This window comes from Salmo trutta, chromosome 17, assembly GCF_901001165.1.
Source record: "Salmo trutta chromosome 17, fSalTru1.1, whole genome shotgun sequence".
Taxonomy (NCBI): domain Eukaryota; kingdom Metazoa; phylum Chordata; class Actinopteri; order Salmoniformes; family Salmonidae; genus Salmo; species Salmo trutta.
This window is the reverse complement of record NC_042973.1, coordinates 44,557,305-44,629,393: the sequence shown is the minus strand read 5'-3', so window position 1 is coordinate 44,629,393 and position 72,089 is coordinate 44,557,305. Positions and strand designations below refer to the sequence as shown.

Genomic DNA, 72,089 nt, shown 5'->3' with positions numbered 1-72,089 from the left:
CACCTGTCAGCAACGAGTGTGGCTGAAGTGGCCTAATCCACTAATTTGAAGGGGTGTCCACTTACTTTTGTATATATAGTGTATTTTAGAGTGGTTACATTTCTCCAGCCCCATTTCGCAGCTGTTTACCAAATCAGTGGCTTTGTGAACCTGTGTTTTATTTAAACTGTATATTTCCTCTTTAAATGTATGGGTTATAAGATCCTATGTGTTTGGTTGCATATGTATGGTCTAATTAATTTGAGTTGGCAATATTTTGTGTTAGTGAGACCAGGGGCGGAAATCCCGGGGGGGACGGGGGGTGGACGACCCCCCCCATCCTGGGAAAAATATGATTTGTCCCCCCCAATATATCACTGAAACATAACTATGTAATTTAAATAATATTAATAATACGCAATGAAAGCAATTGTGCTGATTATAGACACTTAATAGCGCGTTTTTAAGTTTCAAAAGATTGCAACCCCCCCACCCTCTGCCTCACAATGGTTTGATCCACTGCCAGTTCCTTAGTTGGCAAGGTAACAGAGGGGTCGTATCTACTGTCTGAAAGGCACTCAATGAACGTAACTGATGTGATGTTAATCCAGTCAATCGCGCACACACACTAGCTGAATATGCAGAGCTAGCGCGCAAATATTAACTATTAAGCTAGCTAGTACCTATTCCATTTATGTGGCCTCGTCAAAGATGGAATCTTTGCTATCATCAATTTATTCCAAGATCAGCATGCAGATGATGTAAATTAGTGCTTCAAAGTCCCTGTGATAAGGTTAGCGATAAACTGAAGTCCAAACTGAACAGAACTACACTCTCTTCTACCATTGTCTTAAATATATTTAATGGTCTCGGTACAAAACCTAAATTGTCGCAAGGGAACTTTTATTTATTTATTTTATTTCACCTTTATGTAACCCGGCAAAGATTATAGCAAACACCACTGAAACGGAATTGGTGCTCGCTAGCTTTGCAAATTCAGCTATTGTTGGAAGCCAGCCAATATGAAACAAACTATTAAAATTACAAAAGGTTGCAGCATATGTTGTGTAAATGGTGAACTCATACAGCTGTCAACTCTTGTCATTTTAATCCGTTTCACATTTGCTAGCTACCTTTTAGATCGAAGCCCAAATAGAATGATAAAAGATAAGATGATAGAAGCCCATCTCCTACTGTAAATAACCTACACACTGTGTGTGTGTGTAGCCAGCCAGCCAGGTAGAAAAATGGCAGAAAAATAAAAGACGGACATCAGAGTATTTTTCAGTACACCAAAACGCAAAGTAAGAACCCTAGTAGCCTAATATCTCAAAGACTAGTTGATAAAATGTTCATAAGAAAGAAATGAAATTCTAATGGAAATGTTTCACAATGATGTCATTAGGCAGAGCAGGCAACAGATGGCACACAGACAGCAGAGTTGGGGACAGATATGCAGGGACAGACTAGCAGAGACAGGGAGTCTCAGGTAAGTTTGTTGAGTCTTTGTTTGGCAACATTATGAAAGGTTCTCAATTTGTTTTACTTGTAAAATAGGAACATAATTGGAAAATGCCATGGATACCCCCACTCTCAACTTAAACTGGTGACTGAACTAAGATTTGTTAAAGGCAATGGTATTGCTGTTGTGATTAGTTGTGTAGTTTTGGGTACCGGTAGTTAGGAGTACGGCAAACACCTTATTTCTTTGGTTCCTCAATATACATTTACCATATTACAATGTAGGCTATGTGTTACAGCACTACTTTTGGTGTCCCCCTCAGGAATTGCTCTTGAGAAAATTTCATGTAATTGTCCCCTCCAAAGTTGATATCAGATTTTCGCCCCTGAGTGAGACCCAGTGGCAGGTGGGAGCAGAGACATAGAGGAGCCTCTGTACCACACTCTCATTAGTCTTCATTCCATGATGAGAGAGGTGTGTGTGTCTTATGCTTTAGTCTCTCTCTGACTTCTATTGCCTCTCAGAGACATACATTGTTTACGTGAGAGCAACAAGGACACTGGCAGAAAGCTACAGTTAGTTTTTCTTCAGTCTGTTAGTTGCCATAGACGACAAGAAGGCAGACTCAGATATGAGGAACGGAAAAGCAAACACTTTTTTTCCTCAGCATGTAGCCACAACTGTTGCTGCTGGGCAACTGTACTATTGGTGTGTATTGCACACTAAAAATCTGGGTGTGGAGAAATCAAATAGTCTTTCAAATGTACAGTCCAAATTGCTTTCCAGAAGCACAATTTCAAGAATTTTTCCAGATGAAGATACAGGTGTGTGTTTGTATGGTAGTGCATCACTGTCTATCAGTAAAAAGCTGAGGATTCCGATACAAGGCACCAATGAGACTGCTCTGCATACCAACGAAGTGTCTTTTTTCTCTCACTCACTCACTTCCTGAACCCTAATGCCAAGAGTTTAAAGGACTGCTTTGTTTTGGACTAAGCTCTCATCTCATCTCATTATCCATCTGTTATCAACATAAACTGAATCAGCGTTTTCTGCTTGTCATCATGGCTGAAGACCTTGAAGACCTTGGCAGAACCATGAGAGGAGCTTCTCTATCACAACATTGACTGATTGACATATCCACAGTGAGGAGGACCAGATCCCCTTTGTTCATCAAGGCAGCTGGGAGAAGCTAAGCCTTCAGTAAATCCTCCCTAAATAACAAACTCACATGCCAAAGGCTCCAGAGACCCCTGTTTGATCGCATCATACTTATCAGTGAGTTTCATGTTAGCACGACGCCATTAGACGACTTCACCTCTGCCCTATGACGTCACCCCTTTCAGGTGATACGTATTGATGTCTTCAAACTATTACATGTAGAAAATTTGACCTTTCAGTGAGTTATATTAGAGATGGGGTGGTAGCTCTGCATCTTGCGGACACAATTGTAATATCATTCATTTGCAGCCGAACCGGCTTTGTACATGCATACATATGTAAGCAATGCACACACAAATGGTCACACACACACAAACGCACACACACACATCTCACACACACGCACACATATAGACACACACACTTATACAAGCCAGTGTTTTTCGATAAATATGAGTCTGCACAAACAGAATGTAGGTCCATAGTATGGTGTGCATTCAAAGGAGAGCATGGTTCATGGTTAACTTGAAACAAGAAAAGCACTTCAAACACAAGTTGACTCATAACAGAGGCTGGAGAATGATAAACATATTTTCCTAGGCATTTCTTTGACATTTTACAAGTCAATAACTTCACAAAAGGCATTTCTTTGATATCTTACAAGTTGAATAGCTAGGGAACATGAAAGAGACCTGTATTTGCTCATTTACTGAGGCTTATTTTCCAACTAGCTGACATGTACTGTCCTTTTCCTTAATTAGCTTAATTGTTAAAGGTATGTGGTGAATCCTTACAAAGTGACAAATAGGGAACAGAGTCATGTTTAAAAAAATGTTATCCATTCTTTATCCAGGTAAATCAATTAACATCACATCCATTTAAAGGGTGACTGCACTTCCTGATTTGGCCTTCTTTTTCATCAAGGCACGTTAAGAAATGCTAGTGGCCATGAATGAAGGCAAACAAGAATTGTCTTGGGGGTGTAGTTTGATGTGGGTGTTTATTCGGTGTGTCCTTGCCAATCACAACAAAAAAGGCAAGTAGTGAATACAGCAAGGTAAGCTAAGCTAGCTTTGCTGTGGAGAGAACAACGTTTTGAAGTTGAGGACTTCTCCCCCCCCTGACTGACTTTCCATCTCAAGATGGTCAGCTAATTCAGTTCTATGTGTAGGCTAATGCCTGCGCTGACCTTGTGTTTAGCCAAGCTGATAGAAGCTAGCTAGCTACAGTGGTTGCTCAACTGAAAGTTTTGAGATTATGCTGTGGGATTTAGAGGTAATTTGTGGTTTAGTACAGTACCCTGCGTCACTGCTTCATTGCTCCAGACCAGCACAAGTGGGAGATGTATATTCATCTTTTTTTTTTAAGAAGGAAAAACAGAATAAACACATACACAAAACAAACGACTCTAAACAGTCCCGTCAGGTGCAACAAACACTAAACCAGGAAATAACTACCCACCAACCCCCATAGAACAAACACCCCTATAAATAGGACCTTCAATCAGAGGCAACGAGAAGCAGCTGCCTCCAATTGAAGGTCAACCCAATAAACACCAAATAGAAATAGACCAACTAGAAATAACATAGAAATACACTAACATAGAACATAACCCAAACAACCCCGAAACACCCTAAACAAACACCCTCTGCCACGCCCTGACCAAACTACAATAACAAACAGCCCCTTTACTGGTCAGGACGTGACATTATGCTTTTGTGTCCCAAGGTGCTAATGTGTCTCTGACAATGAATGGGCGACATAAACCAAACAGAAACTGATAATTGTGCACGACTTCAAAATGTAATTTCAATGAACTGAATGATGAGGATGAAGAAGGTGATTGAATTTAGAACAATAGTGTAAGAATGACTATTCCTCTGTCCTGCACGCGCACACCCGGAAAAATACACATATTTTTTTATTACTACTCGTCAGTATTACTTACTGTTACAAACTACTGTTGTTTCACTAAGGTTTTTATTTTAAGAGAAACTAAAATGTTCAATTATATTCCATGATATTCTTTAGATATATGTGTTGACTGAATATAAGCAAGTGATGTCTGCTAAATAATCAAGTTGATGGCGCAGTCATATAGCCTCGGCACCTACATAAAGCTGTGTGGCTCACTCATTCATGGCTTTGGATCAAAATAAATAAGTACCAATATTCTTTCTGATAGTCTGTAATAAATCAATATTTTGGTTATCCTGACCTAGGCACCAAGTATTATAGTCTCTAAAAGGAAAAATATTACCATCATCTCTTGGGCATGTCATTTTCCATACGGATCCATAACGAATTACTATGGAAATAAATATCACTGAATGACAGAAATATTGGAACAAAGTAGGCTAATGAAGGTAAACAAATTGTTGCTTACTGAAAAATACTCTTTAAAAAAAGACAGCATTCAGAGGTCAAGACAGCACTGCTCTGAGACAAGCATGGGGACTGGTCTTGATAAATCAATGAGATTTTTATTTACACTTAATCTCCATTTCGGTATTGGTTAGACTACAATTATGGTGTGGAAATGTTAGGATTATTTTGCTCTTACTGTAGTACTGTAGCCTACTCCTGACCGGTCACGTTGTACAGCGCCATTATGGGCTATTAGCAGGACAATAGATACTTTGTGTAAGGCAATTGATCAGCATTAAAAACTTTGTGGATGGGGCCTCCCGAGTGGCGCGGTGGTCTAAGACACTGCATCACAGTGCAAACTGCGTTGCTATAGATGCTGGTTCAATACTCGTGCCAGCCGTGACCGGCAGACCCATGAAGTGATGGTGGGCTTTTGGTTTCTTTCCCTCTAAAAACAGAAATAAATCATTCTAAATAACAAACTGGCTTCAGTTACAAATTGAACGTCCCATGTTCAAGAATGACCCTTTTCTCGCTCACTTTCAGTTATTTGAAAACAAAATAATCTCAAATATATCTTTATTTTTTTAAACAAGCTATAGAAAGTTGATTACAATTTCAGTTTAATCCACCAGAATATACAGAACAAATAATACAACAAATATTGTGGTTAAACTCAAACATACTAATTGATAAAAAAAAAAACGTTATCAATTGGAACCTTTAACAAGTGGAAGGGGGAAAAATTATTATTATTATTATTATTATTATAAACCCTGTTTTTCACAAGCGTAGCAGGCTATGAATTCTGCAAACAACTTCTAGGATGGGCTATTAGCAGGACAATATATATTGGTCATAATGGTCATGGCTCCCGAGTGGTGCAGTGGTCTAAGGAACTGCATCTCAGTGCAAGAGGCATCACAGTGGGCTTTTGGTTTCTCTCCCTCTAAAACCAGAAATAAATATTTTGGCCTTTATAAATATTATTTTATTCATATTACAACCTCTGAATTTCAGTTATTTGAAAATGAAATAATCTGCAAAATATCGTTATTTTTTAAACAAGGACTTGAAAATTAGATTGTGATCTCTGCAAACAGTGTTTCCAGTTTGAGAATGAGAATGGTAAATGACTGTAATTAATACATTCGTTCCATACATTGGAATACAAAATAAACTATTATGAGTCGGAGCTGAGAGGATCACCAAAACTAAAGGTATTTTGGTTTCAGTGCATTTTCTAAAAAAAGATATATATTTTGCGTATCAATGTGTATATTGTGTAATAAAATCGATAATTGTGTACTAAAAACGTGAATGTGTTTTTGCAGATTATACAACCATGCCAACAACCAGCCGTGGAGATTAGTGGACAAAGGGCTGGACAACGGACCGCACCTAAAAAACGCATGTTTCCACAGAATACCAACTGGAATGGATCCCGAGGCAAATGTGGCTTCTTCATCAACATCTTTATGCTTTCATTAATAAAATAATGATACAAATACTCTCGCCAGCTTTGATCCATGCTTGGCCCTGCAGGATGCAAATTTCTTTGTTTGTCAGATAAATCATTGGGTCGAAACTACAGAACAGTATAAAACAAGAGAACACATATGGTTAATGTTCATATTGGTCATGGCTCCCAAGTGGCACAGCGGTCTAAGGCACTGCATCTCAGTGCAAGAGGCATCACTACAGTCCCTGGTTTGAATCTAGGCTGTTTCACATCCAGCCTTGATTGGGAGTCCTATAAACCGGTGCACAATTGGCCCAGCATCATCTGGGTTTTGCCGGGGTCATTGTAAATAAGAATTTGATCTTAACTGACTTGCCTAGTTAAGTAAAGGTTAAATTGTTTCTTTTGTTTCAATTTTGTAATGTGTTTTGTTTGGTAAATTGTTTTTTAAATATTAATTCACATTTGTGGTGGAACTAAATAAACAATTAAAAAATACACATATTTTTTGTTTCTACTTGATCAGAACAAGCTGTAACTAACTAGCATATGACTTACTAAAACTGTTGTTATCCTGTTATGGCTAGGGGGCAGTATTTTCACGGCTGGATAAAAAACGTACCCGATTTAATCTGATTATTAGTCCTGCCCAGAAACTGTAATATGCATATAATTATTAGCTTTGGAGAGAAAACACTCCAAAGTTTCTGAAACTGTTTGAATGGTGTCTGTGAGTATAACAGAACTCCTATGGCAGGCAAAAACCTGAGATGCTTCTGTTCAGGAAGTACCCTGTCTGAACATTTCTTGCCCTTCTTTATTATCTCTATCGTTTACAAAGGATCTCTGCTCTTACGTGACAATTCACACGTCTCCAATGAGGTCTCATAGCCCGGGAAAAACAGGAATGACGTAATTCAAAGCCCTGGCTGAAACAAAGGAGAGCAAAAGCTAAGTGGTCACTCAATGGTCTAAGCCTTAGGCGCGTGACACGCCCCGCCCCCGGCTTTCGGTTTTTTCCTCAGTTTACAGACAGGCAGATTCCCGGTCGGAATATTATCGCTTCTCTACGAGATAAATTGCATAAATATTGGTTTTAAACAGCGGTTGACATGCTTCGAAGTACGGTAATGGAATATTTAGAAATTTTTTGTCATATTTTGCGTCATGCTCGTGGCCGAGATTTAGCGTTGGGATAGTGTCTAGAACGCACGAACAAAACGTCGCTGTTTGGATATAACGATGGATTATTTGGGACCAAACCTACATTTGTTATTGAAGTAGAAGTCCTGGCAGTGTATTCTGATGAAGAACAAGCAAGGTAAGAAAATTTTTCTTATAGGAAATGTGATTTTGGTGAAGGCTAAACTTGCAGGGTGTCTAAATAGCTAGCCCTGTAACGCCGGGCTATGTACTTACATTATTGCAAAATGTGCTTCATCCGAAAAGCTATTTTAAAATCGGACATATCGAGTGCATAGAGGAGTTCTGTATCTATAATTCTTAAAATAATTGTTATGCTTTTTGTGAACGTTTATCGTGAGTAATTTAGTAAAATCACCGGAAGTGTTCGGTGGGAATGCTAGTTCTGAACGTCACATGCTAATGTAAAAAGCTGGTTTTTGATATAAATATGAACTTGATTGAACAGACATGCATGTATTGTATAACACAATGTCCTAGGTGTGTCATCTGATGAAGATCATCAAAGGTTAGTGCTGCATTTAGATATGGTTTGGGTTTATGTGACATGATATGCTAGCTTGAAAAATGGCTGTGTGATTATTTCTGGCTGGGTACTCTGCTGACATAATCTAATGTTTTGCTTTCGCTGTAAAGCCTTTTTGAAATCGGACAGTTTGGTTAGATAAAGGAGAGTCTTGTCTTTAAATAGCTGTAAAATAGTCATATGTTTGAAAAGTGTAAGTTTTCGGATTTAGAGGAGTTTGAATTTCGCGCCCCGCCCAACATTGGATATTGGAGCAGACGTTCCGCTAGCGGAACGTGTAGATGTAAGATTATACTAAGGTTTTGATTCTGTAGAAACGAAAATGACCTAGATGCCATGTACAGTATTATAGTCTCTAAAAGGAAAAATATTACAACCATCTGTTGTGCATGTCATTTTCCTTTCATAATGCATCCTTATTTACAAAGCGATTATTATTATTATTATTAGATATTCTCACAGCGCATATTTGTAAATCCAAAACTCTAATAAAAGTAATTGGAAAGGTAGATACAAATTATTTGTGACATTGTGGTTACAATAAAGAATGTAAACTAGATTTAAACAAGAGGCTGTTTTTTTATTTAAGGTAGTGATGGACAGCTGAAAGCATTTTGATAACAGGTTTTCACAAGTGTACTGCACTGTAGCAGGTGTAGCCCATCATGCAAACAATGCTTTCTATTGGCAGGACAATAGACTCTTCATAGCCCGGCTACAGTAGGTGTGAAAATCTCCCAATTTGCAATATATCCGATGCTTAAGAACTCTAAAGTGTTACATTTCTAACTCAAGACCTCATGCAACCGCAAAATGTCAGAGAGCCATATAGATTGAAAAATATTTGGGAAGAGATTCCATGGCACATTGTTTTTGAATTGACACGCACCCCTTCATTGCCCAGCTGTTGTAGGTGTGAAAATCCCCCATTTGGCCCTAACAGTTCTTCATCAAAATCTTTATGCTTTCATTAATAAAATAATGAGAAAAAATACATTAAAAATGCAGATGTTAATTTAAACTACATTTTAGTTGCACTTTCCCCCAACTCCACGGCCACGGGTAAAACCTTGCTGAGATGATCAATGTATTTGTTGCAATGTTGTATCATCAATTTCTCAAGCCAAAACATCTTGTTTTCCTTTACCAGTTCATTTTTGCTTGCAGGCTTGGCAGAGTTACGGATTAATGTTTTCAGTTGATGCCTAACAAGTTCGATTGGGTTTAAATCAGGAGACCTATACATGTAGAGATAAAAAAAAAAGTAGATATACTGTAGGCCTACCGTAGGTGTTGTAGGTCTTTTATTTATTGATATTTATTTTACCACATAAAGGTCTACTTACTCTGCTGGTGTCTTGTCATTTGCAATGCAAACCCGGGCAGCAGTGTGTTTTGGGTCATTGTCTGCATTTGGAGAAGAAAAAAAAACATTTAGCCTAACAGCCAACATTAGGTACAACACTAGAAATATACTAGAAATGTAAATAGGCCTAAATAAAACAAAATATTGCTATAATCCTACCTTGAAATAAACAATGTAGTCCCAGAAACACCTCCCTGATTTCGGGTCCAGCAACTTTCTCGATGATTGTTTCCTCAAAGACATCTCGAGCCATGATACCTGAAAAAGGAGGCAACAGTGAATTATTGTGGAACACATAGGAGTCCGTGAGGTGTAGGCTACAATATTGTATGTACCTTTTGCTTTGTAAAGCAAATAGCTAAATTTAGCATCAAAAATCAAATATGGGCCTGGTCCCTGGTGAGAAATTACCCCCCACACATTGAGTTTGAGGGGATGCTTGGGACTCGGGCTTGCTTGTTCTTCTTCCTTTTTTTCTGTAGCAAAAAGGTTTTAAATTCTCTGGTACAGCCAATATTGAAGACTATCAAATGCTTCTCAAAGATGCCCTCTGGTGGTCAAACTAGCACTAACTAGCATTAATGGCAACAATGGCTGACAATTAAATAACGTGCCATAGAATTTTGCGGCAGCCCGCAAGGTGTCCGGGAGTATGACGCAACTTTTACGGGGAGAACCACTGAAAAGTAGCTTGGTGATAGCTGCAGCTGCTTATCCTATCTAGCTGATATTTCTTATGGCAAGATAGAAAGTTTTATAAGACACTTGTTCTACAACACTTCGCCTCGAAAGTAGCGTGCAACTTAGTTTCAATGTTTCATCATGTCATGTAAATACATACTAACTGCGAGTTGAATGCCTGGTCTTGAGTCAGCTCAGCTGTCCTACAACACAATATTCTATAACTGGCTAGTTTTGTCTCATCTTATCTCTCCTTATGTCCAAAGCAGAGCTTTCACAATGGACAAATCCCAGAACTACTAATATTCATACTGGTGGACATTGATCCATTTATCACAATTATTTATTTTTTTATCAGTGTGTTTGTGTTAGAAAGACAAAACATGTTACGCTATAAAATATCATATTAATGTGCTTATAAAGACAGTATGCCAACACTTACCTAGGAAATAAAAAATAAGTTGTGTGAAGAGTACAACTTCAGCTGTCCAAACAGAACTAGAATGGCGTTCTATTTGTCTGTTTGGCCAAATCTAAGGATTTGGCTGTCTAACCACACACGGGACATACACAGCTCTCTGGGTGAGGTTATGTCTTCAAGTCTCCAACGAGTGATGAAGTCCCTTCCATCTATGTAATGCATTACAGGTTATGCAAAGGTGCAGTTAGGTGGCAGGAAGGATGAAGTGCATACCGGACAAAACAGAGACGCTAGTCCTAGGTCCCAAGAAACAAAGGCATCTGCTGTTGGATCTGACAATGAATCTCGATGGTTGTACAGTCATCTCAAATAAAACTGTGAAGGACCCAGATCTCTCTTTTGACAAATATATCAAAAATATTTCAAGAGCAGCATTTTTCCAACTTCGTAAAGTTTCAAAATTCTGAAACTTTTTGTACAACAATTATGCAGAATAACTAATCCATGCTTTTGTCACTTCATGATTAGACTACTGCAATGCTCTACTCTCTGGCTACCAGGATAGGGCACTAAATAAACTTCAGCAAGTGGTAAATACAGCTGCTAGAATCTTGAATTGAACCAAAAAATGTTGACCATATTAATCCCGTGCTAGCCATTCTATTTGATTTCAAGGTTTTACTGCTAACCTGCAAAGTATTACGTGGACTTGCTCCTACCTATCTCTCCGATTTTGTCCTGTCGTACATACCTTAACGTACAGTACACTACGGTCATAAGACGCAGGTCTCCTTATTGTTCATAGAATTTCTAAGCAAACAGCTGGAGGCAGGGCTTTCTCCTATAGAGCTATGTTTTTATGGAATGGTCTGCCGATCCATGTGAGAGACATAGACTTGGTTTTAACCTCTACATAGTAAGTCTTTACTGAAGAATCATCTCTTCAGTAGGTCCTATGATTGAGTGTAGTCTGGCCCAGGGGTGTGAAGGTGAGCGGCAAGGCACTGGAATGACGAACCACCCTTGCTGTCTCTGCCTGGCCGGCTAATCTCTCTCTACTGGGATTCTCTGCCTCTCATCCTATTACGGGGAGTCACTGGCTTGCTCACAGTCTCCCATCCTTCCTGTCCTTGGGCTCGTGTTGTGGGGGAGATCTTCGTAAGGTATACTCAGCCTTATCTCAGCGTATTAATTTAGTGGTCTGTTGATATCCATTTGGTGGGGTGGGGGCTGTGTTTTGGCAAAATAGGTGGGGTTATATCCTGCCTGGTTGGCCCTGTCTGGGGGTCATTTTTGACAATGTCCCTCCAGTATATCTATGCTGCAATAGTCTGTGTGCCAGGGGTCAAGGGTCAGTCTGTCATATCTGGTGTAATTCTCCTGTATTGTCTGGTGTCCTGTGTGACCTTAGATATGCTCCCTCTAATTCTCTAATCTCTCCCCCCAATTGCACATCTACTTGTCCAGTCTGTGTTTCTTTTACAACTGCTACAGAAGACAGAAGAATGTGGGATCTTAAGTTGATATAGAGAAAGGAAAGGAAAAGGGGATACTAGTCAGTTGAGAGCAGTGGTTGCTTCGCAAGGTATCTCTCCCTGAAAATACATGATCTAAGTGATTGATAGGTGGTATTCAGCAGTCATAAAAGTATGCCTTATTTACTTTGATTTTGTCAGACAGCATAGGCAGCAGCTCTATAGAGATGATGACTTGGAATAAATAATAAAGTCATCAAATAAAACAAATGTAATATACACAAAAACGTAAATATTCTTTCAAAGTAATGTGAATGAATGATGGTTAATAAGTGATAAGCAGTACTGGGCAGTCACTACCATCATGGGACTTTTATTCATTGTTTTATTCTGTGTTGTTAAAGCATTCAACCCACATAATGCATAGTGCGTTTAATGTCAAACAACATCCGTGCCAGTATATCCTCCAAACACCGGCTTCTCAGGCATTATCACTTAATTACAGTCCCTCTATTAGCATATAAATTACTTCCAAAATAGAGAAACTTATTTTTCTCGCTATATGTTATTGAGTGATGATATTTTATTTCATTCAAATGTTATGTACAAAACCTGGTGGATTTGTTGTTCATAGTGCTGATTCAAAAATGATTGACATATTTTCATTAACATATTGGCTGGCAACGTTATTATCCCTTGCTTGCTAGCTAGCCAACTAGTACTAACCCACAGTCACGTCAAAAAGTGCAGCCAGAATAACAGAAAAGTAGCTGCATTTGCATTTGTTTAAGCTGTTTTCTAGCTACATTTATTTGGATACACTCATAACAATGAGCTAATGAGGCACGATTTTGCCTGGCATAGAAAATGTGCTTCCTCATCAGGACACTGTTGTTCAGAGGAGCTAGTCAACAACACAGCTAACACAAGCACTTCAAACTGAAGTTGGAAAGACTGCAAACTAGCTGCACTTCATTTCGTTTTACTTTTTTTCAATTGACATTTCTTGTATATATATTCATAAAAATGATGCCAGCTGATTCATGATTTCAACAGGTTGAGAAATGCTGCCTGTCTGTCTATCTAGTCCCGACTCATGACACGTTCATTACTATGGGGCAGCTGGAGATTGAATTTGAATATTTAAACAATGTTGCAAATGTTGGAGAGACAGACGCAACGTTTATAGAAATCTTAGTCTAAAAGAAATGTGAGATAATTTCTAGTTGCTTTTTATAGTGGAAATGAAGTTTATAAATTGCTTGGCTGGGCTGATGAAACAGTGGATTGTGCAGTCAGATGGAACAGAGTTAATAGGCATTTTAACATCATAGATTTAGCCGGTGGAACTTGCGGAATAGACACCGGCTGGATTGCGCTTTTAACCAATCAGCATTCAGGATTAGACCCACCCGTTGTATAACTACAGAATAGATTCAGGCCGATGATGGTGACACCGTTACTATGCAACCAGCTGTGAACGTTGCTGAGTGCTTGCTGATACGTTTTGCTATTTGCTGCCAGAGCCATAGCTATATTTGTAGTAGACAAGTACAATTTATTTTTGCCCTAGAAAATAAACGAGCCACCTAACTTACAAATCCGGGTTATTCATCATATCTTTGTCCGAGCCGAGTTGAAATGAGTTGGCTAGCTAGCTAACGTTAGCTAACCAGTTTGAGTTGAGAAATTATTGAAAACAAGCTGGCTACATCCTAGCAAGCTAGTATCCAAGTACCTGCCCTGTATTGACTCTAAATGCCAAAGACCTAGTCACAACTGAATGCATTCAACCAAAATGTGTCTTCCACATTTGACCCAACCCCTTTGAATCAGAGAGGTGGGGGTGCTGCCTTAATTGACATCAGGGGAGGAGTTGTTGTAGGGGGTTAACTGCCTTCCTCAAGGGCAGAATGGCTAAATTTTCCACCTTTCCAGCTCATGGATTTGAACCAGCAAGCTTTTGGTTACTGGCCCAATGCTCTTAACCACTAGGCTAACTACTGCCCACATTTAGCTGTTGTTAGCAAGGTAGCTAGCTAACGTGAGCTATGCACATCTTCCTCTGACATGCTACATCACATTACACATCAGATTGATGTATTTAGCTAGCTACAGTATCGTTCCCCTTTCTTCTGTGGTATCATCGTTAAATTGTCTCACTAGAATGATCAAATAATGTTTTATAACCAAAAGTAGCTACTAGCTAGCTAGTTCCCGCTATCTATTTAGCTAACGTACTCTCCAACACTAGGGGTTTGACGGTTGACAGGCAGCAGAAGTGACTTTGTCGGATGTAATCCATTCCTGGCCTTCTGGAAATATTGTTGAAATGCATTGGTACCAACTTTATCCTCTCTAGGGTATGTGGGACAAAATCGTCCCACCTACTCAACAGCCAGTGGAATCCCGTGGCACGATATTCAAATACCTTAGAAATGCTATTACTTCAATTTCTCAAACATATGACTATTTTACACCATTTTAAAGACAAGACTCTCGTTAATCTAACCACACTGTCCAATTTCAAAAAGGCTTTACAACGAAAGCAAAACATTAGATTATGTCAGCAGAGTACCCAGCCAGAAATAATCAGACACCCATTTTTCAAGCTAGCATATAATGTCACATAAACCCAAACCACAGCTAAATGCAGCACTAACCTTTGATGATCTTCATCAGATGACACTCCTAGGACATTATGTTATACAATACATGCATGTTTTGTTCAATCAAGTTCATATTTATATCAAAAACCAGCTTTTTACATTAGCATGTGACGTTCAGAACTAGCATACCCACCGCAAACTTCCGGTGAATTTACTAAATTACTCACGATAAACGTTCACAAAAAACATAACAATTATTTTAAGAATTATAGATACAGAACTCCTTTATGCAATCGCTATGTCCGATTTTAAAATAGCTTTTCGGCAAAAGCACATTTTGCAATATTCTGAGTAGATAGCTCGCCATCACGGGCTAGCTATTTTGACACCCACCAAGTTTGTCACTCACCAAACTCAGATTTACTATAAGAAAAATTGGATTACCTTTGCTGTTCTTCGTCAGAATGCACTCCCAGGACTTCTACTTCAATAAAAAATGTTGGTTTGGTTCAAAATAATCCATAGTTATGTTCAAATATCCTCTGTTTTGTTCGTGCGTTCAAGACACTATCCGAAGGGTGACGCGTTTCGTGACAAAAAAAATTGAAATATTCCATTACCGTACTTCGAAGCATGTCAACCGCTGTTTAAAATCAATTTTTATGCGATTTTTCCTCGTAAAAAAAGCAATAATTTTCCGACCGGGAAACCCTGTTTTCGTTCAAAGACGAAAAAATAAAAACATAGTGTCGGCTCGTGCACGTGCCCCCAGTCTCATTGTTCTCTGATCGACCACTATCCAAATGCGCTACTGTTTTTCAGCCATGGCCTGCAAAGTCATCATTCAAAGTTCTGCCGCCTTCTGAGAGCCTATGGGAGCCGTAGGAAGTGTCACGTTACAGCAGAGATCCTCAGTTTTCAATAAAGAGAGTGTAGAAGGCCAAGAAATGGTCAGAGAGGGCACTTCCTGTAAGGAATCTTCTCAGGTTTTTGCCTGCCATATGAGTTCTGTTATACTCACAGACACCATTCAAACAGTTTTAGAAACTTTAGGGTGTTTTCTATCCAAATCAAACAATTATATGCATATTCTAGTTTCTGGGCAGTAGTAATAACCAGATTAAATCGGGTACGTTTTTTTTCCGGCCGTGCAAATACTGCCCCCTACCCTAGAGAGGTTAAGAAAGTCCATTTTCATTCCTATTTGCCGAGCGAAATGTGTATGCGTTGCACCCATATGCAGACTTGTCAACAAATATCCACTTGGCAGATGGGGGCGGACCACAACGTGTTTTCTCTGGGCAATTGGGCATCATTAGCGAAAGTGAGTATGTAAGTAATTCATAACCAACCCTCCAGTAAATTTCGACAAACTCACTTTATGACCAAATTTATGATAAAAAGGATCATATCTACAGTCAGTTTGACACTAGAATGAGTGTTTCTGACTCATATTGATGCCACATAGGCCGTTTAAAACCATAGAAGTTGGTTCTAAAGGGTAGGTGACCTTTAATTGAAGGCCTTGTCAAGGGGCTTCAAACACAGCTCAAATTACCAACATATTTTGCATACTGGGGTCAAAAGAAGAAACTATTGAAAAAAGCAACAATCATAGAAAAATATAAACTTAGTCAGTAGCTTGAGGGTTAAAGAAAATATAATAATTATTTATACTCCAAGCTAGCACATTTGGTTCCTTGGAAGTTGTTTTTGGTTTCACATTGGTTGTGGGAACGAAGCCATACATTTCCTTAACGTTAAAACGGAACGTTTTTTAAACATTCTGAGAACAGACACTGGGCGAAAAGGGTCAATATCAGGGGATATCTTTAACTATATATTTCCTGATATCTGATATTTTATTAGATATAAAGAGTAGACATGCTCCAGATAGACATGTCCTTAATCTCATGTACGAGCTAGGATATTCTCTGTAATGGAAGAGTTTCTACATGCATCTAATCCGGACCTCAGAAATCTCCCTGCTACCATATGAGTCCAGTGAAATATCTGTGGTGAGACACGTTCAACAACAAAAGCACCTGATGCACCTGCACCCGTTTACATATTTGTAGAATATTAACCCCAGAAAGGTTGTGTCAACATGCTGACATATATAAGCCTTTAAACGAATCCACATATTTTCAGAAATGTATGATATCTTTAGTCATTACCTGCCTGTATTTTTTTTAAATGCATAATTTTAATAGATATCCTTGATATGTAATAGTCATCCTCATATGTCTCATCTAAAACAAGCTAAATCTGACTCATGAAATGTCCAGCGCCCCAAATTATTTAAGTGTTCAGGCACCGAAAATGATTGTGCTCCTTCACATATCTGAGCACACATTTGCACCATATACTTAGTAGTAGGCTATACAAGGAACGGAAAGGTAAACATTGTCATATTTAATCCCAGTTGCTATTTCCAAAAGCACATCTATTTATTTTTAAAGAATGCAGCATAGCAAATCCAGAGCACCAATCACAACACGTTTGCTGTAAAGATGCAAACGTAGGCCAAAAAATGTATTTTATTTATTTAACAGAAAATAAAAATTGCCCACCCTCAATACCCCTGCCTGCCCTGTTTGTTATGAATGCCATGGGTGCGGATTGGGTCATCAGCGGTCGTCCCTCACAGTCCAGACCAAAGGTGGTGGTAGTGTTGGTCTGTGGTCCACTCCAAACTGTCAATGTTTAAATCATGAATCAACATTGTGTTGACATTTCAAGAAAATATTGTCATTTCACATAGCCATACCACAAGGTAGCTACTCTATCTACTTCCTTCATGATGAGAAAGCTAACTGGAACACGCTATCTAGCTAGCCAACTTGCTAGTAAGCTAGCTGGCTAAGTTAGTTAGCTAGCTAGATTATATTAACCAGTATTACAAAATACACCTAAACATTTTAAAAAGTTAGCTGTCACCTTGAGTCTTGACAGGGGTAAAAAGGCAATTTCGTTATTTGTTAGCTAGTTAGGCTACCAGTTAGCTTTTACTGCCCTATCAAGTCTAGCTAGCTAGCCTTACTGACTGCTGACTAAACTAGCTAAAACATCACACTTCTTTGTTTCTCCAGTTGTCAGTTTGACCACACACAGTTAACACACTTATTTGTGGTGCCCAAATTCTAAAAGGACAGTTGGAATCCCACAGCAGAAAATATGTGATTGTTGAGTGCTTTTAGTTTGCGGTTTGCAAGCCTTTATCCAGAGCGAATACCAAAATTATAGCTAGTGTCTGAACGAATTATATGGATTTCATATTTGCCAAATTATTGAGCATGTCCTCAAAACTCAAATAAGCATTAGAAATTGTCCTTACTTATCATATAAAAATGCATATCAAGATCCTGATACGGACCTCAGTCAAGAGCATATGCATTGTATGTGCTGAGAAAATATACTATGTAGGTCTACTGTCAGTATTTGTCACCATATAGAGAAAATAAGATCTCCACATAGGCCTGTCTTAGGATATCTAAGGAGTCAATACCAAGTGTGATATCCAAAAAATGATTTCTTCATTGATGAAAAATATGGATTTCATATTTGTCAAATTATTAAGCGTGTAAACTCAGAAATGCATCAGAAATCATCTTTATTTTCAGCATATCAAAAAGCATATCAAGATTCATATATGGACCTGAGCCAAGAGAAGCATGAATCAATATAGCTTCATATCTTGAATGTGCTGAGAAAACACAGATACTGTATGTGATGTATACAGTCAGTATTTGTCAACATGAAGAGAGAAAATAGGGTGTCACATACATTATCTCAGGATATTGAATGAGTCCATATCCAGCCATAGGAAATGTCCATGTAGATTTTTTGAGTAATCCCAATAGCATATATGTCTAAAAGAGACATGAATTCAGAATTTGTCATGATATGGTGCATATTCAAAAGTCAAAATATACATTGGAAATGGTCTGTATTCTGTAGAAAATCAAAAACATGTCATGTAAAGATATCCCTTTATATGAACCATTTTCGTCCAGTGAGAAGTTAACGTTTTGCTTGTTCTGGGAATGTTTATTTTTAGGTTGCAGGGAGGTTCTGAGAACGTTTTACTCTGGTTCCTTGAAAGTGTTCCTGGGAGGTTTTAGTAACGCTATGAGAACAGAAATGATAGGTTATTTTGAAGTTTTGAGTAACTTCCTTAAAACTTTCACTTAATGTTTCAGTAAACCTTGTAAGCACTGCTATCTTATTTGGGATTAGCATTTTTTAACTCCAAGCACAGATAGGACACACAATGCAGTTCCTTAGGCATTAATCATGCAAACACACTTCTTTTTTTATTCTGACAAGGCATCAGTGAGATTTGAACCTATTATCTCTTGTTCAACCAGGATGGAGCTAGCACGCCATATTTATTTTACACATACAAAGCTGTTCATTTTAGTCTTTTCAACCCCCCCCCCCCCCCTTTTTTTTAAGTATACAAGCACTCATTAAGATCAGGTGTGGCCAATTATTGCGCACAGCCAACACACCTGAACACACTGAACAATTTTGAGGATAGAGAGTGTTTTGTTGATGCTGAGAATGGAATGTATATGTTTTTAAATAAACATTCTTAGAACGTGCTCTGAAAGTTACTAAAGTTTTCCTGTCATTTTTATTGAACGTTTTTATAATGTTCTCAGAACAATTTGAGAACATGACTTTAAATAGAACTTTGAGGAAAACTGTAGGAAATGTTATACTGAAGTACTGAAACTCCCACAGAAGAACGTTGTTTCTCTAACGTTCTCTGAACTATTTGAGAACATTCTCAATGTCAAACCAGTTGGAGAACGTTCCTAGAACATTACCACATTTCTTTATTACATGTAACCATGTTTAAATGTTTAGGAAACATTCTGTTAAAGTAATAAAATATCAAGAAAATTATGTTTTTCATCATGTGCTGAGAATGTTCCAGCCAAGCAACTATCCTACATCATTCCCAGAAAGTTGTGGGAAGGTTGTATGCAAAACAACCATAGGACAACCATGCTCTCACTAAGCTCTAAGAAACATATGGTTCCCAGAACGGTACGTGTCAGGTTGATCAAAGCTCTAGTCAATTGTTAAATATGGAAAGTAGCCTTCTGTCACAATAAAAATCCACAATTCATCAATTAATAACAAACCTTGAAAGATTGATTCACCACAATGTCTGTGTTTTTATTGCCCGTTCCATCCCTGGCTCTGCAGGGAACGATAGTGCAGGGTACGGTGGGTAGGCAGAACGGAGATTCCTGTGAGTGCAATGGAAAATAATTGCACGCAGTCAAAGCCATTCATTCAAGACCTTGAGGAGCACAGCTCAGTAATTCAGCACCACAGTCAACACACAACGCAACGGAGGACAGCAAATTCCAGTGGATGGATTCAACCAGTGGTACAATTCTAAGACTTAAAATATATTCAAGATAGAATATAAAGTTTTGACATAGGCTTAACTAAAGTCATCTTTCAGAGGAAAACTTCGTTGGATAAAGAGTTTAGCCACTCTTCGCTTGCGTAATGCTGGTGTAGGCAAAAGTGTTATTTGGGATGACTGAATGCGCCCGGCGCCTGGAATCGGGGTCTAGATACTGTAGGCGTTAGGAGTGTTGTGGAGCTGCCGGAGAGCCCCTTCATTATTAAGAAGGATGCTGGTGGGAAATGCCTGGAGACAGAGAGGACGAGATTTTTCGAAAGGCTCTGGAACTGCTGTCGGATCTCTGTTCTAGGGGCGAAGTGCAAAACGACAACTGTGTGGATTTTATATACTATTTTCGAGATCTTGCCAGACCAAGATACTCAGACTCAGGTATGTTGTGGAATGCTGTAACTAATATAAAAATCATGAGATGCATTTTTAAATAGATTTTATTTTGCATTGTGAGATTTGAAACTTATGCCAACTCAATTTCAGAAGTTAATGTAAACTATATCTTGGAAAATAGACAGAAAATTGCAACGATTTCAGTGGTTTTTAAAACTGTTTTTAAGACACTTCTCCATTGATTAGGAGCTTTAGGAACTTGTTGCATATGCTTTATATCAATTAAAACGGGATGACAGTGCATTGTGTATTCCAATTTAAACGACCTACATGAGCTTGCTTGTGGAGGGGATATGAGCCCCACCCATTCTCCATAGCCCAGATAACATAATGCTTTGAAGATTGCATGACACTATATTCCAGTGGCAGTATCATTCTAAATTATTCTAAATGTTTTGAATACTAAATGTTAATTTGGCTGTTTATTTATGATTTATATTGCTGTATATTGACTTTGATAACAAAACTACCTTTAAAGAGCAACTGCCCCTAAAAACGAACTAATCCCTTTGAAAAGGACCTATGTGGTATTAACCTGGACTCAGGGGTAGATGTAATATATATACATAAATCCGGAACACACCAATTAGTTTGATATGTTATATGTTTATTTATGTATTAATTTATATTAACATTCACCTAATACCTTTTTTTGCACTATTGGTTAGAGCCTGTAAGTAAGCATTTCACTCTAAGGTCTACACAGGTTGTATTCGGCGCACGTGACAAATAAACTTTCATTTGATTTGAATTTGTGGATGTCCATCATCCATTTTGTATGATATGTTATGAATTACAAGTTATGTTACACATTTCAATTGGTACAGCATGCTACGAATTGCAATTCATACAATATGTTATGAATTTGCAAAATGTATGATATGTTACGAATTCTAATTCCTAGCTAGGTGGCTAGGTAGCTAACGTTAGCTATGCTAAGGGTTAGGTGTTAAGGTTAGGGTTAGGAGTTAGCTGACATGCTAAGTAGGCTAGTTGCAAAGTAACAACAACAAAAAAATAAGCAGTTGCAAAGTTGCTAATTATCTAAAATGCTAAAGTTGTTAGTGATAAGATTCGAAACACCCGTGCTAGACGTTTGCATTATACGCCGACCCATCCACCCAGACCAACCACCCTACTTTTGTTTTTGGCTTAAGTAACTTTCTGTCTTACAGTGCATTCAGAAACTATTCACACGACTTTACTTTTTCCACATTTTGCTTTGTTGCAGCCTGAATGTAAAATGTATTCAAATTAGATTTGTTTGTCACTGGCCTAAACACAATACCCCATAACGTCAAAGTGGAATTACATTTTTACAAATGTATTAAAAATAAAAAAACTGAAATGTCTTGAGTCAATAAGCAGTCAACCCATTTGTTATGGCAAGTCTAAATAAGTCAAATATTTGCTTAACAAGTCCTATAATAAGTTGCATGGACTCTGGGTGCATTAATAGTGTTTAACATTATTTTTGAATGACTACTTAATTTCTTTACACCACACATACAGATTCAACCACAAAGACCAGGGAGGTTTTCCAATGCCTCGCAAAGAAGGGCACCTATTGATAGATGTGTTAAAAAAAAGAAAAAAAGCTGACATTGAATATCCCTTTGAGCATGGTAAAGTTATTAATTACACTTTGGATGGTGTTACACTTTGGATCAATACACCCAGTCACTACAAAGATACATGCGTCTGTCCTAACTTGCAGGAGAGGAAGGAAACCAGTCAGGGATTTTACCATGAGGCCACTGGTGACTTTAAAACAGTTTATTGGCTGTGATAGGAGAAAACTGAGGATGGATCAACAACATTGTAGTTACTCCACAATACTAACCTAGTTGACAGGGTGAAAAGAAGGAAGCCTGTACAGAATCAAAATATTCCATAATATGCATCCTGTTTGCAACAAGGCACTAGAGTAATACTGCAAAAAAATTGGCAAAGCAACTTTTCGTCCTGAATACAAAGTGTTATGTTTGGGGCAAATCCAATAGAACACTTTACTGAGTACCACTCTCCATATTTTGAAGCATAGTTGTGGCTGCCTCATGTTATGGGTATGATTTTAATCGTTAAGGACTGAGAAGTTTTTCAGGATAAAAAATAAGTGGAATGGAGCTAAGCACAGGCAAAATCCTAGAGGAAAACCTGATTCAGTCTGCTTTCCACCAGACACTGGGTGAAAAATTCACCTTCAAGCAGGACAATAACCTAAAACACAAGGCCAAATCTACACTGGAGTTTCTTACCAAGAAGACAGTGAATGTGCCTGAGTGGCCCAGTTACAGTTTTGACTTAAATCTGCTTGAAAATCTATGGCAAGATTTGAAAATGGTTGTCTAGCAATGATCAGTAATCAATTGGACAGAGCTTGAAGAATTTTTTAAAGAATAATGGGCAAATATTGTACAATCCATGTCTGAAAGCTCTTAGAGACATACCCAGAAAGACTGTAATCGCTGCCAAAGGTGATTCTAACATGTATTGGGGTGTGAATACTTATGTAAATGAGATATTTCTGCATTTAATTTTCAATAAATTTGCAAACATTTCGAAAAACATGTTTTCACTTAGTCATTATCGTGTTTTGTCCGTAACCTTTTGTCATGATTGTGATGTTGCCAGATTGTCTTTAGATACAGGATAACTTTAGCCATCTAACTAAGATTGAGGGGACCACTATATTTTAGCTAGCTAACATTAGCATTGCTAGATATTTTTGACGAACTTGGCTAGTAACAATATTGGCAACATTGCCATCTCTCTAAAGTAAATTTGACAACATCATAATATGGAAGAGTTGTTTCCTACTAATTATTTGCCTACTTTAACATCATCGTATTTCCATGCCACTCTTAGTATAATTTAGACGGAACAGTCACATTAGCCTCCGAGGTGCAACCCATGTCTAGGGCACGAATTTATAATGGTTGTGGTGTTATGGTGGTAATGGAAAACTCATGTCTGACTATAACAGTATACTAACTAGCAGGAACAAACTCAAAATAACCCAGGGCCATAGCAAAACATGTCACAGTTGGTTGCATACTGTAACGGTGTCACCGCTCTTTAGACATTTTTTCCTATATCTGTTACCCGTCGCAATGATTATTTTTGCCGACATTGCTATTTTCGAAAATACCTGGGTCTATAGCAATCTGCCAAATGACAAACTCATTCTAATTAGATCAGATAGGTGTGTTGTAACTGTTGCCTTATAATGACATTAACATACAGTACCAGTCAAAAGTTTGGACACACCTACTCATTCAAGGGCTTTTCATTATCTTTACTATTTTCTACATTGTAAAAACTATGAAATAACACATATGGAATCATGTAGTAAGAAAATGTTAAACAAATCAAAATATATTTTTGATTTTAGATTCTTCAAAGTAGCCACCATTTGCCTTGACAGCTTTACACCTTCTTGGCATTCTCTCAATCAACTTCACAAGGAATGCTTTTCCAACGATCTTGAAGGAGTTCCCAAATATTCTGAGCACTTGTTGGATGCTTTTCCTTCACTCTGCGGTCCAACTCATCCCAAACCATCTCAATTGGGTTGAGGTCGGGTAATTGTGGAGGCCAGGTCATCTGATGCAGCACTCCATCACTCTCCTCTGTCAAATATTCCTTACACAGCCTGGAGGTGTGTTTTGGGTCATTGTCCTGTTGAAAAACAAATGATAGTCCCACTAAGCGCGAACCAGATGGGGTGGATAATCGCTGCAGAATGCTGTGGTAGCCATGCTGGTTAAGTGTGCCTTTGAATTCTAAATAAATCACCAACAGTGTCACCAGCAAAGCACCCCCACACCTCCTCCTCCATGCTTCACGGAGGGAACCACACATGCGGAGATCATCCATTCACTTACTCTGCATCTCACAAAGACACAGCGGTTGAAACCAAAAATCTCAAATTTGGACTCATCAGACCAAAGGACAGATTTCCAACGGTCTAATGTAACTTTTTTGTGTTTCTGGGCCCAAGCAAGTCTCTTCTTATTATTGGTGTCCTTTAATAGTGGTTTCTTTGCAGCAATTAGATTCTGAAGGCCTGATTCATGCAGTCTCCTCTGTGAGTTGATGTTGAGATGTGTCTGTGACTTGAACTCTGTGAAGCATTTATTTGGGCTGCAATTTCTGAGGCTGGTAACTCTAAAGAACTCCAATTATCCTCTTCAGTAGAGGTAACTCTGGGTCTTCCTTTCCTGTGGCAGTCCTCATGAAAGCTAGTTTCATCATAGCACTTGATGGTTTTTGCAACTGCACTTGAATACATTTTAAAAGTTCTAGACATTTTCCTGATTGACTGACCTTCATGTCTTAAAGTAATGATGGACTGTCGTTTCTCATTGCTTATTTGAGATGTTCTTGCCATAATATGGACTTGGTCTTTTATCAAATAGGGCTATCTTCTGTATACCCCCCTACCTTGTCACAACACAACTGATTGGCTCAAACGCATTAAGAAGGAAAGAAATTCCACAAATTAACTTTTATCAAGGCCCACCTGTTAATTGAAATGCATTCCAGGTGATTACATCGTGAAGAAAGGTTGAGAGAATGCCAAGAGTGTGCAAAACTGTCATCAAGGCAAATGGTGGCTTCTTTGAAGAATCTGAAATATAAAATACATTTTGATTTGTTTAAAACTTTTTGGGTTACTACATGATAGTTTTGATGTCTTCACTACTTTTCTAAAATGTAATTTTTTTTTTAAAAAAATAAAGAAAAACCCTTGAATGAGTAGGTGTTTCCAAACCTTTGACTGGTACTGTATATTGCTAAGAATTTGAGAGGGTGACCAGCACCAATGTCAAACACCATAACCACTGTCCCAATAAGGGATTTCTCTAGGACATACGCTTATTGGGCCAGTATAGTTAGGCCCTGTCCAGAAGAAACCCTAATCCCTATATAAGTGCCAAGAACAAGGTACTTATTTAACTAGAAAGTCAGTTTAGAAGAAATTCTTATTTACTATGACAGAGTACACCAGCCAAATCTGGACGATGCTGGGCCAATTGTGCACCACCCTATGGGACTCCCAATCACAGACAGTTATGATACAGCCTGGAATCAAACCAGGGTGGCTGTAGTGACATTGAGATGCAGTGCCTTAGACCACTGCACCACTCAGGAGCCCAAATCACAGAGAGATTTTACATTTACATTTTAGTCATTTAGCAGACGCTCTTATCCAGAGCGACTTACAGTAGTGAGTGCATACATTTCATTTCATGCATTTTTTTTTTTTTTTTTTTTTTTTTTTTTTTTTTTTTTTTTTTGGAGCTAAAGCACAGAGAGATCCTGGCCGCACATTTTAATTCATGGCAATAAAAATTAAACACCAGGTAAAAAACCTAGGTGCTATTTAAGATTCTGAACTCAATTTCTAATCAGTCATTAGGAATGTGACAAAAATAGCTTTTTACCAACTGAAGAACATTGCCAAGGTGAGGCTGTTTCTCTCTCAGGCTGATGCCGAGAGACTCATCCATGTTTTTATAACAAGCAGGCTTGACTACTTTAATACTCTCCTGTCTGGTCTACCCAAGAAAGCCATTGGTCAACTGCAAAACATACAGAATGCTACAGCAAGGGTACTTAGCAAGACCAGACAGAGAGCACACATTACACCAATTTCAAGGTCTCTGCACTGGCTGCCTGTGAGTTTTAGAAATCATTTTAAGATTATTCTGTTGGCTTTTAAATCAATCCATGATTGTGCACCCAAATGCATGTCAGACATGCTTTTGAGTTATGTACCCAGTAGGTCTCTCAGGTCCTCTGGCACTGGCCTTTTAACTATCCCATAGCCTAGGACCAAGAGGCATGGAGAGGCAGCCTTTAGTCATTATTTCCCCAGCCTCTGGAATAGCCTGCCAGAAAAACCTGAGGTTGGCCGAAACTGTGGACATATTTAAAAGAGATCTTAAAACACACATTTTTAGATTTGCTTTTCCTTAGGTGGCTTTTTAGTCATTCAGATTTTGTTATTATTTTGTTTTTTATCCTGTTATGTTTGTTGTGTAGTAAATATTTCAGTTTTAATTTGAATTGTTTTTAGTTTTTTTGTGAAGCACATTCCATGTCTGAAATGTAATGTACTGAACAAAAATATAAACGCAATACGTAACAATTTAAAATACTTTTCTGAGTTACAGTTCATAGAAGGAAATCAGTCAATTGAAATACATTCATTAGGCCCTATTCTATGGATTTCACGACTGGGCAGGGGCGCACCGATGGGTGGGCATAAGCCGACCCACTTGGGAGCCAGATCCACCCACTGGGGAGCCAGGCCCAGCCAATCTGAATGAGTTTTTCCACACAAAAGGGCTTTATTACAGACAGAAATACTCCTCAGCATACTTACCTACTAACCCTTTCCCAACAATGCAGTTAAAAAGTATGAACATTTACAAATAGATCAAAAAATAAAATGTTACACAAAAAAATAACACTATATACAAGGAGTACCGGTACCGAGTCAGTGTACTGGGGTATAAGGTAGTGAGGGTGATTGATTGAGGTAATATGTACATGTAGTTTTGGTTAGGTGATTGATTTAAGTACTATGTACATATAGGTAAAATAAAATAAAATGTTATTTGTCACATGCGCCAAATACAACAGGTGTAGACCTTACCGTGAAATGCTTACTTATAAGCCCTTAACCAACAATGCAGTTTGAAGAAAATAGAGTTAAGAAAATATTTACTAAATAAACTAAAAACATATAAAAAAATAAAAAAAGTAACACAATAAAATCACAATAATGACGCTATATAAAGTGGGTACCGGTACCGAGTCGATGTGCGGGGGTACAGGTTAGGCAAGGTAATTTGTACATGTACAGTAGGTAGGGGTGAAGTTACGATGCACAGATAATAAACAGTGAAAGGAGCAATGTAAAAACAATTGGGGGAGGCAGGTGTCAATGCAAATAGTACGGGTGGCCATTTTATTAATTATTCAGCAGTCTTATGGCTTCGGGGTAGAAGCTGTTAAGGAGCCTTTTGGACCTAGAGTTGGTGCTCCGGTACCACTTACCGTGCGGTAGCAGAGAGAACAGTGTATGAATTGGGTGACTGGAGTCTTGGCTTGGCCCCATTGATGTACTGGGCCGCACGTGCTACCCTCTGTAGTGCCTTACGGTCGGATGCCGAGCAGTTGCAGTACCAGGAGGTGATGCAACCAGTCAGGATGCTCTCTGATGGTGCAGCTGTAGAACTTTTTGAGGATCTGAGGGCCCATGCCAAATCTGTTCAGTCTCCTAAAGGGGAAAAGGCATTGTCGTGCCCTCTTCATGACTGTCTTGGTGTGTTTGGACCATGATAGTTTATTGGTGAACTTGAAACTCTCGACCCGCTCCACTACAGCCCCGTCGCTGTGAATGGGGGCGTGCTCTACCACTACCCTCCTTCTCCTGTAGTCCACAATCAGCTATTTTGTCTTGCTCACGTTGAGGGAGAGGTTGTTGGCCTGGCACCACACTGCCAGGTCTATGACCTCCTCCCTATAGGCTGTCTCATCGTTGTCGGTGATCAGGCCTACCACCGTTGTGTTGTCAGCAAACTTAATGATGGTGGGGCCCGTCAGGAAGTCCAGGATCCAGTTGCAGAGGGAGGTGTTTAGTCCCAGGGTCCTTAGCTTAGTGATGAGCTTTGTGGGCACTATAGTGTTTAACGATGAGCTGTAGTCAATGAACAGTATTCTCACATAGGTGTTCCTTTTGTCCAGGTGGGAAAGGGCAGTGTGGAGTGCAATTGAGATTGCGGCATCTGTGGATCTGTTGGGGCGGTATGCAAATTGGAGTGGGTCTAGCGTTCCGGGATGATGGTGTTGGTGTTAGCCATGACCAGCCTTTCAAAGCATTTCATGGCTACAGTGCAACGGGGCAGTAGTCATTTAGGCAGGTTACCTTCGCTTTCTTGGGCACAGGGACTATGGTGGTCTGCTTGTAACGAAGGTATTACAGACTCGGTCAGTGAGAGGTTGAAAATGTCAATGAATACTCTTGCCAGTTGGTCTACACATGCTCTGAGTACAGGTCCTGGTAATCCTTCTGGCCCCGCGGCCTTGTGAATGTTGACCTGTTTAAAGGTCTTGCTCACATCGGCTATGGAGAGCGTGATCACACAGTCGTCTGGAACAGCTGGTGCTCTCATGCATGCTTCAGAGTTGCTTGCCTCGAAGCGCACATCTGGTAGGCTCGTGTCACTGGGCATCTCGCGGCTGGGTTTCCCTTTGTAGTCCGACGAGCGTCAGAGCCAGTGTAGTAGGATGAAATCTTAGACCTGTATTGACGCTTTGCCTGTTTGATAGTTTGTCTGCGGTCATAGCGGGATTAGTGTCCCGCTCCTTGAAAGCAGCAGCTCTGGCCTGTAGCTCGGTGTGGATGTTGCCTGTAATCCATGGCTTCTGGTTGGGATATGTACGTACGGTCGCTGTGGGGATGACATCGTCGAAGCACTTATTGATGAAGCCGGTGACTGATGTGGTATACTCCTCAATGCCATTGGGGGTGGGGGGTGAACAGCAAAAAATCTGGGTAGCCATTTAATTAACTGTTCAGCAGTCATGTCTCAGGGGTCAAAACTGTTCAGGAGCCTTTAGGTCCCAGATTTGGCGTTCCGGTACCGCTTGCCGTGCGGTACCAGAGAGCACAGACTGTGACTTGGGTGGCAGTCAGGAAGTCGAGTATCCAATTGCAGAGGGAGGTGTTTAATGAAAGGGTAATTAGAATAGTGAAGAGTTTGGACGGCACTATGGTGTTGAATGCTGAGCTCATCCGATACCTGACACGGACATTGGTGGTGTAGTGGGAAGATTGGAGTACTGTGATCCAAGAGGTTGTGAGCTCAAATCCAGTGGTGTGTATTCATGGATGCCAAAGAAGGTCAGGTTTCCCCAAAAAATTACCAACAAAAAAACATATAAAATAATGTATTTTATCTCTGTGCATCATAATTTTCCTTAAATTTGGGAGAGGCTGAATGTACACTACCGGTCAAAAGTTTTAGAACACCTACTCATTCCAGGGTTTTTCTTTATTTTTACTATTTTCTACATTGTAGAATAATAGTGAAGACATCAAAACTATGAAATAACATATATGGAATCATGTAGTAACCAACAAAGGTTAAACAAATCAAAATATATGTTATATTTGAGATTATTCAAAGTTGCCACCCTTTGCCTTGATGACAGCTTTGCACACTCTTGGCATTCTCTCAACCAGCTTCATGAGGTAGTCACCTGGAATGCATTTCAATTAACAGGTGTGCCATCAGTTAATTTGTGGAATGTCTTTCCTTCTTAAAGCGTTTGAACCAATCAGTTGTGTTGTGACAAGGTAGGGGTGGTATACAGAAGATAGCCCTATTTGGTAAAAGACCAAGTCCATATTATGGCAAGAACATCTCAAATAAGAAAAGAGAAATGACAATCCATCATTACTTAAAACCTCTCAGGCTAGTGGGACGTCTAGTGGACACCTTGTGGAAGCCATAGGAATTGCAATCTGGGAGCTGCCCCTATGCTTTTCATTGTAAGAGCATGGGCTCTCTAAAAAAAAATCCTGTTGGTTTTTCTTTGAATTTTTTTCCTACCATATCTATTGTGTTATAGTCTCATACATTATTTTAACATTTCAACAAACTTCAAAGTGTTTTCTATCCAATGGTACCAATTATATGCATATCCTGGCTTCTGGGCCTGAGTAACAGGCAGTTTACTTTGGGCACGTCAGTCAGGCGGAAATTCAGAAAAAAGGACCCTAGCCTGAAGAAGTTTAAGATATGAAGTTCAGTCAATACGGAACATTTCAAGAACTTTTAAAGTTTCTTCAAGTGCAGTCGCAAAAACTGTCAAGCGCTATGATGGAACTGGCTCTCATGAGGACTGCTACAGGAATGGAAAATCTAGAGTTACCTCTGCTGCAGAAGATACGTTCATTACGGGTACATACAAGTGTCTTAGTACATACAACGGGTACCTACAAGTGGGGTGGCAGGTAGCCTAGTGGTTAGAGCATTGGACTTGGAACTGGAAGGTTGCAAGATCAAATCCCTGAGCTGACAAGGTAAAAATATGTTGTTCTGCCCCAAGACAGTTAACCCACAGTCATTGAAAATAAGAATTTGTTCTTATTACCTAGTTAAATACAGATAAAATAAATTGCAGCCATAAATGCTTCATGGACTACAAATTCTTAATTACAATTGTGTGTGTGTGTGTGTGTGTGTGTGTGTGTGTGTGTGTGTGTGTGTGTGTGTGTGTGTGTGTGTGTGTGTGTGTACAAGAGAGACCTAAAGGCAACAACGTGGTACAAACATTATTGGGCAAGAAGGTAGAGACAACAATGCAAAGTAGTCACAATTGACGGTTATATGGAGATGTCCAGTTTACAGAGGAGTATAGAGTGCAGTGATGTGTCCTATAAGGAGCACTGGTGTCAGATCTGATGGCCAAATGGCAAAGAACATCTAGCTGCTCAAGAGCACCCTTACCTGCTCAAGAGCACCCTTACCTGCATAAGCAATGGACATTAGACCTGTGGAAATTTTTCCTTTGGTCTGATGAGTCCAAATTGAAGACTTTTGGTTCCTACCGCCATGTCTTTGTGAGACGCGGTGTAGGTGAACGGATGATCTCCGCATGTGTATTTCCCACCGTAAAGCAAAGAGGAGGTGTTATGGTGTGGGGGTGCTTTGCTGGTGACACTGTCAGCCTACATGCAATATGCTTTGTGGACTTTATCACATCGGAGGCTGCTGAGGGGAGGATGGTTGATAATAATGGCTGGACCGGAGTAAATGGAATGGCATATTTGATACCATTCGACTGATTCCGCACCAGCCATTACCATGAGCCCGTCCTCCCCAATTAAGGTGCCACCAGCCTCCTTCCCCGGACAGATGTTACTCTCCGGTTTTTTATGAAACAAAAGGTGTGGTTGAATTTATTCTGACACTGTGTCGTCTTATTTTCTCTGCCTTAGGCCTATATATAGCACAGTGGCAAGGCATTTGAACAAGCAGGTTATAGAGCAAACAACGCAATCATCACAACACATAGGTTGTAATATGGCAAGTTCTTCCTGGCTTGGCTTCCCCGGTGATTTTACCCACACACAGCTACTGTTCAAATCCCAGGTTAGGACATGTTGAATAATAATTACAGTACAGCTGAACATGCACAATGTAGTCATCTATGTTAAAGTGTGTCAAATATTTAAGTATGTATGTTAAAAGCATTGTCTGTGTGTACGTCATATCCCTAACATTGCCAACCGACAAAGAGCTATGAATGGGTCAGTGGTTCACAGTTCACCAATCAAGGTGTGATGTGTAATGTAACTTTCTTTTGGAGAACGTTTCTTTGGGACCATCAGGCGACATTCTGACAACTGATACACAGAAATGTTCCTGCAACGTTACCATGAAACGTGTCTACAACAATTGTATCTTAAATTCTGAGAGCATGGCAACCCTGTTCTGTGTATGTTTGTTGGGACGTTGATGGAATATTCTCCTAACCCTCAGAAACCTGGACACATGAATGTTCTTGCAATGTTCCCATGAGATGTGTCTAGAACATTAATATCTTAAATTCTGAGAACATCGTAACCACGTTCTGGGTAAGGTCTATTTCACATTAAGGGAATGGTCTTTGGAAACATTCCTTGCACATCACGGGAACATTCCTATGAAAACTTTATTTAATAACCTAATGAGACTCTTAAGGGAACGTTCTCTAAAGTTGTGGGAACATTTGTTGTTAGCTGGGTAGTTGCTACACACATTTTTTGGAGTGGTTAAAACTATCATTTTGATATAATGGATGGCCAGTCCTTGCATCCATAGCTCTGTCTATGGATTTGAGAGTGGTTACATTTCTCTAGTCCCAGCTTTTTACCTAAACAGAAACGGGGTGTCCGCTTTGTAATTGTTTCAGTTAAGGATTCTAGCTTTAAGTGACAAATAGTGATTATTGAGCAAATGAAAATTGAGCTGGTACCCCAGTCTAACCACCATATACTATCAAGTCACAGACCAGAGTGGTTTGTGAGTCATTTTGTTACAGTAGGACTCGATATTAGATGCTGGGCGTGACTGATGCGTTTAAACATGTTACAAACCCATTAAACATGCATGATCCTACGGAACTTCTGCTAACAGATATTTTCCTGAAAGACTCTGTGAACTATTTATTGCACATTGCTCCACATAAGCAAGGTTCTATAGATGCAAAATGATAAGAACACCACGGAAAGTGTGGAAACAATTTTTGACCCTCCCATACTGCCATCCATGTCTGAATAATAGAGGACCACAATGAAACTTGATGCCTTGGTTTTGGTCATGCCCACTCTGGTCTGGACAGTCACAAATGGAATTTCTAGTAGGAAACTAACTGGCCATAAAGCTACATAAACTGCTGGCATTAAATGCCTAAGGGCAATGGGCTTACTTACAAGAATATACAAACAGCAGTTGTAATAATTGGACAGTTGAGAAAAGTCTATATCATGTCCTCTGATTATGCAATAAAGGTTGCTTGGCAAAGTAGCTAGAATCAAATGACAGAGATTGTCGCTTTCCAGATGAAGAGGTTACAAGTAGTTTTCTTCGTGGATCAAAAAGTCTGTTATCATAGCCCTTCTAGCGGAGCAATAAAGATCCATCAGAGGTGCCTGGGTGTTAACTCCAGTCTCTCAATCCCCCATATTAAAATGACCTCTCACCTTTGCAATTGTCCCTTATTGACATATTGTTGGCTTTGCTGCTGTTTGTCACAACCTGGCTTGCCCTCTCTATGGATGAGTAGCAGACCAATATAAACAACACAATGGGTATAATGGAAGGGCCTATATGACTCAGGCTTGTATATTAGGAGTCTTCTGTAATTCGCCAAATAATTTCACCTTCATGAAAATATAAACGTTCGTAGATCTAAACCTACTGAGGGTTGTGGATGTGTATGGATCTGTGAAGACGATTAATATATGATCAAACATTATAGAACTATGGGGATTTCCCTCATCTCATCAGAATGAGGCACTTCAAGGAGCTTCTTTCTCCCAAACCAAGGTCACCCCCAGCAGGCAGAGTGTAGCCCCTGGTGGATAGGCCAGGAGCCAGCAGCCCAGTGTAGGAGAAAACACAGGTCAGACCGGAGGGGCTCCTTGAGAAAGTATAACATATTCATAGCTTTCCACTCAAGCTGGGAAAAATGTGGCCGGTCGAACTGTGCTGTTGCCCTCTGGTTCGATGAGTTCTTCCCTTTGTTAATCTACTAACCTTCTAGTGCTCTTATATTCCCTGTGGTTGATATGGCTCTTTTCAGCATTCAAATAATCAATTCAAATCACATTTTATTTGTCACATGCTTCGTAAACAACAGCTGTAGACTAACAGTGAAATGCTTACGGGCCCTTCCCAACAATGCAGAGAGAAAACATTTGAAAAATTGAAAAATAACAACACAAAGAATAAATGCACAATGTGTATCAATAACTTGGCTATATACACGGGATACTGGTAGAGTCGATGTGCAGGGGTACGAGGTAATTGAGGTAGATATGTACATATACTGTAGGTAGGGGTAAAGTGACTTGGCAACAGGATAGATAATAAACAGTAACAGCAGTATACTGTAGGTAGGGGTAAAGTGACTAGACAACAGGATAGATAGACAGTAACAGCAGCATACGTGATAAAAAAATTGTTAGAGCAAAACGGGTCAATGCAGATAGTCCGGGTAGCTATTGGTGAACTATTTAGCCGTCTTATGGCTTGGGGGTAAAAGCTGTTCAGGGTCCTGTTGGTTCCAGACTTGGTGCATCGGTACCGCTTGCCGTGTGGTAGCAGAGAGAACAGTCTGTGACTTGGGTGGCTGGAGTCTTTGACAATTTTTAGGGCCTGAATGGCAGGGAGCTCGGCCACAGTGATGTACTGAACCTTACACACTACCCTCTGCAGTGCCTTGCGGTCAGATGCCAAACAGTTACCATACCAAGCGGTGATGCAGCCAGTGAAGATGCTCTCAATGGTGCAGCTGTATAACGTTTTGAGGATCTGAGGGCCCATGCCGAATCCTTTAAGACTCATGATGGGGGAGAGGCATTGTCGCGCCTTCTTCACAGTTGTGTTGGTGTACGTGGACCATGATAATTCTTTAGTGATGTGGACACCGAGGAACTTGAATCTCTCAACCCGCTCCACTACTGCCCTGTCGATGTGTTGTATGTGGAGGATGAGTGTTGCAGTAGGTAGCTCAGATAGGGGGGAGTGAGGCCTAAGAAGGTTTTATAAATAAGCATCAACCAGTGGGTCTTGCGACAGTTATACAGAGATGTCCAGTTTACAGAGGAGTATAGAGTGCAGGGATGTGTCCTATAAGGAGCATTGGTGGAAAATCTGATGGTCAAATGGTAAAGAACGTCTAGCCGCTCGAGAGCACCCTTTTCCTGCCGATCTATAAATTACATCTCTGTAGGATTACATCTCTGGGTAGGATGGTCATCTGAATCAGGGTTAGTTTGGCAGCTGGGGTGAAAGTGGAGCGATTACAATTGAGGAAATCACGTCTAGATTTAACCTTAGCCTGCAGCTTGGATACTGTATGTGCTGAAAGAAGGACAGTGTACTCTCTAGCCATACTCCCAAGTACCTCAAGCTCCACATCCTCAGAGGTTGTAATAACACTGGTGAGTTCAAAAGAAGGTTAAGGGCATAGAAACCTTATTGGACACTAAGAAAGCGTTGTTGTAGAGCATTTAACACAACATCCGGGGAGGGGGAGCTGAGTATAAAACTGTATAATCTGCATATAAATGGATGAGAGAGCTTCCTACTGCCTGAGCTATGTTATTGATGTGAATTGAGAAGAGCTTGGGGCCTATGATTGAGCCTTGGGTACTCCCTTGGTAGCTGAGACATTATATGTTCTGACTTTACACATTCAAATCTTTGAGAGGTAGTTGGTCTACCGTATCAAAGCTTTGGCTTTAAAAAGTAAATGAAAATAGCAAAACAACATTGCTTAGAATCAAGGGCAGTGGTGACATAATTTAGAACATGTAAGGTTACAATATTTTTACTGTCGCTGTAAAAATAAAATAAACTCAAACTCAAGTTACACATCTGTAACCTGAGTGGAATTCAGATTGCATTCCAGTGAGAATACTATAGACATCAAGTCAGCCAGTGTCACGTCCTGACCAGTAATAGGGGTTATTTGTTATTGTAGTTTGGTCAGGACGTGGCACAGGGTATTTGTTTTATGTGGTTCGGGGTGGTGGTTTGTTTAGAAGGGTGTTTGATTTATTATTTCCGGGTTTTGGGTTATGTTCTATGTTTTTGTATTTCTATGTTCTTTTTAGTTTAGTATTTCTATGTTTAGGTATTGGGTGTTGGACTCTCAATTGGAGGCAGGTGTTTTCTAGTTGATTGAGAGTCCTAGTCTGATTTCTAGTCTGATTGAGAGTCCTATAATTAGGTATGTGTTTGTGTTTGGAGTTTGTGGGAGATTGTTCTGTGTATAGCCTTGTGCCTTACCAGACTGTTATTCGCCATTGTGTTTTGTGTACGTGTTTATTTTGGTTTCCCTTCTTTTCCGTAATAAAGAAGATGAGTGCATACTCGATCTCGCTGCGTATTGGTCCGACAATGATTTCTCTTTATCTTCTGACGAAGAAGAATGTGACAGCCAGTCAGTTGAATATTGCCAAGTTTTTCCAACACTTTTGATAAATAGGGCAAGACTTTGGCCTATAACAATTAGGATCAGCTTGATCTCCCATTTAAATAAAGGACTTAGCGTGGCTTCCTTCCAATCAATGGGAACCTCCCCAGAGAGGAGAGACAGGCTAACAAGGTGAGAGTTAGGCTCAGTGATGATAGGGGCTGCAACCTTAAAAGAAGAAAGAATCTAAACCATCTCACCCAGATGTTTTTTTGGGGGTCAAGTTTAAGGAGCTCCTTTAGCACCTCAGACTCAGTGACCGCTGCCTGCAGGGAGAAGCTGTGTAGCAGGGCAGTGAAAAAAGAGGGAGGAGCATTATAAAGGCTGGGAGATGAGGAAGTGTTGGACAGGCAAGGAGTGATGGCTGAGTCAGATAGGAATCCTGACTTAATGAAGTGGTGATTAAAGAGCTCAGCCATACGCTCCTTGTTAGTAACAACCACATCATCAACCTTAAGGGACATGGGCAGCTGTGAACAGGGTTTATTCTCCAGGTCTATCATCGTTTTCCAGAACTTCTTGGTGTTAGACCCACAGAGAGAGAACTGCTCCTGAAAGTAACTAATGCTGGCCTTCGGGATAGCCTGAGTGCACTTACTTCTCATTTGTCTGAACGACAGCCAGTCAGCCTGAGTATTTTGTGCCGAGCATTTTGCCAAATGGTGTTATTGAGGTGGAGTAACTCCACCAGATCACCGTCAAATCAGGTTCTGAAACTATTTTTAATTTACATTTTCTTTATGAGAGCGTGCTTGTTAACAATACCACTGAAAATATTTTAAAAATAAGCCCCAAGCCCCAATGAAGGAAGGCTTGCTCATTAAAGTTTTTCAGCAAGCGTTTATGACAAATCAGGACAGGTCGTTTCACTGAGCAGCCATTACGAACACAGGACGTAAAACATTGATCACTAAGAGCATTACACCAGACTGATACGTTTCAGGATTATTTGTGAGGATAACATCAAGGAGAGTAGCCTTTCCTGGGTATTTGCAGTCATATCTTGTGGAATTGATAATAATCTGAGAGAGATTTAGGAAGTCCCATTGTTTTAAGACTTGGTCGGGTGGTTTAAACATGACACATTTTAGTTCACATAGCAGGATAAATTCAGATTTAGTATAAGGGGAGAGAGCTTAGGACTGGTAGGGTACAGGCCGGTGCTGATGGATTTTGATAACACCCAGCAACAGTCAACAAATACCTATTTGAAAGCTTAATGCTTAAAACCAGCAAATCAAATAGTTTGGGGACAGACTTGATGGAGACAACCGAGCACTGAAGGTGTTCATTGGTAAAGATTGCCACTCCACCACCTTTGGAAGATCTGTCTTGCAGTCAAACCAGAAAGGTTAACATCAGTGTTCAGAACAGTCTTTCTTAACCATGTCTCAGTAATGACAAAACACATCTGGATTGGAGCTGTGAACCCACACTTTCAATTGCTACATTTTAGATAATAATCTTCTAGTGTTAACGTGAAAAAAACCTAGGCTTTTACGAGAGAAGAAATCAGTGAAGCAGAAATCATCCGAGCGCAAGACAGAATTGGGGCTTGCAACAGTAGACGGGCCAAGGTGTACATTTCCAGATATCATCAGCAGTAATACAATCAGGGCACGGCAGAGGACAGGGAGAGCTTTGCGATGTTGATTATTTATGACATTAGAATGTGCATCAGATGGCAACAAGATCAAATTGTACAGCACTTTCATCAGTTAACATGAATGCAAATCCAGCTAGAGAGGGTTAAAATAGTATGGGTGGTCAAGAGACCGTGTAACAGATAGATAGTCTGAGTCGCAAGTGTCTGTCCCACGGTTGGGTAAACGAGAAAGTTTATAGTCACCAAAGCGTGCAGGACTCATGGAGCAAATAGCACAAAGCACAAGAAAAAAAACGACTTGGGGCTAAGCATTGTAAGTTCAAAGAGTCACTCGCCCCACAACATAAGAGAGTAGCTCTCAATGAGTCCAGTAGACTATAAAAGTCTGAGATAAAATAAACAAATACTAGGTCTATGCTAGTTAATTAAAGTGTTTCTGAGTGAGCTCACATAATAAGCTTCACAAGTTAATTAGCCTACATAAAATTCAGATCAGTGCAAAGTCTGCGGTGTGTGAATGTATGTGCGTGTGTGCTGGAGGCGAGCAAAGGCTAGGGAGAGAGGGGAGTGTGGCGAAGGTACCTGCACCAGACGTGGGGAGCAGATCGCTGGGTGGGACTTATTTTTTACTTGTTCAATAGCTAAAAATACTTGTCCAAAACTGAAAATTCTGTTATAGGAAAAAAAATATTATTGACAGATGCGATTTGATCATTATTGTTATTTTAATAACAGTGGACATTTCCTGACACTCCAACAATATGGAAACTATAACAAACTGAATCTGCATACAATAAAGTGCATCAGTTAATCAGTGAATTCATTTACATTTTCCCTTGAGGGGTAGAATTGATTAATTACCATATATGACAACCTATGGCAGGCTAATTAAAGCTGCTTGATGTCTGTTAACCTCACAATAGCAACATACATAGATAAAGAGATGAATCTCTAAAACGCAGAGATCAAAATGTCACAGAACACAATGACTCACACAATGAAGTTCAAGTCCACATGTTGATGAATAACACACAAATACCCACCAAGTAAAATTGTATTAAATATACTGTACTCATGAATTATGTATGACTATACAGTATGTACTGTATGTACAGTACTTATAAGACTTACTAAGGAAGTCAGACATGGTATATACCTACTTACTGCTTTAAATGAGGATCACTTTCCTGTATATCATCCTAGCAGGCAGGCAGACATAGACGGAGTTACATAGACACGTGTGGGTGTGTGTGATCAGTCCTCCTCCAGCTCATCTCCTTCTTCACTCTCCTCTAACTCGTCTCCCCTCCTTCGCTGTTGTCTGGACAACCAGGGGTTGAACCCTGGTCTATGTTTTCTCAGACTTGAAGACCACCATCTTTGGGCAGCTGTAAAATCTTCCATAGGAGGACCCTCCACCACAGGAACATGTGCCTTTGCAGTTGTGGGGTAGTCAGACTGGATGGCAAATCTGTTTTGATCCTCTTCATTGCTGAGAAACCACGTTCACACTGTCGTGACTTTACTTTAATTAATTTGATGATTGTTATTTATATAATCCACTAACTATGTTTAATTGTTACTCGATTAAATTAATCATGTAAGAATTAACTCATTAGGATTAGGGGCACCATGAAATAAGTTCTTTAACGAGTTACCATCTCCCAAATTAAACTCTGGAAGATGGACAAATTTTTTGTCCATTAAAATAACATCAAATTGATCGGAAATACAGTGTAGACATTGATAATGTTGAAAATTACTATTGTAACATGAAACGGCAGATTTTTTTATGCAATATCTACATAGGCGTAAAGAGGCCCATTACCAGCAACCATCAGTCATGTGTTCCAATGGCATGTTGTGTTAGCTAATCCAAGTTTAGCATTTTAAAGGCTAATTTATCATTAGAAAACCCCTTTGCAATTATGTTAGCACAGCTGAAAACTGTTGTTCTGATTAAAGAAGCAATACAACTGGCCTTCTTTAGACTAGTTGAGTATCTGGAGCATTAGCATTTGTGAGTTCAATTACAGGCTCAAAATGGCCAGAAACAAATACATTTCTTCTGAATCTCGTCAGTCTATTCTTGTTCTGAGAAATTAAGGCTATTCCATCCGAGAAATTGCCAAGAAACTGAAGATCTCATACAATGCTGTGTACTACTCCCTTCACAGAACAGCGCAAACTGGCTCTAACCAGAAAGGAAAGAGGAGTGGGAGGCCCCGGTGCACAACTGAGCAAGAGGACAAGTACATTTGAGTGTCTAGTTTGAGAAACAGACGCCTCACAAGTCCTCAACTGGCAGCTTCATTAAATAGTACCCGCAAAACACCAGTCTCAACATCAACAGTGAAGAGGCAACTCCGGGATGCTGGCCTTCGAGGCAGAGTTGCAAAGAAAAGCCATATCTCAGACTGGCTAATAAAAAGAAAAGATTAAGATGGGCAAAAGAACACAGACACTGGACAGAGGAACTCTGCCTAAGAAGGCCAGCATCCCGGAGTCGCCTCTTCTCTGTTGACGTTGAGACTGGTGTTTTACTAGAAAGTTATTTGTTTCTAGCCATTTTGAGCCTGTAATCGAACCCACAAATGCTGATTCTCCAGATACTCAACTAGTCTAAAGAATGTTATTGCTCCTTTAATCAGGACAACAGTTTTTAGCTGTGCTAACATACCTTAATTGCAAAAGGGTTTTTGTAATGATCAATTAGCCTTTTAAACTTGGATTAGCTAACACAACGTGCCATTGGAAAACAGGAGTGATGGTTGCTGATAATAGGCCTCTGTACGCCTATGTAGATATTCCATAAAAAATCCACCGTTTCCAGCTACAATAGTCATTTACAACATTAACAATGTCTACACTGTATTTCTGATCAATTTGACGTTACTTTAATGGACAAAAAAATGTGCTTTTCCTTCAAAAACAAGTAAATGTCTAAGTGACCCCAAACTTTTGAACGGTAGTGTATAAGTTATATATCAATAACAGTAACTTATTAATCATTACTCCATATCAGTCTCATAATCGGTCGCAACCTTCTTGGATCCGCAAAAACCACAGCCTTGAGCATTATTCAGTACTACACAAATTGGTTTAATTATTTATTTACTAGCTAACTAAATAATAACACAGAATACACATACACACTTACATGAGACAAAGGTCCCTAGTGGACTGACAAGATATGACGGCTTGTTACACAAGGATAGAGAAGCGGGTGGGGAAAAGAGTCCTTAAAACTTGTTTTTCAACCACTCCACAAATTTCTTGTTAACAAACTATAGTTTTGGCAAGTCGGTTAGGACATTACTTTGTGCATGAGACAAGTAATTTTTCCAACATTTGTTTACAGACAGATTATTTCACTGTATCACAATTCCAATGGGTCAGAAGTTTACATACACTAAGTTGACTGTTCCTTTAAACAGCTTGGAAAATTCCAGAAAATGACGTCATGGCTTTAGAAGCTTCTGATAGGCTAATTGACATCATTTGAGGTAATTGGAGGTGTACCTGTGGATGTATTTCAAGGCCTACCTTCAAACTCAGTACCTCTTTCTTGACATCTTGGGAAAATCAAAAGAAATCAGCCAAGACCTCAGAAGAAAAATGATGGGCCTCCACAAGTCTGGTTCATCCTTGGGAGCAATTTCCAAATGCCTGAAGGTACCACGTTCATCTGTACAAACAATAGTACGCAAGTATAAACACCATGGGACCCCGCAGCCATCATACCGCTCAGGAAGGAGAAGCGTTCTGTCTCCTAGAGATGACCGTACTTTCGTGCGAAAAGTGCAAATTAATCCCAGAACAACAGCAAAAGTATCTATATCCACAGTAAAACGAGTCCTATATCGACATAACCTGAAAGGCCGCTTGACAAGGAAGAAGCCACTGCTCCAAAGCCGCCATAAAAAAGCCAGACTATGGTTTGCAACTGCACATGGTTGATGAAACAAAAATATAACTGGCCATAATGACCATCGTTATGTTTGGAGGAAAAAGGGGGAGGCTTGCAAGCCAAAGAACACCATCCCAACCGTGAAGCACGGGGATGGCAGCATCATGTTATGGGGGTGCTTTGCTGCAGGAGGGACTGGTGCATTTCACAAAATAGATGGCATCATGAGGATGGAAAATTATGTGGATATATTGAAGCAACATCTCAAGACATCAGTCAGGAAGTTAAAGCTTGATCGCAAATGGGTCTTCCAAATGGACAATGACCCCAAGCATACTTCCAAAGTTGTGGCAAAATGGCTTAAAGACAACAAAGTCAAGATATTGGAGTGGCCATCACAAAGCCCTGACCTCAGTCCTGTCGACAATTTGTGGGCAGAACTGAAAAAGTGTGTGCGAGCAAGGAGGCCTACAAACCTGACTCAGTTACACCAGCTCTGTCAGGAGGAATGGGCAAAAATTCACCCAACTTATTGTGAGAAGCTTGTGGAAGAGCCACTGGGAATGTAATGAAAGAAATAGAAGCTGAAATAAATCATTCTCTCCACTATTATTCTGACATTTCACAGTCTTAAAATAAAGTGGTGATCCTAACTGACCTAAGACAGGGAGTTTTTACTTTGATTAAATGTCAGGAATTGTGAAAAACTGAGTTTGAATGTGTTTGGCTAAGGTGTATGTAAACTTCCGACTTCAACTGTATATGTACAGTGTATTGGTCATGGCTCCCGAGTGGTTCTGCGGTCTAAGGCACTGCATCTCGGTGCAAGCAGCTTCACTACAGTCCCTGGTTTGAATTCAGGCTGTTTCACATCCGACCGTGATTGGGAGTGCCATAGGGCGGCGCACAATTGGCCCAGCATCATCTGGGTTTGGCCGGGGTAGGCCGTTGTTGTAAATAAAAATGTGTTAAATAAAGGTTCAATTTAAAAAACATCTGGCGGCAACCGCAGCGCAATCTATAGGAGATGAACAGTAGCTGGTGCTGAAAATACAGCAAATTTGTTATGCAAGTGTTGCACAGCAACAGATGGAGAAAACCTACACCAGTCGAGCAATTCATTTCAACAGTAATCTTAATTTTAATTTGACTTTACAAACAACAAGAGGTCTTTATTGGAGTCTATTTCTTCGAAGCCTAAACCTATATAAAATAACTTAACTGGCTGAGGTAGGCTATGAGGCTTAACAGCCTAATAGAAGTAGGATTTTCTTTATTAGGCCTACTTACAATTGCAACTGGTCAAAAATTTAGCATCCTACATAAAACAGTCTGCACGTTAAACCTAAAACAATGTAACTAATAATGAAAAGCGCACATTTGTAAATCCCAAACTCTAAAAGTAATTGGAAAGGTAGATACAAATTATGTGTGACATTGTGATTACAAGAAAGAAAGTAAAAAAGATGTTCTGTAAACAAGATGCGGTGTCTTTACAACTGTAGCAGGTGTTGCCCATCATGCAAATGTGTCCTATTAGCAGGACAATAGACTTTTTATAGCCCTCAACTTGCAATGTATTCGATGCTTAAATGCTTTATTATCCAAATGTAAAAGTATATACTGTACAGTACTGTATTTCTTCATCAGCCTCTTTATTCTTTCCTTAATTAAATAATAATAAACAAAACTCTTTCAAAATGCAGATGTTGATTTAGTTATGGATCCATAACGAATTACTATGGGAATAAATATCACTGATTTACAGACATTTTGGTGAAGATTGGAGGATTCTAAATTGTTTGCCTTCATTAGACAACTTTGTTCCAAAATTTCTGTAAATATATTTCTGTTCCAATATTTCTGTAGCCTACGTCACATTGTACAGCGACATATTTTCCATTCCATCCTAATAGAAACCCGTCTGTTTCGTTCTTAGTTTTTCTCGGAATAGAAACACCATAATATTAATCAAATTCATTAAGACAAATTTCTTAAAATCAATCCCATATACTATGTTATTACAAAAAAGGTTTTAAATTCTCTGGTAATGACAATACGGAAGACTTTCAAATGCTTCTCAAAGATGCCCTCTGGTGGTCAAACTAGCAATAACTTGCATTAACAGAAAAAATGGCTGACAAATAAATAACGTGCAACAGAATGCTGCAGCAGCCCGCAAGGTGTGCCGCAGTATGACACAACTTTTAAAGGAGGAACCACTGTACCTGTAGTGTAAATACATTTCAAGTTACAGTATTCCCTTTATAACCTTACTAATGACATTACAAAATGAAAACAATATGACATGATTATTCTTTAGGTCCCAACTGACCATTCCCCACATTCTGATGTTAGGAATGTTGTTCCTGTGTTCACTTTTTGGACGTTAGATTCTTTGGGCGGCAAAAGTCTTCTGGAGACTAAGACATTCCTTTGGTTGATACAGAGAGTTCTCTGCTGCATAAAAAAACGTACGACTGGGTGTGAGGTGTCAAAAAGCATCCTTAGGACACTTTGATCCAATGGATCGGATTAATTGTTAGGAAGTTATTTTTTGGGGTGATTTTTTTTTTTGCTTGTCCAATCAGACAATCTTAGTCTATATTATCCTTTTGTCCAACAATTTATTTTCCTTGTCCTGGGAAAAGCGGTAATGTGGGTGGTTTATTTTGTCGCTGACGTAGTCTCGTCAGGGAGTTTACAAATCTTCATCCATATCGAGGTTCATGATCGCTGTTCTGGTGTCCAGAAACTGTTTTCAGTCATAGGAAATGATGGCGGAAATATGGTGTACAAAAAAGGTTAAATCCCCCCCCCCAAAAAAACACAAAATAGCAGAGTTGGTCAAGAGCCCGTAAGACGGCAGCTATCCACTGCAACGCCATCGTCTACGCCACAAAACAGAACATCGCAATACAGTGTACACAAAATACATAAGAGCACATCTGCTTTAGTACTGTATGTCCCACGTGAACCTGCACAGTGGTTCTCACTCTACTTCATTTCCATAGCGTCTATCCAACATATCCTTAACAAAATTTCAAGATTAAATCAGAGGTTTGCCAGCTTGATTGCTTCTTTGGTAACCACTGAATACAATAGGTGAATGGGTTTGATTCAGCATGCATGTGAAGGGGCAAACACCAAATAATTTTGCAATCAGCAGCAGCACGTATGCTACAGGTCACAATTATGTGTATTCCCCACACTGAGTGGTGTCCTGCTGTGGAGACATGTCTGTGATCCATTTGGTTCAGCAGGAGGCCACCTCAACACACAGACACACACACACACCGTCAATAAGTCATCATACATCATGCATGCATTTGGAACACGGTTGTGTTCGTGCCTGACAGGAGAAATCATTATGAAAGAAAGGATGAAGATGACACCTGTTTGATATGTCAGTACTGTATGTGACTGTATTATCATGCGTATGACATCTTTAGATTTAAAGATGGAATCCGCAGTACTGGCTGCCCCACCACCTTTGTTATTGTTTTTGCCGCCAAGCTGATCTGAGGAGCGTCGCACAGCATGATAAAAAAAAACAGCAGTAGCTATTGTGCTCTTCTATCGCGTGTGCAACTGCACATAGCTTTTAAGTGAGCTAGACAGCTCTTCCGATGCCTTCAACTTTTTGCTCTCTTTTTGAAGATCAACACCAATCATTCCTGTGAAATATTTGTTTGATCTAGGGATGTGACAAATGTAAAAATGTTCTAAACGTTTAAACGGCAATTTTTTGTCGTTTAAACTATAAGAAAAAAATCATAAAATGACATGGGAATTCACAATGCACATATGGTCCTGCATATGACCGCTAGGGGGTGATGCAGTTCAATCTACCGCAGTCCTGGCTACCATACCGCGCTCACCTTACTGCTGTCCCCCACCCACTCAGCAATGATGGTAGTTAATGCCATTTTTAGGTTCTCTGCTGTGTGCCTCTCCTCCATGTTCTCAGAGGTCAGTACATGGGACTTCATGTCCCACTTCTCGTCAATGTGATGGCGCGTTGCAGTGATGTATGACAGCGTGTTCATAGACGTCAAACAATCTGTTGTTAACTTCACGTATGGGGTGTTTGAGAGCTCGTGCTTTGTACTTGCAGAGCAATCATTGTACAATTTTTCCATTCGGCCATCACAGTTTTTAGACCTGGCATCTTGTAGTCTGGTTCTAGATATGCCATTAAGGCATTGAAGCCAACATCCTTTACCATTGACAATGGCTGCATATCAACTGCAATAACTTCTGTAATCAGTGCTTTGATTTTCTCACTCCCTTATCGCACTTCTTTCGTGTGAACTACAGTATCTGCATTGACCCTTTTTGCACTAACTATTTTGACTGATCACTTACACTCCTGCTACTGTTTATTATCTATCCTGTTGCCTAGTCACTATACCCCTACCTATATGTACATACAGTATCTACCTCAATTACCTCGTACCCCTGCACATCGACTCGGTACTGGTACCCCGTGTATATAGCCAAGCTATCGTTACTCATTGTGTTATTATTTTTCTGTTATTTTATTTTGTTTCTCTGCATTGTTGGGAGGGGCCCGTAAGCGTTGCACTGTTGTTTAGGAAGCATGTGGCACATACATTTTACTTGAAGAGCCTGTCTAATATCTGTTGTTGGGGGCCTGTGCTGCTGCCAGCAACGGGTTTGGGTCTCATGGTGCCGCCCTTTCAGATTGTTAAGCATTGCACCTGTACTGTCATTTGAGCTCAAGTCGACCTCGCAAAGTTTGCATTTCACTACCTACTCATTTAATTTCTCAAAGTTTTGCCATACAAGACTTCGCTGCTCTCGCTTCCCTGTCTCACTCTCTGCCATTTTTCCAACTGTTAACGACAATGATGTGCAGAGCATTTTATATCCGTGGCAAATAATTTGAAAGATACATACAGTATCTCCACCTACTTACGTTACATCACTGTTGCATTAGGTTAAATAAACATTTTCCCTTGATGATGATGATGATGATGATGATGATCCGGACCTGTTGGTGGGAGTTGTGTGATAACTGCACTGTGATTTAAATGTTGTATGGGGAAAACAAACAGAACCATTTTTGGGAGGTTAGAGGTTTTTTCTAAACGTTAACGATCCCAATTTAATTAAATGTTTAAGCTTTCAGACCCCTAGCTTGATCATCAGACAACTTTGACCAACAGCAACCTTCATTTGTCATGTTTCGTACAATTGATTCATTAAAGAGAGAGTTAGGCACAGTCAAATTAAATTGAGCAGTTTGGTTCACTTCAAAAGTGACATAACATCCTTGCTAAGAGATCTATTTAAACATTGCATTGTTAAAAAAACATATGCTATGCTGCTGTTATTTCCCAAGACAGTTGGCGCCTTTACATTTGACTGTGTTTTCTGCACACATAATTTATAAAATATTGTATTGTATTGGAACATGTGTGATTCCATAAAAAGCCTAAAACTATTTAGATAGTTTAGCAGCTACAGTACAACTAATTTATTTTTCATGCATGCTTGGACAGCCTTTTTTGTTTCGTGACCTACCAATTGAGGTGTGTTTTGAGTCGCGACCCAACATAACGCTTAAAAAAACATACACATACCAAAGAATAACAAAATATATATATATGTTTTTAAAGGTGGGGACCTGTGTGATTGAAATAAATATCACCCCATTTCCAAACTCTGTTGCCTTTCAAAAATCCAAGAATCCTTGGTAGATTCAGTACTTAACTTAGATCCTTTTCAACTATACACCAGTTTGGTTCCAGACCAGGTCATTGCACCATCTCTGCTACCTCTTTGGTTTTAATGATCTTCTTAATTTTTTGAATAAGAAGAAACACTGTGCGGCCCTTTTTATTGACCTGTCTAAAGCCTTCGATAATGTGGATCATTCATTACTTATTCAGAGGCTTGCATCAATTGGCCTGGACCAGGCTGTGTGTAGCTAGTTTGAAAATGATGCCAATGTCATCCTTGCAACCTACCTGGATCCCTGCCAAGACCCACAAGTGGGTCCCGACCCACAATTGATGGGTCAGACAGTGTGGCTTTGAGAAAGTTTAAACTTTAGACATCTGTCCTGTTAGTAATTGATTGAGCTGCAGAATCAATTAAAGTGAGTGGTGTTTAGAGCTCATTGTGTTGATGGCACTTTGTAAGTTTTAGGATAGGAAGTGCAGTTGTCCCAGCAGGGCTGGGAGTTTGGTGGGACAACACACATAGTCACAATGTCTATCATTCCATGCATTCAATGAACATGGGCAAGAGATATTCTGCTTCCAAACTCATATAGTGTCTTTGATATTTTATCTTGAATTTATTTTTGATTTTTAGAACAGCCACATTGAGAAGTACCAAAGGTTGTCAAAATAGCAGATAACTAGATGAGTGAATCCTCAAAAATTGTGTCACCACTAAAATGAAGTGCCACAATGTCTGGGCATGCCATTTATCTCTGTGGCTTAGCGCAAAAGACCCAGCTGGTTTCCAGTGCAGTATGCGGGCCGGCCCAATGAGCCTGTGGATCCCACATCTTCTCATGGGTAAAGCCCAACCAGGATGGATTGGTGGGAGGAATAACTCAACATCACATGAGGCTCCATTTCCCTCCACTGGTCTAGATAATGACAGGGAAGTACGGTCGAGAGGACACATGGTCCAGGTACAGACAATGTAGACAGTAGATCTGATGGGAAGCTAGTGGCAGGACACTCTGACAAGGGCTTATTCACTGTGGACTAAAAGCCCTCTCTGTGTCTGCATGGCCTGATTCGTAATGACTGGGGATTGGAGAGGAGACATGGAGACAGAGCGAGCTCATTCATCAGATAGTGAGATGCTCTTTCTGAGAAACATAACATATTCCGGTGGAACACGCCAGGCTATTCCAGACACCAACCACTTCCCTTTTACTATCTGTGAGTGGATATTTGAGATGAGAGCACTTACTGATGAGTTCATGTTGATTGAACTGAACAACGCTACCTATCTGATGAGTTTCTCTTCCTTTGCTAATGGAAACAATTGTCACGTCTGTCATACTAGTACTAATGTTTGTACAATATCAATTTCAGCAGCACATTGGGAAAGATTGAAAGAAAAGTTGATAGCATATTATATTATCTTGCTATCAATACAAAATATATCGTCCCACAGTTCCCTGCTAACTTGTTTCTCTCTCTGGGTCTGTCTATGCAGATGTGTCGGTGAGCCTGCTGTCTCTGGTGGTGACCACCTGTGGCCTAGCCCTTTTCGGGGTCTCACTTTTCGTCTCGTGGAAGCTGTGCTGGGTGCCATGGCGCGACCGTGGCCTCCCCGACGGCCTGAAGGATGGCCAGGGGGACCAGCAGCCAGTCATGATGGAGGTGGATGGGGTGGAGAATGAGTACAGTGAAGACTGTGTCAAGGAGCCTTCAGGCCTGTTAGTCCCCGAGGCAATCATGAAGATCAGCCACACATCCCCAGACATCCCCCTGGAGGCCCAATCCAAGCTCAAGGAGAACCATGTCCGCCACATCACCCGCGTGCAGCGCCAGATCACTGAGCCCACCTCCTCTGTCCGGTCAGTCCCACAACACAGAAAAAATTAACAAGTCAATTCAACTAACCATGTTGCATTGTGTCTATAGCTAATGATAACTGGTTTCTCTACCCTCTGTAGGCACAACTCAATCCGTCGCCAAATGAACCTATCCAACCCAGACTTCAACATTGGCCAGTTCCAGAGACAGGAGTCCCTGGCCACTCTGGGCCGGATCAAACCCGAGCTCTATAAGCAACGCTCTGTGGACACGGACGACGGCAGGAAGACGGACAGCTGCGGCCGCATACATTTCATCCTCAAGTTCGACTGTGACCTGGAGCAGCTCATCATCAAGATCCACAAGGCCCAGGATTTACCAGCCAAGGATTTCTCAGGAACCTCTGACCCTTACGTCAAAATCTACCTGCTCCCCGACCGTAAGACCAAGCACCAGACCAAGGTGCACCGCAAGACCCTCAACCCCGTGTTCGATGAGGTCTTCCTGTTCCCTGTGGCCTACACTGAGCTGCCCACACGTAAACTGCACTTCAGCGTCTACGACTTTGACCGCTTCTCCCGCCACGACATCATTGGCCAGGTGCAGGTGGATAACTTCCTGGACCTTGCAGACTTCCCCAGAGAGACTAAACTCTGTAGGGACATCCAGTACGTCACCTCGGTGAGCTAACCTCTATATCAGTCTTATTACAGTATCATAATATCTGCTTGGGTATGTGGACATGCAACAATAAATGCAACATTGTGACTTCAAATGAGGTAGTGAATAAGGGTACATTATCTGAGAGAGTCACTTCAGTTCTGGTCCCTGATCATTCAACTATGTCAGTTTAGGAGTGGGACTGGAAAGAGTTTAACACTTAGAAGCATATCGGAACCAGCTCTGCCCTCCCCTCAGGGCTACCAAAAACTGTCCAAACAATAAAAAAAAGGTGTAAAGGCCATGTAACAGCAAGGCAGGGAGGAAAATACCAAAGTGTAAGCATGTCTGTCCCCACAGAACCCCCCCCACCCTGGTTTAATAAAAAAAGAAGACTAACATAAAATGATACTTAGATGGAATGAATAATACATGACCACACCAGGAAACACACGGGGTGGAGACGTACATCTGAGTTGGCAGCAGTGGCTGCTTTGACATGAGGATACAAAGTTGGAGCTCCTCTCTCCATTATTCACATGGATCCCATTAATCACTGTGAGGTATGACATACTGAAGGTTTCACCTGTCTGATTGAATCTCACTGGACTCTCACTGGTGTCAGAAAGGCTCTGAAGTCTCAATTGGTCAAAGTGCGGTCTCAATAGAAGTCAGTCTCATTGGAGTCTCACTGTGGAAATAAGGACTTATGGTGTCATTGAAGGAGTGTAGGTTGTCTGCAGTCTGGAGGGAGGACTGTAGTCTGAGTGATGTCTCAGTGATATATCTCTATACTGTCTCTCTTGAGGGCCACTCCTTTTTTAGACGGGTTCATTTTCACTTCCCGTCAACATGTAGGGTTTGAGTTCATCAAACGTGTGTGATTAGCCTAGTGGTTAGAGCGTCGGGTCAGTAACTCAGAGGTTGCTGGATCGAATCCTCGAGATGACAAGGTAAAAATCTGTTGTTCTGTCCCTGAGCACGGCAGTTAACCCACTGTTCCCCAGGTGCCAAAGACACGGATATTTTTTAAGGCAGCCCTCCGCACCTCTCTGATTCAGAGAGGTTGGGTTAAATGTGGAAGACACATTTCAGTTGAAGGTATTCAGTTGTACAACTGACTAGCTATCCCCCCTTTCCCTGATTATGTCATGCCTGCTCCCCCTGAGGGTGCCATGCTCCTGTTATCATACGCACCTGTTACCATCATTATGCGCAGCTGCGCTCACTGGACTCACCTGGACTCCCTCACTTTGTTGATTGCCCCTGCATATATGTCTGCTCCGCTATGTTGTTCCCTGTAGTAGCATTGTTTGTCGTGTTTATGTCCAGACGCTGTTCTTGTTCCGTTACATGTCCGTCTATATTAAATGGTTCACTCCCTGTACCTGCTTCTCATCTCCTGTGTTGGGCATTACAGATTAGGCTCAGACAATAAATAGGTCTGAAGCTAGTATTTTCTATCAAGGCTGTCAAACTTGACAACTTCATAGGTCAGGCTTTCCAAACTCGGTCCTGGGGCCCATCCAGGTACGAGTTTTAGTTTTTGCCCTAGCACTCCACGGCTAAAACAAATAATCAAAGCTTGATGATGAGTTGGTTGTTTGAATCAGCTGTGTAGTGTTAGGGCAAAAACTTGCGCCCAAGTGGGAGGGGCTTGGACAGAGTCCTAGATTTACCTGTGTGACATGGGTGAGCTAACTGGGGAGCTTCAAAGTATCTGGGGATGCAACCCAGAGCATCTAGGAAACACAAGCATCACATGCACACACAGACACACTCACGCATAGCCACACACACACACAGCCACTCTCCATCCCAGAACTGGGCCAGCCCTTCTGGGACACAGAGCATGTGACATCACAAGTCCAACCACTAGTCCATGCATAAATCATACCTCAGCGCTAAGTTGGGTTTCAAACATCCCATATGTAACATACAAACTGTAAACCGGCATCAAGTCTGACATTGAAGTGCTACATCTCCATAACTGAACTGTAGGACCATATGAACGGGCTCAAGAATAACCCACCGTCTACTTCTTAGATAACATCAATTACAAGTCATGTAGCGTGTTTATTACATGTTGTTATCATACCTCTAAAATACCGGACACCTTCCAGGGACAGAGAGGTATACAAATACCCATACAAGTGACCAGCTCTAAATCTTTTACATGATCTATGTAAGCTTCTACAAGCAGGTTTCAAATCCACCTCTATGAGGGTTGAATAAAACTGTTAGACAACAGAACAGAATCACTGGTGGTTTTGGCCAGCGGCATACCACCCTGCATCCCACTGCTGGCTTGCCATTGAAGCTACACAGGGTTGGCCCGGGTTGGTCTCTGGCTGGAAGACCAGATCCTGCTGGAAGTGGAGTTGGAGGGCCAGTAGGAAGCATTCTTTCGTCTTGTCTAAAAAAAGATCCCAATGCCCCAGAGCAGTGATTGGGATCATTACCCTGTGTTATTAAACGAGTGTCCTGACTCTCTGTGGTCATAAAAAATACTATGGCACTTATCGTAAGAGTAGGGTGTTAACCCCAGTGTCCTGGCTAAATTCCCAATCTGGCCCTCATACCATCATGGCCACCTAGTCATCCTCAGCTTCCAATTGGCTCATTCCTCTCCCCGGTAACTACTCCCCAGGTCATTGCTGTAAATGAGTCAACTTACCTGGTAAAATAAGGGTTCTGTCACGACTTCAGCCGAAGTCGGTTCCTCTCCTTGTTCGGGCGGCGCTCGGCTGCCGGCGTCGCCGGTCTACTAGCCGTCGCCGATCTACTTTTCATTTTCCATTTGTTTTGTCTTTGTTTCTACACACCTGTTTTTCATTCCCCTAATTATTGTTCAGGTATTTAACCCTCTGTTTCCCCCATGGTGTTGTGCAGGATTGTTTTGTGTCATGTTCGGTAATGTTGGTGACTGGTTATTTTGACGGGTGCTGTTTTTTGCCCGTGCGTAAAGTTGATGTTCGTGTGTTTGTGTTTGGACAAGTGTAGTGTTTTACCTTGCACCATTCATTATTCTAAGTAAAGTTATGTTGCTCCCAATTCTCTGCTCTCCTGCGCCTGACTGCATACACCAGCTACACCCACCATTATGACAAATTCAATCAAATATCCTGCCAGGGAGATAAAGGACCTGTGTGGATGGGTTACCTGTTCCTGTGGTATACTTTCTTTAATTAAACACAGCTTAACTTATCTATTCCAGAACTCAATAGAAGACCAATAGCCTCTTCAGGTTCACATTAATTGTCAGGCTGTTAAAACAAAGATTTCAAGAGCACTGTAATCTGTGTCCCTGCAACGGCAGTTGATAGTATTAATGTGAGCCAACTTGGGCGACAGGTAGCCTAGCGGTTAATAACATTGGGCCAGTAACTGAAAAGTTGCTGGTTTGAATCCCTGAGCTGACTAGGTGAATAATCTGTTGATGTGCCCTTGAGCAAGGCACTTAGCCATAATTGCTCGTGTAAGGAGCTCTGGATAAGAGCTTCTGCTAAATGACTAAAAAGTAAATGTAAAAAAAAGAATTAGGTCTTTGATTAATGGGATGAGTGTGTGGCTTGATCCAATGCAGCAGGTTTACTACCTAGTTCCACAATAACCACCACTGCAGCATCATTTCATTTATTTAACCTTTATTTAACTAGGCAAGTCAGTTAAGAACAAATTGTTATTTACAATGACGGCCAAACCCTCCCCTAACCCGGACGACACTGGGCCAATTGTGCGTCGCCCTTTGGGACTCCTGATCACGGCCGGTTGGGATACAGCCCGGGATCGCACCAGGGTCTATAGTGATGCCTCTAGCACTGCGATGCAGTGCCTTAGACCACTGCACCACTCGGGAGCCTCCAGTGGTGCAGCGGTCTAAGTGATGAGCACATCACATCTCCTTACGTTATGTCTTATTGATCTGCATTGTGGAAACAGACATGGGCTGAAAATAAAACTTGATGAATGACTGATGAAGAAGGGAGGAAAGATAAAATGGGTATACAACAATATGCCTTAACTACGGGCCAACTGCTGAGAGGGGAGCTATCAACTTTTGGTTGAAATGTCCATTGAGTCTTAAGAATATTTTATTTTTCAAGATGACAACAGAATCATTCCCAAGTCCATTAATATTACATGAGTACTACATTTATGAGTGATTGAAATGTGTTCGTTTACCCTGATTGTGTCTGTGTTCATTTAGAAGCCCAGTGAAACACATCTAAAGTGCTGAAACTTGTCGTTCCACAGCTGCTGACTTACTGTCTGCTGACGTAATAGGATGACATGCCAAGACATGGTCTTACACGTGCTGGCTATTGCAAAACCATTTTCACCTCCCTCTCTATCTCCCTCCCTCTTTGTCTCCCTCTGTTTCTCTCTACAAACATGGTAGTAACACACCCTGTATGTTAAGAGGCCCTTAAAAGAGAGAGGGATCCTAGGGGGAATGTGCAAGATGGATAATTACACAAGATAGACTGTCAGCCTTCTCTCTCAGCAATATTGGGGGCCTTTAGAGCTCCAGTTTAATTTCATTGAAAGAGCACAAGTGACGATAATTCCACCACTGACTTGATTTAAGTACTTCAATGAATGGAGGAGACTGTTATCCTATAGTCTGCAAATGGAAGTGGGTAATTCGATTATTTAGCCTGAGAGGGATGGGCTGCATGGTCCACCCCTAATCTCTTTGTGAGTATGTGTGGGGAGGTTGCGTGTGTGTGTACGCACATGCTCGTGTGTGTGTGTGTGTGTGTGTGTGTGTGTGTGTGTGTGTGTGTGTGTGTGTGTGTGTGTGTGTGTGTGTGTGTGTGTGTGTGTGTGTGCGTGTGTGTGTGTGCGTGTGTCTGTGTGCATGTGTGCGTGATTTGTACCACTTTACGACGGAGACCTCCTGCCACGCTTTCTGAGTGACCAGGTCAGTGTAGCAAAGTGCGGACCGATGATGATGTACTGTAGGTTAGAGGTCACTGTGGTGTCTTGCCCTATGTTGACAGCCTTGATAAATCAACTCCTTTGTTTGATTACATTTACAGTGATTTTGGACACAGGCCAGAGAGCAGTGATAGATCGCATTAGATCTGTCATTTCAATCATCCATATAGAGGACTTATTGATGCTTGAATGGATGTGCCAATTCTACATTTTCCACTATTACACTCCCAATCAATGGCGTTGTCTAAAAAACAAATATCCAACAACAACCACCAAAGTCATTCCTTGCAGGACATGACATGAATTATAATGCACAAAGAATAGCAGAACAAGTAGCACCCATTATTCAAGTCTTTAGCAACCATGTCCACTGATCTCTGTTGGATATGATGTGAGGTGTTTTACACAGACGCTTTTAAATGGAACATCAATGTAATTAGCTAACTGTGTGAATTGAGCCATTAATAGTAACAAGCATTTTCATGTACAAAACATCAGAACAATGACAGCATGTGTTGTTATTCTTAAACGTTGGTATTAACTTTGGAGTCTATTTGGGCTCTAGTCATACAGAAAAACATTTTCCAATTCAGGTTCATGGTCGTTGTGAGTGAGCGGTGAGCACAAATGTAGCTGTGATTGCATTTCAATATACAGTGCCTTCGGAAAGTATTCAGACCCCTTGACTTTATTCACATTTTGTTAGGTTATAGCCTTATTCTAAAATGGATTAAAAAAAATTCTCTCATCAATCTATACACGATACACCATCATGTCAAAGTGAAAACAGGTTTAGAAATATTTGCAAATGTCTGAAGAAAAACCCCCAGTAATATCACATTTACATAAGCATTCAGACCCTTTTTTCAGTACTTTGGTGAAGTACCTTTGTCAGCAATTACAGCCTCGAGTCTTCTTGGGTATGATGCTACAAGCTAGGCAGATCTTTATTTGGGGAGTTTCTCCCATTCTTCTCTGCAGATCCTCTCAAACTCTGTCAGGTTGGATGGGGACCGATGCTGCACAGTTTTTTAAGGTCTCTCCAGAGATGTTCGATCGGGTCCAAGTCCGGGCTCTGGCTCGGCCACTTAACCTCTATGGGCTAGGTGGGACGTGACCGTCCCACTCTATTCAACAGCCAGTGGAACAGCGTGGCACGAAATACAAAACCTCAAAAATGCAATAATTACATTTTTTCAAACATACGACTATTTTACACAAATCAAATCAAATCACCATTTTAAAGATAAGACTCTCGTTAATCTAACCACATTGTCCGATTTCAAAAAGGCTTTACAGCGAAAGCAAAACATTAGATTATGTTAGGAGAGTACATAGCCAAAAATAATCACACAGCCATTTTCCAAGCAAGCATATATGTCACAAAAACCCAAAACACAGCTAAATAAAGCACTAACCTTTGATGATCTTCATCAGATGACACTCCTAGGACATTATGTTATACAATACATGCATGTTTTGTTCAATCAAGTTCATATTTATATCAAAAAACAGCTTTTTACATTGGCGTGTGATGTTCAGAAAATGTATTCCCACCGAAAACTTCCGGTGAATTTATAAAATTACTCATCATAAACGTTGACAAAATACATAACAATTATTTTAAGAATTATAGATACAGAACTCCTTTATGCAATCGCTGTGTCAGATTTTAAAATAGCTTTTCGGCGAAAGCACATTTTGCAATATTCTGAGTACATAGCTCAGCCATCACGGTGAGCTATTCAGACACCCGCCAAGTTCGGGGCACACTAAACTCAGAATTAGTATTAGAAAAATTGTGTTAACTTTGCTGATCTTCGTCAGAATGCACTCCCAGGACTGCTACTTCCACAAGAAATGTTGTTTTTGTTCGAAATAATGCATAGTTATGTCCAAATACCTCCGTTTTGTTAGTGCGTTCAGGTCACTATCCAAAGGGTAACGCGCGAGTGCATTTCGAGACAAAAAAATTCAAATGTTCCATTACCGTACTTAGAAGCACGTCAAACGCTGTTTAAAATCAATTTTTATGGTATTTTTCTTGTAAAATAGCGATAATATTCCAACCGGACAATAGTGTATTCATTCAAAGAGGAAAAGAAAAACCAGCGTGGTCATGTAAACCCGCATATCCAATCTCTTTGTCACCAGGCAGACCACTGAGAAACTGAGCTTCTATACTCTGCCCAGAGACAGGAGACGCCTCAATCTGCTTTCTGAAGGCTTTAGAGAGCCAATGGAAGCCTTAGGAAGTGCTACGTAACCCCACAGATACTGTAGTTTCGATAGAGAATCAAAAGAAGAACTACAAATTCTCAGACAGGCCACTTCCTGCTTGGAATTTTCTCAGGTTTTTGCCTGCCATATGAGTTCTGTTATACTCACAGACACCATTCAAACAGTTTTAGAAACTTCAGAGTGTTTTCTATCCAAATCTAATAATATGTATATTTGCGTTTCTGGGCAAGAGTAGTAACCAGTTTAAATCGGGTATGTTTTTTATCCGGCCGTGAAAATGCTGCCCCCTAGCCCAGACAGGTTAAAGACATTCAGAGAATTGTCCCAAAGCCACTCCTGCATTGTCTTGGCTGTGTGCTTAGGGTTGTTGTCCTGTTGGAAGGAACACGTTTGCCCCAGTCTGAGGTCCTGAGCGCTCTGGAGTAGGTTTTCATCAAGGATCTCTCTGTACTTTGCTCCGTTCATCATTGCCTCGATCCTGACTAGTCTCCCAGTCCCTGCCACTGAAAAACACCCCCACAGCATGATGCTGCCACCACCATACTTAACTGAATGGATGGTGACAGGTTTCCTCTAGATGTGACGCTTGGCATTCAGGTCAAAGAGTTGCATCTTGGTTTCACCAGACCAGAGAATCTTGTTTCTCACTGTCTGAGAGTCTTTAGGTGCCTTTTGGCAAACTCCAAGCGGGCTGTTGTGTCTTTTAGTGAGGAGTGGATTCTGTCTGGCCACTCTACCATAAAGGCCTGATTGGTGGGGTGCTGCCAAGTTTGTTGCCCTTCTGGATGGTTCTTCCATATCCACAGAGAAACTCTAGAGCTCTGTCAGTGTGACCATCGGGTTCTTGGTCACCTCCCTGACCAAGGACCTTCTCCCCTGATTGCTCAGTTTTGCCGCGCGGCCAGCTCTAGGAAGAGCATTTAAGAATGATGGAGGCCTCTGTGTTCTTGTGGACCTTTAATGCTGCAGCAATTTGTTGGTACCCTTCCCGAGATCTGAGCCTCGACACAATCCTGTCTCGGAGCTCCACGGAAAATTCCTTCGACCTCATGGCTTGGTTTTGCTCTGACATGCACTGTCAACTGTGGGACCTTATATAAACAGGTGTGTGCTTTTCCAAATCATGTCCAATCAATTGAATTTACCTCAGGTGGACTCCAATCAAGTTGTAGAAACATCTCAAGGATGGTCAATGGAAACAGGATGCACCTGAGCACCCATTCTATACATTTGCAAACATTTCTCAAAACCTGTTTTCGCTTTGTCATTATGGGGTATTGTGTGTAGATTGGTGAGGATTTTTATTTATTTAATCAATTTAGAATAAGGCTGTAACGTAGCAAAATGTGAATAAAGTCAAGGGATCTGAATACTTTACGAAGGCACTACATTAATAACTTCATCATTGAACATATCCCCCTAGTAAAACCCAACCCACAGAGAGCACAGTCACTGTGTGGCCCCCAACCCAGGATATGAACACGTCATAAGCTGGGGGGGGACAACTCTGGTACACCTCTGCTATTTGGAGAACTAAAACCTGTTGCCACTATTGACAATGGGCTTGTCAAACCCATGGCAGCTAGGCAGAACCTGATAGCCCTGGCAAACGAGCTTCAGCAGGGTGTGAGCTAGATAGCTTTTCGGGAGGCTGTGTCTGTGTGAGACTGGGACTGACCACTGACCAGGCTGGTACAAGCCAGACCTGATAATGAGTGATTCTCTGTGGAGAGCTGGACTGACCTTTCCTGCTGATGCAGAATACTGGGGCTTCCCACTGAGCCCAGGGGCCTGCCAATGGGAACTTTCACACAGGGAGAATGATCTGTTATAACAGGCCCGTAGAGCTCAGGGCTGAGGAGCACACACACGGGCATGCACACGCACACAAAGACTAATTCAGATGTCAGGCTAGTGTCAGCCAAGCCTGGAGATGCTGCTTATTTACAGTAGGCTCCCTGTTTCTAAAACCAGGGGTTCTGACCAAGTTTATGGTCCGGTAGTCTGCATCTTAACTATGTTGGGTGTTTCCCACTCCTACCTCAAGCTGAGAGAAACTTACAGGGGTAACAGGTTTGTCAGGGTTACATTACAACGTGAGGTGCATGCCTCAACTGGAGGTGAGACTCGTGGCCTTCTTAGTCCATGCCGGTAACTAACCTTGTGAGTGATGCTTGTGTCTAACGAACACATCACTCTCTCACAGACATGCTATTTTCAGAGGTGATAATTGGAGCGCTTCTCTTCCTGTTCACTTACATACGCAGGGCCGTAGCCAGCAAAAAACAGTGACAATTACCCTAGTGATTATCACATTGGTTGCTGTAACTTCAATTTCCTCAGTCGATCTACAAACACACAGCCTATTACAGTAGTTATACAGTTAGCCGCTACACATTTACTCACATAAACTCAGCATCGGGATTAAAAACTATAATTTAATAAGTACAGAGGGATCTGTTAGCAGAAAAAAATATTTTATTAACAAAAGGTAAACAAATTTGTTGGCTTTACAGAACTGTTATTTTTGTTGTTGCAATTTTACGGCTAATTCCCTGAAATTCTACACATTTTGCCATGTCTTATGCCATGTTAATATGATATCTGATTGAGAGAAACTAATAAAATCAATCGGGGCCCCCTGGAGGTCAGGGCCTCTGGTCACGTGCTCTGCGTGCCCGGTCAGTAATTCAGCAAGTTCAGATAGCTGGCTAGTCTAAGTACACTAAGCAGTCCCAATACATTTTTTTTTTACTGACATGGGTAAATTGAGTGATTGTCAATGAGTGACATATAACAAGATGAAAACTGCTGATGCACAACCAACCTTAGAAATTTCACATTGTGCATTCTATTATTCTAACTCTCAACAGTAAGTTGAGACACTGACTGTTCACATAGTCCACTGTAAACCAGCGGAATCTCTAACAGCGAAGCCAGAGCAACAAGGTGACATCATGAGACATTCAGTTACTAAACATTTCACTGATGTTTTCGTTGCTTTGTAGGACAATGTGGACTTGGGGGATCTCATGTTCTCCCTGTGTTACCTACCAACGGCTGGAAGGCTAACCATCACAATGATCAAGGCTAGGAACCTCAAAGCCATGGACATCACTGGAGCCTCAGGTAGGGGTTCCTTCATGTGGGGACTGGGATACAAATGTGATGTGGATTCTGCTTAGTCATCATTTGATGGATAAATTATATCAAAGACTAGTATATCGAATTGAATGGTAATTTCTGTCTCCCAGTCTTTTAATAATATGGCCCAATGAGTAGAAGCCATGACGAAACATATCAATGGAGCATAACTATTGAGGAGGCCATGTGTGCATCCGAAATGGCACCCTATTCCCTATACAGTTGAAGTCGGAAGTTTATATACACTTAAGTTGGAGTCATGAAAACTCATTTTTCAACCACTCCACAATTTTCTTGTTAACATACTAAAGTTTTGGCAAGTCGGTTAGGACATCTACTTTGTGCATGACACGAGTACATTTTCCAACAATTGTTAACAAACAGATTATTTCACTTATTATTTCACTGTATCACAATTCCAGTGGCTCAGAAGTTTACAAACACTAACTTGATTGTGCCTTTAAACAGCTTGGAAAATTCCAGAAAATGATGACATGGCTTTAGAAGCTTCTGATAGGGTAATTCACATCATTTGAGTCAAGTGAAGGTGTAACTGTGGATGTATTTCAAGGCCTACCTTCACATTCAGTGCCTCTTTGCTTGACATCATGGGAAAATCAAAAGAAATCAGCCAAGACCTCAGAAAAATTATTGTAGACCTCCACAAGTCTGGTTCATCCTTGGGAGCAATTTCCAAACGACTGAAGATACCACGTTCATGTGTACAAACAATAGTACGCAAGTATAAACACCATGGGACCACACAGCCGTCATACCGCTCAGGAAGGAGACTCGTTCTGTCTCCTAGAGATGAACGTACTTTGGTGCGAAAAGTGCAAATCAATCCCAGAACAACAGCAAATGACCTTGTGAAGATGCTGGAGGAAACAGGTACAAAAGCATCTACATCCACAGTAAAACGAGTCCTATATCGACATAACTTGAAAGGCTGCTCAGCAAGGAAGAAGCCACTGCTCCAAAACCACCATAAAAAAGCCAGACTACGGTTTGCAACTGCACATGGGGACAAAGATCGTACTTTTTGGAGAAATGTCCTCTGGTCTGATGAAACAAAAATAGAACTGTTTGGCCATAATGACCATCATTATGTTTGGAGGAAAAAGGGGGAGGCTTGCAAGCCGAAGAACACCATCCCAACCGTGAAGCACGGGGGTGGCAGCATCATGTTGTGAGGGTGCTTTCCTGCAGGAGGGACTGGTGCACTTCACAAATAGATGGCATCACGAGGATGGGAAATTATGTGGATATATTGAAGCAACATCTCAAGACATCAGTCAGGAAGTTGAAGCTTGGTTGCAAATGGGTCTTGCAAATGGACAATGACCCCAAGCATACTTCCAAAGTTGTGGTAAAATGGCTGAAGGACAACAAAGTCAAGGTGTTGGAGTGGCCATCACAAAGCCCTGACCTCAATCCCATAGAAAATTTGTGGGCAGAATTGAAGAAGCTTGTGCGAGCAATGAGGACTTCAAACCTGACTCAGTTACACCAGCTCTGTCAGGAGGAATGGGCCACAATTCACCCATCTTATTGTGGGAACCTTGTGGAAGGCTACCCGAAACGTTTGACCCAAGTTAAACAATTTAAAGGCAATGCTACCAAATACTAATTGAGTGTATGTAAACTTCTGACCCACTGAGAATGTGATGAAAGAAATAAAAGCTGAAGTAAATCATTCTCTCTACTATTATTCTGACATTTCACATTCTCAAAATAGTGGTGATCCTAACTAACCTAAAACAGGGAATTTTTACTAGGATTAAATGTCAGGAATTGTGAAAAACTGAGTTTAAATGTGTTTGGCTAAGGTGCGTCTAACTTCCGACTTCAACTGTATACTGCTCTACTTTTGACCAGAGGCCTGTGTGGATGCATCCCATGTGTTACTCGGTGGGTTTACCCTTTCCTCTGTGTCCCAACTCTCTCTAGATCCCTATGTGAAGGTGTCTTTGATGTGTGAGGGACGGAGATTGAAGAAGAGGAAAACATCCACCAAGCGAAACACTCTGAATCCAGTCTATAACGAAGCCATAGTATTTGATGTCCCTCCTGAGAACATTGATCAGATCAGTCTCCTAATAGCAGTGATGGACTACGATCGGTAAATACATTTTGTTTTGCAACGCTTTTTATGAACTGAACTTCCTATCATTATGACAGCAGTTTAGGTTTTTTATTCTGCAAATAGCCTGCAAGGTTGTGGTGACTATGATGCACTGAAAAGGACTCCGAAACCACGCTTTTGAGTGGACAGTATCTTTGCTGTATACAAATCAAATAACATATTATTTGTCACATACGCGTGTTTAGCAGATGTTATTGCGGGTGTAGCGAAATGCTTGTGTTTCCAGCTCCAACAGTGCAGTAATATCTAACAGTGCAGTAGTATCTAACAATTTCACAACAATACACACAAATCTAAAGTAAAGGAATGGAATTAAGAATAAATATTTGGGCAAGCAATGTCAGAGTGGCATAGACTAGATACAGTTAAATAGGATAGAATACAGTATATACATATGAGATTAGTAATGCAAAATATGTAAACATTATTAAAGTGAATAGTGTTCCATTATTAAAGTGGCCAGTGATTCCAAGTCTATGTATATAGGGCAGCAGCCTCTAATTTGCAAGGATGGCTATTTAACAGAATTTAACAGTATGATGGCCTTCAGATTTTACATTTACATTTTAGTCATTTAGCAGATGCTCTTATCCAGAGCGACTTACAGTACTGAATGCATACATTTTTTCCCCGTACTGGTCCCCCATGGGAATCAAACCCACAACCCTGCCGTTGCAAACACCATGCTCTACCAACTGAGCCACACGGGACCAGAAGCTGTTTTTCAGTCTCTCGGTCCCAGCTTTGATGCACCTGTACTGACCTCGCCTTATGGATGATAGCAGAGTGAACAGGCAGTGGCTCGGGTGGTTGTTGTCCTTGATAATATTTTTGGCATTCCTGTGACATTGGGTGCTGTAGGTGTCCTGGAGGGCAGGTAGTTTGCCCCCGGTGATGTGTTGGGCAGACCGCACCACCCTCTGGAGAGACCTGCGTTTGCAGGAGGTGCAGTTGCCGTACCAGGCTGTGATACAGCCCGACAGGATGCTCTCAATTGTGCATCTGTAAAAGTTTGTGAGGGTTTTAGGTGCCAAGACAAATTTCTTCAGCCTCCTGAGGTTGAAGATGCGCTGTTGCACCTTCTTCACAACACTGTCTGTGTGGGTGGACCATTTCAGTTTGTAAGTGATATGTACGCCAAGGAACTTGAAGCTTTCCACCTTCGTCCCATCGATGTGGATAGGGGGATGCTCCCTCTGCTGTTTCCTGAAGTCCACAATTAGCTCCTTTGTTTTGTTGACATTGGTTGAGAGGTTATTTTCCTTGCACCACACTCCCAGGGCCCTCACCTCCTCCCTGTCTCATCATTGTTGATAATCAGGCCTACTAGTGTTGTGTCGTCTGCGAACTTGATGATTGAGTTGGAGGCATGCATGGTCATTCAGTCATCGGTGAACAGGGAGTACAGGAGGGGGCTGAGCACGCATCCTTGTGGGGCCCCAGTGTTGACTATCAGCGAAGTGGAGGTGTTTTTTCCTACCTTCACCACCTGTGGGGGGCCCGTCAGAAAGTCCAGGACCCAGTTGCACAGGGTGGGGTTCAGACCGAGCCTCAAGATAATGATGAGCTTGGAGGGTACTATGGTGTTGAATGCTGAGCTGTAGTCAATGAACAGCATTCTTACATAGGTATTCCTCTTGTCCAGATGGGATAGGGCAGTGTGCAGTGCGATGGCATTTGCATCGTCTGTGGATCTATTGGGCGGTAAGCAAATTGAAGTGTGTCTAGGGTGTCAGGTAAGATAGAGATGATATGATCCTTGACTAGTCTCTCAAAGCACTTCATGATGACAGAAGTGAGTGCTATGGGGCAATAGTCATTTAGTTCAGTTACCTTTGCTTTCTTGGGTACATGAACAATGGTGGATATCTTGAAGCATGTGGGGACAGTAGACTGGGATAGAGAGATTGAATATGTCCGTAAACACTCCAGCCAGCTGGTCTGCGCATGCTCTGAGGAGGCGGCTAGGGATGCCGTCTGGCCGGCAGCCTTGCGAGGGTTAACATGCTTAAACGTCTTACTCACGTCGGCCACAGAGAAGGTGAGCTCCCAGTCCTTGGTAGCAGGCCACTTTGGTGGCACTGTGTTATCCTCAAAGCGGGCGAAGAAGGTATTTAGCTTGTCTGGAAGAAACACGTCAGTATCCGCGACTTGGCAGGTTTTCCCTTTGTAGTCCATGATTGTCTGTAGACCCTGCCACATCGGTCTCGTGTCTGAGCCGTTGAATTGCGACTCCACCTTTTCTCTATGCTGACGTTTTGCCTGTTTGATTGCCTTATGAAGGGAATAACTACACTGTTTGTATTCGGCTGTATTCCCAGTCACCTTGCTATGGTTAAATGCGATGGTTCCCGCTTTCAGTTTTGTGTGAATGCTGCCATCTATCCACGGTTTCTGGTTAGGGTAGGTTTTAATAGTCACAGTGGGTACAACATCTCCTATACACTTCCTGATAAGCTCAGTCACCGTATCAGTGTATACGTCGATGATATTCTCGGAGGCTACCCGGAACATATCCCAGTCCGCGTGATCAAAACAATCTTGAAGTGTGGATTCTGATTGGTCAGACCAGCTTTGAATAGTCCTTAGCACAGGTACTTCCTGTTTGAGTTTCTGCCTTTAGGAAGGAAGGAGCAAAATGGATTCATGATCAGATCTGCTGAAAGGAGGGCGGGGGAGGGCCTTGTAGGCATCCAGGAAGTTGGAGTAGCAGTGGTCGAGTGTTTTAGCAACGTGAGTATTACAGTCAATGTGTTGATAGAACTTCGGCAGCCTTTTCCTCAAATTTGCTTTGATAAAATCCCCAGCTACAATAAATGCAGCCTCAGAATATGTGGTTTCCAGTTTGCATAAAGTCCAGTTAAGTTCTTTGAGGGCCATCGTGGTATAGGCTTGAGGGGGGATATACACGGCTGTGACTATAACCGAAGAGAATTCTCTTGGGAGATAATATGGTCGGCATTTGATTGTGAGGTATTCTAGGTCGGCTGAAAAAAAAGACTTGAGTTCCTGTATGTTATCACAATCACACCAACAGTCGTTAATGATGAAACATACACCACCACCCTTCTTCCCGGAGAGATATTTATTCCTTTCTGCGTGATGAACTGAGAACACAACTGGCTGGACGGATTCAGACAGTATATCCCGAGAGAACCATGTTTCCGTGAAACAGAGTATGTTACAATTCCTGATGTCTCTCTGGAAAGAAATCCTTGCCCTGAGCTCGTCACCTTTATTATCCTGTTTCCTCCCCTATACAAGCACATAGCTGAGACTCCCTAAGTGTAACATGTTTTAGTTGATCATTGGCCTGGAAAGCAGCTGGCATTCAAGAGAGGAGGAAACAACATTACAAAACAAAAATACTGACGAACAAGCACAGAGTACAGAGTACAGACTCTTTTCCTCCTTATGCTGTTCAGAGTAAATATTTGAGGAGTTAAATATAATCTGCCGAACATCAGTATAATAATTACACGAAGGAACACGATGTTGGACAGAAAATGCACTAGGATATGCACAACTACAGGGCTTCTAAATCTATCTGTAAGACAAATGGACTACCTATTAAATGAAAACGTGTAGAGGTGCACAAATCAACATGGTTTTAAATCAAAAACATGAATGGGAGTGCATTTATGGCAACAAAAGGTTTTAAAATGACCGTATGTTTGTTCCCCCCTCTCACAGTGTAGGTCACAATGAGGTCATTGGAGTGTGTAGGGTGGGCAATGAGGCGGAGAGCCTGGGCCGAGACCACTGGAACGAGATGCTGTCATACCCCCGCAAGCCCATTGCCCACTGGCACCCCCTGGTAGAGGTATGTGTGTGTGTATGTGTGTGTGTGTGTGCCAGTCCATCCATTCATCCTTCCGTCTGTCTGTCCCTCCCTCCCTCCATCTTTCTATGTGAGTCAACACATAAAGTGATGGAAGAAGAAAGACTGTCGAAGGTTTATCGTTGACGTTATGACCACACATCTCAAGTGTAAGTAGACAGCAAGGTGTAAGTAGACAGCAAGCGGTAGAGCTCCACTTCTCTAGCTTGTATAGGAACAATCAAACACAAGCAGGATTACATAAAACAAATGTCTGCTTGACTTGTTTTTGTGCCATCATCAGAACAATCCATTCCTGCAGTGGGAGAGGAGGGGAGAAGGCGGCTTCATTGCTATTTAAAAACACTACTCCTCCACCCTCATTAATGGACCCCAGAAATAGATCAACATTTATTTGGAGTTGTTGACACAAAATCTATTCATATTCATCTGAGAGGTTAAAAGCAGAAATTGGAACAGTAATGTTGCCTACACAATGACATAACTGAAGTGCTTGTCATTGGATATCATTGTAGCTGCACAGTCAGAAGCCCTGGGGTGTATTCACTTGGAACCAAACAGAGCCAAACAAAAGCAAACAGAATCAAACAAAATGATATGGGGAGGGACCTTCCTGAATTTGTCCAATATAAACCTTTTGGGAGTAAACGGTTGCCATTGCAAAATGTTTTGCAACTGTTTGCCACGGTCTTTGTCTAATGAATACAACCCTGTTCCTCCTATTAAGCTGAAGAAGACATAGGAGAGGACTCCAGCTCGGGATTATATCCTCTCTAGGGTATGTGGGACGAACTCGTCCCACCTACGTAACAGCCACTTCAATCCAGTGGCGCGATTTTTGAATCGTTAGAAATGCTATAACTTCAATTTCTCAAACATATGACTATTTCACAGCTATTTAAAGACAAGAATCTCGTTAATCTAACCCCACTGTCCGATTTCAAAAAGGCTTTACAACGAAAGCAAAACATTAGATTATGTCAGGAGAGTGCCCAGCCAGAAAAAATCTGACACCCATTTTTCAAGCTAGCATATCATGTCACATAAACCCAAACCACAGCTAAATGCAGCACTAACCTTTTATGATCTTCATCAGATGACACACCTAGGACATTGTGTTATACAATACATGCATGTCTGTTCAATCAAGTTCATATTTATATCAAAAACCAGCTTTTTACATTAGCATGTGACGTTCAGAAAAAGCATAACCACCGCAAACTTCCGGGGAATTTACTAACAGTTTGCTAAATTACTCACGATAAACGTTCACAAAAAGCATAACAATTATTTTAAGAATTATAGATACATTACTCCTCTATGCACTCGATATGTCCGATTTTAAAATAGCTTTTCGGATGAAGCACATTTTGCAATAATCTAAGTACATAGCCCGGCATTACAGGGCTAGCTATTTAGATACCCACCCAGGTCAGCCTCCACCAAAATCACATTTCCTATAAGAAAAATGTTCTTACCTTGCTTGTTCTTCATCAGAATACACTGCCAGGACTTCTACTTCAATAACAAATGTTGGTTTGGTCCCAAATAATCCATCGTTATGTTCCAACAGCGACGTTTTGTTCGTGAGTTCTAGACACTATCAGAATGCTTCTTCACGGTCCCGCGCATGGCGCATTGGCGTGTCAAAAATGTCTAAATATTCCATTACCGTACTTCGAAGCATGTCAACCGCTGTTTAAAACCAATTTTTATGCCATTTATGTCGTAGATAAGTGATAATATTCCGACCGGGAGTATGCATGAGCCTAAACAGCCGAATAAAATTTCTCCTCGGGAGCGACTCGTGCACGCGCCTCATTCAAAGGTCCTCTGAGCATCCACTTACAAAAGGCGATAATCTGTTTCAGCCTGAGGCTCCCTCGTAAACCTTCAGGTTTTTCGCGGGCTCTGAGAGCCTATTGGAGCCCTGGGAATTGTCACGTTACAGCTAAGATCCTTACTTTTCAATAAAAAGATGCAAGACGCACGACTCCTTGTCAGACAGGGTACTTCCTGCTTGAAACCTTGTCAGGTTTTTGCCTGCCATAGGAGTTCTGTTATACTCACAGACACCATTCAAACAGTTTTAGAAAATTCAGAGTGTTTTCTATCCAAACCTGAACAATAATATGCATATTCTAGCTTCTGAGTTGGTGTAGGAGGCAGTTAAAAATGGGAACATATTTTTTCCAAAATTCTCAATACTGCCCCCTAGCCCAGACAGGATATCTTATTTGTGTTACTTCAAGAATGGAAAGATGCTCTTTGAATATAAGGCTTAATAACCCATAAACCACACACACACACACATACACACACTCGGACAAAAATAAGCACCCACCTAATTATTATTATTACACACACACACTTGACTTTTCATTATTTTCGCTCGCATCTTTTCATGGATTGGTGTTTTGAAATCTTAGTGCAAGACTCGCTGACCCTCAAGACCACAGACAGTTCTCATCAATAATTCACATCCCAGGCCACTTGAGCCAAGGTTGTGCTCCCTCTACACAGAGCTGCTAAAACAGCCATTTAAACTGTGCTTACATCTCTCTTTCGCTCTCTCTCTTCCCCTGGGCTGCTTTTTTGGGCTGTTAAATTCCATCTAGGAGGAAAAGAAAAAATGGCAAAAAAGAAAAATGTTTGCTATTTGCTACTGATTTTGTGTTTCTTGAAAGTAAGACAATTTATTTAGAGTATGTTTCTTATTAAACGGAGAAGGAATTTCGGAGACACAGTTCGGTGACAATTGATTTTCAGACAGAGGCACGACAGAACCCACAGGGGGTCTACACACACCGAGGCCATTTTTTTTGTAAAATGAATTAAAACTACAGAGTGCATTGTGACTTCAGCCTCACAGTCTCTATTTACCGAAATTAGATTTCACCTCCGACTCTTTCCCTCTTTGTGCAATTCAGCTGTCAAATTGTATTCCCTTTCCTGATATAACCTGGTTATGCTCATCTCTCTGACTGTGTTTCCTCTCGGTGTGTTCTCTAGTGGATGGGTCAGGGGACTGCAGGTGAAAGCCAGGCCGGTTCCACCAACTCTCTGAAGACTCCTCCCTCACCATAAGGAGAACACAGGGTGGTGAAGGAGAGGAACAGCAGAGACCCCAAGCATCAAGAGAGGAGGAGATCAGTATGCTAGTAATGGTAGATGTTACACTTGGTTTCCCCAACATAGATTAAGCTTAGTGCTGAACTAAAAAGCATGCTCAATAGAATCTCAATTTGAAAGTGCTTACTGATCCAGGACAGGCTTAAAACTTCTTCAGGATTGGTGGGTCCCTTGCGGGACAGTTGCACTAACGTAGGCTAATGTGATTAGCATGAGATTGTAAGTAACAAGAACATTTCCCAGGACATAAACATGTCTGATATTGGCAGAAAGCTTAAATTCTTGTTAATCTAACTGCACTGTCCAATTTACTGTAGCTATTACAGTGAAAGAATACCATGCTATTGTTTGAGGAGAGTGCACAGTTTTGAACATGAAAAGTTATTAATAAACAATTAGGCACATTTGAGCAGTCTGGTACAAAATTTTGAACAGAAATGCAATGGTTCATTGGATCAGTCTGAACTTTGCACATACACTGCTGCCATCTAGTGGCCAAAATCTAAATTGCACCTGGGCTGGAATAATACATTATGGCCTTTCTCTTGCATTTCAAAGATGATAGTACAAAACAATTCTAAAAAACATTTGTTTTTTCATTGTATTATCTTTTACCAGATCTAATGTGTTATATTCTCCTACATTCCTTTCACATTTCCACAAAAAGTGTTTCCTTTCAAATGGTACCAAGAATATATGTTTAGTCAACTGCATGTCCAGTGGCCATTCATTAGTACTATTTGTTTAAAAAACTACAGAAATCTAAAAAGTGTTAAAGTTTCAGTTGGGAGGTAATAGTATAGTCTTGTTTATGTCTTGTTTAATAACACATTGTTACAATTAATTGATCTTTGTTATTTGGGTACAGTGCATGGTTCTTTGTGCGTAATATTGCTCTTTGGTTGATTACTTTGTGAGATACTAACATACTGTAAACATAAAATGTACCATGAAACTAAGACCTAGTATGTAAATTGTCCATTCAAGTGTTACTAAATAAATATTTATATGATAAATTTACCACACAAAGACAGATGGGTGATTTTATGATCTCAAGAGTGAATTTCTGTGTCAGGAAGAAGAGACAGGCCTTAGAGCCTGTCCTCGACACCTTTCTCCACAAAGACGCTCTCTTCACACCTGCAGTGACAAGTCCCCAACATGCCACAGACCCACGACAGATGCCGAGCCCTGCGCCAAACCAGTTGACGGCCAAACAAACAGCAACGAGGTTGCATCAGGGTGATAAAATATCAAAACTTATGAGATGTGATTGACAGACAGTGGGGAGTGCTCCAGTCAGAGCGCGTCTGAGCTGCACACTGGGCTGCTGGTGGGAATACAATACAGGAACAGAGACAGATCCGTCTGCAGTGTTGGAGCCAGGTTTAGAATCAGTCCCCTCCCACAGTGAAATCACACCCAGCACTGTGCAGTCTGCAGGTAGTCAACAGGTGACTTCCGATGATGAGGATGGGGCCCCACCAGCAGCCACATGGAGATCTCAATTAATGACATCAGTACAAGACCACTGATTACTACTACGCAGGGTCAGATACATTTTTTTTTTTAAATACCTCAAACACACATCTCAACATCAATCACAGAATTAAACACACGTCAATATTAATGTTGACATGAAATCCAAATGGCGTCAATAGAGGCAAATGGCAATATATTTCTGTACTTAAACATACGACGGAAGGCACTTGTTTTTTCTGTCTCTCTTTGTTTTATACATAACTGGAATTGCTTCTCGCGATGAAGACCAACAGTTAGACAGCAGAAAACATGAGGTAGTCAGAATGCAGCTTAGACAACTGATTTTGTGAACATTCTCGACTCATTGCAAAGGGCCCCATTTGGGACATTTTCCACTGACACTTCTGGCATGTTCTTCCGGTAAATAGAGTCAGTGAACAAGCATGTTATGACGGTAGTAGTAATACTACTACAGGAGAGGGAGGCCCAGGAGCATCTGGTTGAGGTGCTGTGTACTACTGTAATCAGGACAAAGGGATGGGATAGATGGTAGGGCCGACGGGGGTTGGGTTCCATGGTGCGCATGCGCTCTCACTAATCATGTATTTCAGCATCCAGGCCCCTCTGTTCCAGTAATTACTGCTTGGAAAATAAATAATTTAACAGCAGGATCTCTCTGAAGTGCAAAGCAGTGCCAAACTGGTTGTTCTCTTCATGACTACTTCTTAACAACACAGCCACCATTAGAGAGCAGAGGTGACCCACTCTTTGAAAAGGGACTTGGGGGCAAAGCGGGAATATGGACAAAGTCATTTATCCTTGTTTGAATTCATATCTTCATTCCACTCTTTACCCTTCAGTCTAATCTTCCTTTAATGAAACCTCTTGTTTAATGAAAATTTAATTGAATCTATCCGCTGGTCTTCAGTCGTGGTTTGCCTAATGGTGTGTGTCAGAGGAACAGAGAGAGTGTGAATAAGAATCCCCCCGGCAGACAGGCAGAGCCATGTGATATGTTGGGAGACCTGAGATGCTCCCAGGCTGCAGTTTGCTCATAGTCAGGTGCTAATTGAAAACATGTGGCCTGTCAGGGGACAAAATGCCCCAAGTAGATCTCCCAGGAAAACAA

At 40.9% G+C, this 72,089-nt stretch overlaps 1 protein-coding gene across 1 annotated transcript; it reads left to right on the top strand.

Annotated features, from left to right (window-relative positions):
- The first annotated feature begins 19,776 nt into the window (after nucleotides 1-19,776).
- LOC115152268 (synaptotagmin-9-like) lies at nucleotides 19,777-69,684 on the top strand. The gene is made up of 7 exons (XM_029696955.1): nucleotides 19,777-20,536; nucleotides 49,048-49,411; nucleotides 49,511-50,051; nucleotides 60,224-60,344; nucleotides 62,310-62,481; nucleotides 66,199-66,328; nucleotides 69,359-69,684. Exons 1-7 carry the CDS (start codon nucleotides 20,389-20,391, stop codon nucleotides 69,431-69,433), a joined length of 1,551 nt encoding a protein of 516 aa, XP_029552815.1. The 5' UTR covers nucleotides 19,777-20,388; the 3' UTR covers nucleotides 69,434-69,684.
- The last annotated feature ends 2,405 nt before the right edge of the window (nucleotides 69,685-72,089 follow it).

Bases quoted from the DNA above. Each gene is read 5' to 3' on its own strand.
- LOC115152268 (XM_029696955.1), top strand. From the start codon at position 20,389: ATGCCTGGAGACAGAGAGGACGAGATTTTTCGAAAGGCTCTGGAACTG. The intron at 50,052-60,223 runs GTGAGCTAACCT...GTTGCTTTGTAG, and splicing joins ACATCCAGTACGTCACCTCG to GACAATGTGGACTTGGGGGA. The intron at 66,329-69,358 runs GTATGTGTGTGT...TGTGTTCTCTAG, and splicing joins ACTGGCACCCCCTGGTAGAG to TGGATGGGTCAGGGGACTGC.